This window comes from Sitodiplosis mosellana, unplaced genomic scaffold (genome assembly GCF_009176505.1).
Source record: "Sitodiplosis mosellana isolate CC-2019 unplaced genomic scaffold, AAFC_SMos_1.0 Smas_scaffold_6165, whole genome shotgun sequence".
Lineage (NCBI taxonomy): Eukaryota > Metazoa > Arthropoda > Insecta > Diptera > Cecidomyiidae > Sitodiplosis > Sitodiplosis mosellana.
Genome location: NW_022601406.1, coordinates 120,263 through 187,670, shown reverse-complemented (window position 1 = coordinate 187,670; position 67,408 = coordinate 120,263). Strand labels below are relative to the sequence as shown.

At 36.2% G+C, this 67,408-nt stretch overlaps 8 protein-coding genes across 15 annotated transcripts; 5 read left to right on the top strand and 3 right to left on the bottom strand.

Moving 5' to 3' along the window:
• Nucleotides 1-13,355: 13,355 nt before the first annotated feature.
• On the top strand, nt 13,356-13,790 carry LOC129574617 (protein LTO1 homolog). Its single transcript, XM_055456854.1, has one exon. The coding sequence runs from the start codon at nt 13,356-13,358 to the stop codon at nt 13,788-13,790; it is 435 nt and encodes a 144-aa protein (XP_055312829.1).
• Nucleotides 13,791-13,793: 3 nt separating this feature from the next.
• LOC129574616 (probable methyltransferase-like protein 25) lies at nt 13,794-15,911 on the top strand. Its single transcript, XM_055456853.1, has 3 exons — nt 13,794-14,216; nt 14,342-14,539; nt 14,765-15,911. Exons 1-3 carry the CDS (start codon nt 13,794-13,796, stop codon nt 15,752-15,754), a joined length of 1,611 nt encoding a protein of 536 aa, XP_055312828.1. The 3' UTR covers nt 15,755-15,911.
• LOC129574615 (transferrin-like) lies at nt 15,812-21,773 on the bottom strand. Its single transcript, XM_055456852.1, has 14 exons — nt 21,017-21,773; nt 20,261-20,494; nt 19,745-20,029; nt 19,430-19,587; nt 19,164-19,297; nt 18,902-19,050; nt 18,370-18,483; nt 18,093-18,219; nt 17,737-17,879; nt 17,384-17,629; nt 17,116-17,292; nt 16,805-16,927; nt 16,450-16,589; nt 15,812-16,131 (listed from the first exon to the last, which is right to left on the bottom strand). The coding sequence occupies exons 1-14, from the start codon at nt 21,087-21,089 to the stop codon at nt 15,952-15,954; spliced, it is 2,283 nt and encodes a 760-aa protein (XP_055312827.1). The 5' UTR covers nt 21,090-21,773; the 3' UTR covers nt 15,812-15,951.
• Nucleotides 21,774-24,240: 2,467 nt separating this feature from the next.
• Nucleotides 24,241-27,072, bottom strand: LOC129574613 (N(G),N(G)-dimethylarginine dimethylaminohydrolase 1). Of its 2 annotated transcripts, XR_008688711.1 has the most exons (4): nt 26,865-27,015; nt 26,644-26,786; nt 25,228-26,345; nt 24,241-25,141 (listed from the first exon to the last, which is right to left on the bottom strand). XR_008688711.1 is itself a non-coding variant. In XM_055456850.1 (3 exons), the coding sequence occupies exon 3, from the start codon at nt 26,299-26,301 to the stop codon at nt 25,492-25,494; it is 810 nt and encodes a 269-aa protein (XP_055312825.1). In that variant the 5' UTR covers nt 26,302-26,345; nt 26,644-26,786; nt 26,865-27,072; the 3' UTR covers nt 24,241-25,491. The 2 variants fall into 2 exon arrangements, 1 of the variants encoding a protein (XP_055312825.1); XM_055456850.1 differs by having other exon boundaries at nt 24,241-26,345; nt 26,865-27,072.
• A 356-nt stretch (nt 27,073-27,428) lies between these two features.
• Nucleotides 27,429-29,746, top strand: LOC129574612 (mitochondrial potassium channel-like). The gene is made up of 3 exons (XM_055456849.1): nt 27,429-27,989; nt 28,167-28,329; nt 28,705-29,746. Exons 1-3 carry the CDS (start codon nt 27,453-27,455, stop codon nt 29,034-29,036), a joined length of 1,032 nt encoding a protein of 343 aa, XP_055312824.1. The 5' UTR covers nt 27,429-27,452; the 3' UTR covers nt 29,037-29,746.
• An 8,876-nt stretch (nt 29,747-38,622) lies between these two features.
• LOC129574611 (mucin-5AC) lies at nt 38,623-49,871 on the bottom strand. Of its 5 annotated transcripts, XM_055456845.1 has the most exons (9): nt 47,123-47,631; nt 45,834-45,966; nt 43,009-43,918; nt 42,731-42,847; nt 42,305-42,601; nt 41,886-42,039; nt 40,223-40,489; nt 39,760-40,096; nt 38,623-39,572 (listed from the first exon to the last, which is right to left on the bottom strand). In XM_055456845.1, the coding sequence occupies exons 3-9, from the start codon at nt 43,027-43,029 to the stop codon at nt 39,473-39,475; spliced, it is 1,293 nt and encodes a 430-aa protein (XP_055312820.1). In that variant the 5' UTR covers nt 43,030-43,918; nt 45,834-45,966; nt 47,123-47,631; the 3' UTR covers nt 38,623-39,472. The 5 variants fall into 5 exon arrangements, with proteins under 5 accessions (XP_055312820.1, XP_055312819.1, XP_055312823.1 ...); XM_055456844.1 differs by having other exon boundaries at nt 45,834-49,871; XM_055456848.1 differs by lacking the exons at nt 45,834-45,966; nt 47,123-47,631 and adding an exon at nt 49,381-49,863.
• An 823-nt stretch (nt 49,872-50,694) lies between these two features.
• Nucleotides 50,695-57,139, top strand: LOC129574610 (NAD-dependent protein deacetylase sirtuin-1). The gene is made up of 4 exons (XM_055456843.1): nt 50,695-51,162; nt 52,198-52,838; nt 53,132-54,117; nt 54,319-57,139. Exons 1-4 carry the CDS (start codon nt 51,150-51,152, stop codon nt 55,244-55,246), a joined length of 2,568 nt encoding a protein of 855 aa, XP_055312818.1. The 5' UTR covers nt 50,695-51,149; the 3' UTR covers nt 55,247-57,139.
• Nucleotides 57,140-61,551: 4,412 nt separating this feature from the next.
• LOC129574609 (sialin-like) lies at nt 61,552-65,987 on the top strand. Of its 3 annotated transcripts, none has more exons than XM_055456840.1 (8): nt 61,552-63,357; nt 63,435-63,595; nt 63,743-63,985; nt 64,302-64,607; nt 64,678-64,803; nt 65,095-65,251; nt 65,378-65,619; nt 65,722-65,987. In XM_055456840.1, the coding sequence occupies exons 1-8, from the start codon at nt 63,300-63,302 to the stop codon at nt 65,896-65,898; spliced, it is 1,470 nt and encodes a 489-aa protein (XP_055312815.1). In that variant the 5' UTR covers nt 61,552-63,299; the 3' UTR covers nt 65,899-65,987. The 3 variants fall into 3 exon arrangements, with proteins under 3 accessions (XP_055312815.1, XP_055312814.1, XP_055312816.1); XM_055456839.1 differs by having other exon boundaries at nt 63,066-63,357; nt 63,420-63,595; XM_055456841.1 differs by lacking the exon at nt 63,743-63,985 and having other exon boundaries at nt 63,066-63,357; nt 63,420-63,595.
• Nucleotides 65,988-67,408: the final 1,421 nt, after the last annotated feature.

The window sequence follows — 67,408 nt, the reverse complement described above, 5'->3', positions numbered from 1 at the left end:
AGAGAGAGAGAGAGAGAGAGAGAGAGAGAGAGAGAGAGAGAGAGAGAGAGAGAGTCAAAATGAGAAACAACATTAAGATATCACAACCTGGTGTTCTTCTGACAACGAGAGCTCAGCCACCAAGCAAGTGAGGAAGCAACAGCAACAACAAATACTTGGTATAAAATAAATAAAAATACAGGCTGAATGCTCAACCGCAGACACACACACCAAGTCGAACCGACTTTGACAAAGGAATAGCATAAGCGCACACATAATTTACATTATTGTTGGTTGATAGTGACTGGATTGTATACTTAAATGGTGCGCACACAATATTTTTTCTCTTTCGCAACCACCGCTGCCGCCGTTGCTGCCTGTGCTGGCGAAGCCGAACAAAAAAAGACAGGCATTGAATGTATGAGTGTGTGTGTGTGTGTGTGTGTGTATGGAAAATGTGTTATTCGTTTGTAAGAACCGGGTATTTCGCCCTGAATATTTCGAGCTCTCGACTCCGTATCATTTGGGATATATTCGGTGTGAAAATATCGGCGTATACAGCCGTTTTATGTAAAACACGGGAATCTCCTCTCACTCTATCGCTCTCTTTTCCGCTTTACTTTTCCTCTCTCTCTCTTGCTTGCTCAGCCACAAATACAATCACATCGCTCGAAATGCTCACACACTCTCCGATTTTTATATGGGATTGTGTAATATATGTATCTTTAGCGCCCCATTTTCGAAAAATAAAATAATAGTAATAATAACACATAATCGAAACGATGATGCCTAAGTTGCGGAAAAATTATTAACGCTTCGCTAAGTTTTAACAAAAAAAAATTACGAACGTACGAACAAGAGAGCTAGAGAGCCAGAGAGAGAGCGAATGAATTCAACAACTGATGCTATCTATATTTAAAAAAAATATGTACACACACTCGCAGTCAGGCACATTCAACACATATATTGCGATTCAGATGGCTGTCACCAAAACACATTTTAGAAGGAACGCAGAAAGATTCGTCAGTATGTGAACGCAGACCACCTCATTGCTGTGGCGTGTATATATCAATCTCAGCGCTGGAGTATTCTGTTTTTTTTTCTTTTTCTTTATTCCACCGATTGTCATACAGATCGAGTCAAATTCGAAACTGAATTCGTTCCATCGAATGCTTTTCTTCTACGATAAGAATATCCAAGCGTTCACATTTCGATTTGAAGGAAAAAAAGAACAATGAACCAACCGATATAATTGTTTATGCGAAAAGTTTCGAACAACAATCATTTTGATTCGATGGCTGGGCAGTAAATTTGGTGACAAGAATCGAGAAATGTCATTAAGTTTCCGCTTTGAACAAAACATTCAAAACGATTTCGGCTTGTGCCATCCCAAACACCACCACCTTAAACTCAATAAAATGTTTACCAATAATTGTTGATCGCATTTCGTGCATTTTGGCAACGCGATCCAAATAAGATTTCCATTTGAAGTGGTTGCATTGTAAATTTGTTCGTTCGGGGGGGGAGGGGTTGTACATTCGTTGGCGGCCGGATAAAGTTTTCATTTAATTGATATGTTGTTCGGTTGGATGACAATTCAGTTCGGGTTTGTAGCCCATCGGAATGGGAGAGAGAGAGAGAGAGAGAGAGAGAGAGAGAGAGAGCGCGGGGAGAGGAGCACTTCAAGTGAAGGATTTTATTCTAACCGCATCGTTTCCACGCAATGCGCCCACATGATATGCACGCCATTTAAACACAATTAAATCGCACTGGTTTGGTGAGTTTCACAAGCGTAAATATCCGAAACCATTGTTAATATCATTTTCAGCCTCTTTTTCCATCTCACACTCTTTCTTTCCCCCCTCTCTCTCTCTCTCTCACACACACACACTCTTCCATCGCCGATAAGAGCGCTTAGAGATTTGGAAACTTTTTCAAAACTGTTTTACAAATGTCAACTTCCAAACAATTGAAGATACATTTGAAAAAGTTGCTTATTTGTTGTTGTTGCTGTGGTTCGTGTTGGAAATGTTAAATTTCCTCAAAATTCCCTGAAAATTGTCGGAATTTTCCTCAGAACCGGTTGTGTTCATGTGTACGATGGACATAAAGGGAATTTTGTATTGTGGTGAAATGGTTTTCTCGTTTCGGTTTTAATTTACATAAATCAGATAAAAATCGAATCGGCTGGTGGCGAGAGAATGTGGTAACCGAACAATGAGTGGGGTTTTTGTTCACAATGTGTTGTCTTCCTCGTTTTGTTTTTGGTCAGATTGTGTGTTTGAGCGAGTGCGAGAGAGAGAGAGAGAGAGAGAGAGGGAGATGGCCGAAGCTTGGTATTTGGATTTTAAGCATTCCTCATTGTCCTCGGAAAATTTACATAGACCGTCTGTCTGTTTGCAAAAGATGAGTGTATTTATCATACTTTCAAAACATATACAAACAATTACCCAGTCTCTTTGTCGTGTTCCATTCGGTTCGTCCGTCGGTTGGTTGGTTGGTTGGTTGGCTGGCTGGTTGGTCGTGTATATCGGTGCGCGTCGAAAGCAATGAATGAAAGCCAAAGCACACACAGCAGTGGTAATGGTAAATGGTTTTTGTCCGTCCATTAACAATTTAATGAATGATTAAATGTTTAAGCGAACAAATGATGCGATTAGGCGCAACTCATATACGGGCACCCAAGACACGTACATCGCAATTATTGTAAATGAATAAATGTGTGTGTGTGTTTGTGTAAAATATTCAATCCGACAGATAGAGACGAAATGGAGAGGGAGCTTGGGATGATAACTGGAGACTGGGTGAAATTGGAATTGAGATAGAGCGAGCGAGCAAACGCGAGTGCGCGCAAGAGAGGGAGATGATCGAGCAAGGAGAAAGCGATTTTGGGTAAATTTCATTCGAAGCGCTTTATCATCCATAATAATCATCGTCAGCCAATAAACAAACATGACCATCCATCCGGCAATACCACTCTCCTGTACACGTAAACACACACTAATATCGACACAGCAAGCGAGTGAGTCTGTCCATTTCGACACAATCGCATTCACAATATATCTCATAAAGACGAAATGATATATTCATATGATGAGTCTCTATGAGCTTGTTTATGGAAAATATGATTTGTGCGCGCGTTCGGCCGATCGCTACACATATCCAAAACTTGCTTCAGTCATCTCCCTTTCGCACCCGCATTTCTCTTCGGCTTAGAGAGACGCGCATCAACAAGCACAATCCATTCAATATGTATTACATGAACTGATTAATTTATTGGTACTTCCACCGGTTTACATTTACCGTCGAACATGTGTGTGTGTGTGTGTGTGTGTGGAATATTTGAGATTTCATTTGGTTTCGCATATTTTCGCCCATTTTGATGATGATAATGAGTGAGAATGAGAATGTGCGCGAACGTGGCTGCATCCGAATGAGTACTGCTTGAGTGCGAGCGCGCATTCGCTTATTGTTGCTGCCGATCGTGTCCTATGTGGAGGAAAAAGACAATATGAAAGAGACACAGTGGAGCGGATAAAAGGTCCATTTACTCGCCTCTCGGCTCTTTACAACTCGAATAGATTGAGCATGAACCAAAACCTATTCTACCTACGAATTTGTTTCGTCCCTCTTTTGTTATCTGCCTACGTAACATCTTTGTGGCTTCATCATCCATTCATTCATTCATTCATTTTTTTGTAAGCTTTTTTTCGGGTGTCTTCACTGAATACTCATTATTTGTATTGTTTTTTTTTTGGCCAAAAGTTTTTTTCTGGCTAGAAATTTTTTCATCATTTAACCGCATTTCGAAGAGACTCTTTCTAAGAGAGCGACAACGAAAGCATATTTCGTTATAGTCAAACCTTAAATTGGCTGGAAACACTCACGTGTTGTCATCATTTAAGTATGTGCAATTAATGATGTTTTTAAAACAAACGAATTTACAGTTGGTTTACGACGTGCGCCGCACTTCAACCCAATGCAGAAGGGGTTTCGTTCACTTTCAAGTGGAAATGTTCACCATGTTTATTAATGGCGCTAATAAGCGTATAAATGACACACATATGCAATTAAATCGCACAGTTCTCTCTCTCTCTCTTGCTCACCACATTTCGAGTGCCACACTTGACAAGTGGTGATAACAACTCTTCAGCGATTGTCGCACACTCAGCCCTTTGATGTGTGTGTGTGTGTGTGTATTTTTTCGGTTGTTGAAAAACAAACACTCAAAGGGTTCAAGATCAATATGTTCGATGGGAAAAGGCAAATCCAATTATTATTAGCAAAGGTTGCCGGCCGAATTTCGTTGGCAAGAGCCGAATTGATTGTTGTTTCAAATAAAAAAAAAGGTGCGAGACAAATGTTGCAAAATGAATGTTGTGCTCATCGCTTCGGCTTCGTCACTACCGTCCACGTGGTCGTTGTTAAACGTACGCTGTCGACGTTTTTAAATGAAGCAATTTCCTTAATTAACTCTCGTAAAGGTATTTGGGCGTTTCATAATGAAACTCCTATTTTTAGCTATGTTCTTTGAAGTGACGATAAACGGTTTGCTCCTCTATTGCGCGTTGTCATCGTAACTAAATGGAATTACTTGGCTCTTTCTTTTTCCTTTCTTTGAATAATTCCAATTATTTGGACGAAATATTTCACCCTTAGGTGTGTGTGTGCGTGTGTGTGTGTATGACGGTGCATTTGTGGAGTTATAACAACTTTGCCATTTAAATCGCATGTAAACGATTTAATCGAAACTCATTAACAAGTTTTTCGGCATCTTTTTGATGATACACACAAAACTTTAGATTAAGAAATGGTCTCCCTTGTTTTTGATTTCATGTTCGTCTGTACTGTTTTGCCTCTATATACAATACAGATTATAAATGATGGAATTTCCCGCAATTTTGAACGCAATCGATTGTTGAACGAATTAGTAGCGGCAACCACGACATGATGCCAATTCCATGGCTCAGCATCACCTTTATTTTCTTTCTCGAAATGTCAATCAATAATTCGAAATTGTTTAATTTCATGAGAAAATCGACGAAATTTCACCCAAAAAAATTGCTGCTTTGGACTCTGAAAATGCAAGAAAATCTCAGAAAAAGTGACGAGCGAACGAAATTCAAATGTCCTGCGGTTTTTGTTGACCCTATTTTATGACAATTGAATCACCGTGAAACCCGACATTTTCCATTTAATATTCAATTGATTTTTGCACCGAAAAATTTGTCCAAACTTACTCGCCCCGGATCACTCTCCGCTTCTTATTGACATGCTCAAGTCAAATGGGAAATTAAAAACAGCACAACGAATCTTATTGACACTGAAAATGGTTCAATGCGACGGTCAATCGACGCAGTTTTGTTGTCGGGATTATTTGCAAAGAAAAGGTAAATTAAGCCAGCAATTACGTTGCGAGTGTGCAATCCGATATGCAATCTCGCTGCAGCGATCATAGCGACAGGGTGCAATTTTAATGAATGGTATTTCTTACCGGTAACAATGTGTATGTGTAGGTCCTTTCAATTTCAATTTTTCAATATTGCACAATACCGTTTTTCGGCCCCGAGATTGCCTGAGAGACGATGACAAAAAAGAGCATGTTTTTATGTTACGTATTGACGTTTATTGAAACCCATTGTTGAACGTTTTTTCTTCATACCGATACACAATGACGAAAACAAAACGACCGAACTGACTGAAGGAGAGAGAGAGAGAGTGAGAGAGAGAGAGAGAGAGAGAGAGAGAGAGAGAGAGAGAGAGAGAGAGAGGGAGAGGGAAAGTCAGTGAATGAAAGGAAAAAAACCGAAGAAAATGGAAAGTCTTTCGTTGAGCATTTAATTGACTCAAACAACAAAGACGCACACTGAAAATACACGGTTTTATAATAGTTTTTTGAGCGAGAGAGAGAGAAGAAACTCGCTTCGGTTTAGGCGAAGCAAAAATTGAATGGATTTCTGGCAAAGAAATAGAAACATTTAAAAGGGAAAATTATTTGAAATGTCACGTTGATAGCTTCACTCCGATTTATTGGAGTTTTTGTGCTACATGCGATTTTCCTTCGATTTTATCGACTTTTCAACGCAATTAATTGGTGTGCAATTAATGCACGACTTTTAGTTGGACTCACACGAACCCGAAAGAAAATGTGTGTCACTCGTCAAAACAGCGATACCGCTGATCGGGAACGATAAGACCTCAACCTATTTTTTCCTTCCTTCCTTCTCTCTCTCTCTCTCTCTCTCTCTCTCTCTCTCTCTCGCCAATTTGATGCATTTTTTGTTCGCTTTCATTCATTTGACTGCACACACACCGGTACGTCTCATTATTCGATACTCTCGGTTGCATTTTATGGCTCACTTCCTTTCACTTCGACTTCATAACAAAAACATTTCACAACTATTCAAATTAATGACATTGAAAATGGGATTATGCATTTAATCAGTCTAATCTATTTATGGAGTCATTTATGCACAGCGACTTTGATGCGAGCCACAGAGAGAAATGAAAGTTTTAAGAGCAAAGTTCTTCAACACCCAACCAACAAGTACATTTAAGTTTTTCATGACAAAAATTTGGCCAGCACATTTTTGCTTCCGCCCATCGACTCTTTGAACAATCGCAAAAAAAAATCTTTTCAAAGCCGCACAACACATGACAATATACCCGGAAATATTACCGAGGACACCCGAATGGAGGAAATCATTTCCTGCCAATTTCATACGTTTTTTTTTTGAGACAACATTCAAAGGTACGATAAAAAAAAATTCGGCAAACTTCGCCAAATGATAATTTCTCGCAACACTAAATTGTTGCTGAATATTCAATTTTTGCGCCGATGAAAGTGATGAAAGAAGATGAAGAATAAAAACGAGTGTGTCGCTTTTATATGAAGCATGTTAAATGTGTGCGAAACGTGTGTGAGTCGCGTGCATCTCACACTAAAAGCCGTAAAATGTCTTTGTTGTCAATGTTATCAATTCATTTTACGCCATTCCTTGGTTCCGCTGCAAATTCGTCCGTACATCATATGTTATTATTATTTTTATTGCTCGATTTTATTGATGCATGTGACACACACAGTGCGGCGGTGGTGACAGAATCAACGAATCAAACGATACGAAGCTAATCAAATGACTGAATCGGGAAAAAGCCGAAAACTTCGAACAAAGTACACTTTATTAACTCTTTTTTTAATGATGAACGACTCTTTTTTTCTTCCATGGGAAACCGGCTTGTGAGCGTAGAACTATCGGTTTTGGAGAATCATCAAGATTTGGCCATTTATTTTGTTGTTATTCGCGTCATTCAATGAACATTTTTTCAGAATTTTGAGTTTTGGTTTAAATTTTCGTTTTTTTTTTTCAAATTTCCTCACGGTTCTTCTCTTAATTTTCAAAATAAAGACTTAATTTGGACCTTTTCCGAATGAATAATTGAAAATATGAGTAGTTGTTGAAAAACGAAAAAATGTATTTGTACCGCAAAGTCTAATACATGGAAAGATTTTTTCAATCTATGATTAAATTTAAATAAAACACCTCAAAGTGACTTTGCTTTTTCAAATTTCAAACATAAATCGATATGAATATTTATTTATAAACGAAATTTTGGTTCGAATGCATTTCGACATTTGTCATCCTCAGCGGGTATCAAATTACACTGGACTCAGCTCTCCGTTTGCGATTGTGAGTGAGAGAAGCAAAGAAAGAAGAAAAATATACACAGAAAGCAAAATATGTTACAATGTGTTGTGGTGCGAGCGCACACCAAAAAATTACCGAATTAAAAATTGTGACCGAAAACAACAGCTACTTGAAATAAATTCATATTGATTTATGTTTGAAATTTGAAAAAGCAAAGTCACTTTAACCCTCTAATGCATCAATTTTTCCCAGGGCTGGGAGTACTGGTACTTGGTTGATTTTTAGCCATAAATAATTAAAAAAATATCCATAATCCTGGATTCCTCTTGGTTTAGTCAGGAAATGCGATTGACATAAATCAGAGAACAATCAAATCCATTGTTTAAAAGTGTCAAAAATGTGTTTAATTTCGAGTTCGAATAATTTATTTTGTCAAATTTTTGTTTTTGCACACATTCTTGTAAAAAATAAAGAGAAATCATTAAAGAATAAAAATTTACTTTGAAGCAATGTGATCCGATGTACGGTTTACGTTCTACAGACGTTCAAATGTTGCCCGTCTAAAGGCGGTTGTACGCATTAGAGGGTTAAGGTGTTTTATTTAAATTAAATCATAGATTGAAAAAATCTTTCCAATTGAAAATATCTTCGAAACTTCATAGAAAGGAATATTTTCAATGATTTACTGGAAAAAAAAATCATGAAAAATTGAGTATGAATCGAGCAATTTCTCCCAAACTGGTTTAAACCACACCGAAAAACCTTGAAATGTGTCCATAAACCGTTTATGCAAAACCATCTCTCCCATCAACTGGTTGCCGTGTTGCCGTGTGTGGAACGGTTTTTTGGGCTTTCAATTGAAATTCATTAGATTTTTGTTTGTCTTTGTCATTTTCAATTCCTCCTTTGTCATGCTTCCGAGTTTATCAATGGCCGTAACGTAAGTAAATTACGAGTATTTTACAAAACAAAGAGTTTAATGTTGCATGTTTGTAATCGTCCGTGTAAATGGTCATTTGAAATTCTTGGGTGTTGTTATGTCATCGACTCTCGATGAAACCCTGTTTTGGAAACACACACACACACAATTTGCATGTGGTTCGATGTGGTACCGCCAACCACAGCCGTGATCAGCTCTCGCTCTACCTCGCCTGCTATCTCATTCTCTCTCTCTCTCTCTCTCTCTCTCTCTCACACACACACACACACACACACACACACTCTCTAAACTGATAATTGGTGATGAGTTAGTTTGTTCGTTGTGCCCGTTACGTTACTTGCAGTTTTAGGGGTGCTGTTGTTGTGCCGATGTGTCTCTTGTTTACGTTTGAAAAATGACCATTTTGTATGTTAACACGACAATAAATTAACCGAGATATCGTGATGTTACACTCTGCATCCCTTTGATACAATGTCGAACAATGCGCATCGATTCTCTCGTAAATTGGACGAACATTGCCACGTTCGACAACAGATTGTCAGCAACAACAAACAGTGGAAACACTTTCGAATACAGTGTTTACGACTGTTTTAATTCTTTTTCCCGATGTTTTATGCATTTCTTTTCCCTTTTACTTTCTTTTTCTTTCTTTCTTTCTCTCTCGACCGATTTTCATACTCGTCAAAACATGAGCTTTGAGCGTATGCGTTAAAATTCGTTTCTCCATTAAATAACAAATCGAGAATTTGTTGGAAAAGATCGAATAATACAATCGATGCAAAAAAAACATTTATTTATTGTAATATGAGCTATTCTCCAATCTCTTTGAATATCGATCGTGTACTGTTAATTGATAATTTTTCAGACGATAGACAAAACAACGGGAAAGCAGCCAACGAAGAAGAAAAAATCCAAAAAATGAGCGCACATCAAGCGATAAATGTCGAAGCATACTTCGGGATTCCATGCAAAATGCATTCATGTATAAGGATATTTTGTAATGTGAGAGATGCGAATGAAAACGGCATTGCTCGCATTTTATACATAAAAGCGATTCTCGAACAAAAAACAATTCGAATATTATTCAATTTTCCATCTAAACGAAAGGAAATTACAATTTAATGCTGTTATATGAGTGCCGCCACCGTTGCCGCCGTCACTGCTGCGTACCCGAAAACAACGAAAAAATTATACTATTTACAATGTTGCTTTTGAAACCAACAAATTATTTACACCGTGTTTTATGCCAAACTCTTTGTGTGTGTGTATGGGTCTGTGGAAATGCGATGTAGATCGCTTCGTTTTTGCAAAATGATACACGAAACGTGGAATGCATATCAAACAGCATCGAAAGCGAGAGCAAGAGCTAGAGCGAAAAAGAGAGAGAGAGAGAGAGAACAGGACTTTATACTTTGCATAAATTTCGACTGAGTGAATCTATGAAAATATGAAAACAGTTGGTCGGCAGGCGAATGGAATGAGCATACAAAACAAAACAGAAAAATCCGAGCGAAAAAGCGAGCGAAAGAGATGAATGGAAAAAAAAGACTCGGCAAATGGGCAAATAAGTAAATGAATGTAAAATAAAAGCGGAATTGGTAAAAACTGACTCAAATTCAAACCATTTAGTTTAATCTACATCGGTTTCGGGCCGTTCGTTGAAAAGCCGCCGTTTGACGTTCGCAACTGGAATGTGTTCGGTTCGGCTTTTTCGCGCGTTCGATATTACAAAATAATAAAATGGTGGTGTTGTTGTTATTGTTGATGCTATAGCTGATGCTGATGCTGTTTTTCCTCGTTTTTCGTTGTTTTTGTCGGCGGCGGCGATCGTTTAAAATGCTGTATGTTGTGAGCTATTAAAATAAATATATTTCTATGCCAGCGATATTAAATAAATGATGAACAAAACACGGGAAAAAACTGTAAAGCATCATGAAAAGTGAGATGGAGTAACACATCCCTTGGCCCGCTCGCTCGCTCCTTCCTTCATCAACATTATAAATTTTCGCTATTTTGGTGTTCGTCTGTTTTATGTGTTCCACGAATGAATAAAATAAATTTTCGGTTCGTGTGTGAATTTATGGGTAAATGTTATTGCTACTGTATGCGAAACGCGGGCGCTCGCTTCTGCCATGGAAAAATTGTTTGAGCTCTTCGTTCTCTCTCTATCTGTTTTTCGAAATGCTGCGTTTTTATTTTTTATACATGAGTACATCTTTCAGCGTTCGCATGAACCATTTAAATGGATGGTTCCCCGAACCGCACTGTTCTCTTTTCTCTCGTTCTCTCACTCTAGTTCACACTCTCGCCCGTTTTGGGATCGAGGTAAGGAATATTGATAAACATTTCATACACACATGCATTTCATATTTTTCATTTGTTTCATTTGGTTCACTCTCTCTCTCTCTCTTCCTCCCTTCCTCTCTGACTAGGATGTGTAATTCAGTTGAACGATCCGTTTCAAGTTGTGTATCTTTTGCGTGTGCTTCTATCGTTTGCTCTCTCGCTTGATATTTTTTGTTGTTGTTTGTACTTGGCTCTCGCTCCACATCTTCCGGGAGGTTGGCAAGGGCGGCAGAGGAGACACATTTTCCGATATGTGTGTACGAACGTTTGTTCGTTCGTTCGTTCGTTCGTTCGCTCGCGCGCGCTATCGGTTTGTGTCGAATATTTTGTGTGTGGCTGAATGAAAATATTGAACCATCTCTCTGTGCGAAAGGGTGAACCAGCCAAGGTTCTCTCTTGACTGTGTGTACTATTGCCACTGCTGCTGCTGCTGCTGCTGCTGCTGCTGCTGCTCGCTGCCTCTCGATGGATGGGCCAAAACACACAAGAGAGATGGAACAACATGATGAAAGATGTGTGTATGTGTGTGTGTGTGTGTATGTCATACGGCTCTTTCGTTTCGCTCCCGTATTTTCGCTTGATATATGAAATACTGTTACACTTATTACTTAAATACACTGAACGGGTATTTAAATGCATTCATGCAGAATGTTATGATAAGAAAATTATTTAGACGAGAAGATAAAAAATGTGTTCGCACACATATTAACACGGTTGATGCTGCTGCTGCTGCTGCTCTTGGTGTATGTTGTTCCTGTGCATAGTACACATGCCAGCAGCAGCACACTCTCTCCCTCTCTCTCCTCTCTCTCTCTCTCTCTTTCTTCACCATCTTGCTCCAACAGCAACAGCATCTGGGCCGTCGTTGTCGTACGTTGTTTGTTTCATATCGTACACACTCGTTTTTACCATATTCCATATATCATATCTCTCGCTCTCGAAAACGCTTTTGTGCGCGCCACACGAGATGATGGATACATCGCTCGCAACACGGACAAACAATACATTGCAAACAGCCTCTATTTCGTTCGTTGGTTCTTTTGCGAGTTTACTTACTCGTTTACGCGCGCGCGTGCGCGCGTACCCGTACTCCGAGGCTGCTCTTGTGCGCGCACATATATTCCCTGCTCGCATTTGATCGTAATTGAAGCATTTGAGCGAGCAAATGAAAAAAAATACTAACAAAAAAACAAGACTTGTTTTCTTTACTCTCCACTGTATGTGTGTATGCAAGTAAACGGTAACACAAAACAACAACCATTTATCGGATCGACCAAGCATACTCACATCTTAGTGCATACAAAGTGCACGACAAACGACTATTACTTAAACTCACAATTTTTACGTTTACTCTTCTGTACGAACCAACGAACCCTTTGCAGCAAAACTTAGACATTGATTTGTATTTTTAAAATAAAATGTTCGTGACGAATTATTTGTTATAAATAACAAGTAAATTATCATCATCAACAAGTAGAGAAAAAATGATTGAAAAATGAAAATGCTAAACATTTTGTGTTTCCGTTGATTTTTTTTAAATAACAAAACGAATTTTTAATTTCTGTACATTTTACAAGAAAGTGCAACTACATACTAAGTAAGAACAAAAATATTAAGCTTCAACCGCTCACTTGATATTTTGATAGGAGCTCGCAAATTTTCCATCGAAACTCAATTCATTTGAATTTAATGTCAAATCGAATATTGAAGATTTTCGAAAATATTTGATAGAATATCTCTTTTTTAACAATTTTGGGTCGTTTATTTCAATAATTTTACGAATTCTTTAGAAAAAAACAATCAATATTTTTATGAACAAAGAACACTTCGAATCGTGGAATTTCTTTTTGAAAATGATCCGAAAGTAGTAAGATAAAGAAAGAAAATTTTAAAATTGAAAATTTGAACACTTTCTCTAGTTTTCATCTGTAAACGTTTTAAACATTCATTTCATCATCAAATCCCTGACTTTAAAACAATTTGTGTGTGATTTCAAATAAAAGGGAATGGAACGCCATCTTTTGTAAGTAAAATTCTCATCGAATTTACATCAAATTAGATTTTTACCACATTGAATTCGGCCATTTTTAGGTGGTGACATCTGTCTCCAAAAAAATGAACCGAAATATCCTCTGTAAAAGAAGATTTTTCTTCGTATAATCTTATTTGTTTGAAAAAATTTCATTATGGAAAAGAAGATTTTAGACATCATAATTTTAAACTCGAATTTGTTTCATCTTCCTTTTGAATGGATATTCATGACCATCACGCATCGAATCATTCGTTTCCAGTGTGTTCCCACTAAAATCCTACTGTCATCATCCATGCGAAATGTCAAAACACACCGCAGCAGCACACACGTTGTACATCCAAAAATGCAATTGAATTTGTCATAATTCGTTCGACAGTGAGCACTGGTGTGAACCAGCAGTGTTTTTCTAATCATGTCCACAATTGAAACTCGTTCGGAATCAGAGAAGACGGCATCGAATCGTGATATAAACGATATCTTTGATGATATTGCATTGAGTGAGGAGCGAATAAACGAAGAAAGTTATCAAAAGGGTTTAACCGACGGTCAATCGATTGGAAACACCGACGGATATCATTTGGGCTATCATCGTGGTGCCGAATTGGGAGCGGAGCTCGGTTATTATTATGGTGTTTTGCAATCGTACGCCAATCGTGAACAGAATACAGAGCGTCAACAAAAGTCGATTGATTTAGTGTTGAATTTGATTGGTGAATTTCCTCGGACAAACGACGAAGAAGCCGATATTCTTAGATTGGCCGACACAATTCGTGCTCAATACCGGAAAACGTGTGCTATTTTGAAGATAAACGGCAAATATCCAGAGAGTGATCAGTTGAGCTTTTGAAAAATGAATAAAATGGGCGCAACTATCGAAGTCACCACACAACTGCTGCAAAATCACATTCGAAATACGTTGGAGAAATTTGCATCGCTGTCAGCGATGGCCAATGCTCCGATGATCACTTATTTCACTGAACAACTGTGGAAAACACACATTCCGACGGAAATTCAACAGGAAATTCAAACAAAAGATGATATCAACGATGCAGTTGAGATTTATTGGCAACATTTGAATGCAGACCAGGGTGAGAATGCGACCAATGACAAATTCAAACACTTTCGAGCATTTTTGACCAGCAACAAACAGTTTCATTTGGATAATTTGGACGATGTTTGGGTTTCGCCGGAGAAATTACGACAGATTTTTGATACGGATTGCAGCCGAACATTACCCATCAAGGGATTTATGTCCGATAAGAAAAATCATGAGGTGAGTGAAATATAAAATGAATGAAAAATATCAATTCTTCAAGATTGGAACCACTTTTCTAAGTTAAATGAACGAAAAAAAAAAATGGAATTTTGAAATAAATTATTTGATTTTTATTCCTCTAGGTGCATATAACCGCAGATGTCATCGCAAATATGTGCGCGTCAATGCGAGATCAAAAGGCACTTGGTGTGATTGATGCTGGAGATGGAAAGGGCTACCTATCGACAAGACTATCACTGGAGCATAATATCAAAGTGCTTGGAGTTGATTACAATCCCGGCAACACTCTTGGTGCAATGTTGCGGTCTGAGAAACTAGAGGTATATTTGGAATTCTTCGAGAAAATTCCTTGATCTTTTTTCTATCTTGAAAAGTCTTTATCATATATTTGACGATTGTTGAAATCTAGACATTTTCGTTTAGAAACTGTTACTTCGACCTTTTTGTTCAACAAATTCTCGTCTAAAATTCCGAATCGGAATTTCCGATTGAAAAAAACTTGTTCAGGAATATTTTTCACACACAAAAATCCCTTTCCATTGCAGCGTTATTGGGGCGGTATAAAAACTCGTGCGGAAAAAACTGTATCCAGTGACGTACCCCTGGAGAAGCAAACGCGTCGAAAGCGAAAAGAGCGTCGAGCAGCGGCCATGCAACAGGATATCGAGCCCAAGACTCCTGTCGTCAATGAAAACTACAAGAATGTCACGCATTTCATTACACCTCAAACCGATTTCATTGGATTGTTCAGTGAAAATTTCGGCATTAAAACAAAAGAAGTGCCTGGCTTATGTTTGTCTGGTCTTCATACGTGTGGAAATTTAGCGCCATCATGCCTGCGAATATTTACTGAAAATCAGCAAATTGTTGCCGTATGTAACATTGGATGTTGTTATCACTTGTTGTCCGAACAGTTCAGTACATTCGTGTACCGGGTAATCAGACGTGAACGAAGCCCTGAGTCCAGGCCTCGTAAAGTTTGTGAGCGGCCCGAAGAGGATCCAATGAAAGAAACATTCGGATTTCCAATGAGTCAGTATTTGATTGATCAAAAGACGATACTTGGTCGAAATGCTCGGATGTTGGCTTGTCAAACGGTGCACCGTGTGGTCGATAAAAAAGAATTGCCAAACGCTCATTTGTTCTACCGTGCATTGCTTGAAGTGTTGATACAACGGAAATGCCCCGAGTTCGTGGGTCGCATTGAAGTTGGCCGAATGAAACAATGCTACACTTTTGCCGAATATGTACGAAAGTCGGCCAAACGTAGTCCAGCTCTGCAGTTTGATGATGTCACCGATAACGAATTGACGGAACTTCATAATGAATTTCGAAACGAAGAACGATTTGTGGATATTTATCATTTGATGCGCGTTTCAATAGCGGCAATTGTCGAAAATGTAATTCTACTCGATCGATTTTTATATTTGAAAGAACAAGAACATGCCAGCGATATGTCATATTTGGTGAGATTTTTCGATCCAGTTGTCTCGCCCAGATGCTACGGATTGATTGCGATGAAACATTTTAGATAAACATTCTCGGAGGGAAAAGTGATTTTTTGTAATTATTTAAAAAGAAAAACCACTTGATACATTCATGTTGATATTATTGATCAATTGTTGAAACATATGAAAAGAAAATTATTTTTGAATGAAAAAATAAAATAGAACACGATTTTTAAAACATAAACATTATTTCTTGTTGTATTTTAATTTAATGCGAAAATGGCTTATTGCAGCAATCGACTGATGAGAACAGTGAAAAACACCGTCGCCAGAATGACATGCCCAGTTGGAATGGATTTGAATGCATTGCCACATGCATCAAGCATATTGAATAGATTTTTGTAACTGTCTATGGTTGCTCCCAAATCCTTTTCATCATACGACACCAATTCAACCGTACCGTTCTGAGTTTTTGATGGAAAAGAGAACAAAAAATTAAAATTATTGATTCAAACTTGCATGTTCAAAACATTGATCAGCATTTTTACCCATCGAATTTGACATGATTTAAGTTAAATCATTTGATAACAATTATTTACCTACTCATAAAACATGAAAGATATATTTTAAAAATGCAAAATTAAATTTGTTTTCAACGAAAAATCATTTAAATCATTTTTTTTATCAAATAAATTATTTATGACCTAATTTTTAACATTCAATCAATATCAAAAGAAAGAGCTGAACTAATCAATGTAAAAAATCATTGCAAATAAACTTACATTGAATAACAAATCCTTGTGGCCATCAAAAGTGTTGTAAATTTTGAAATCTGGATCAACTTTTAGGTATTTATCATATGACAACAATGCGTTGATGATACCCTCGGTTTTTGGATTTTTTGGTTTTACGACAATTTCGCCTAAAAATACAAAAAAAAACATGATTGAAGAATGAAAAGACAAGAAATGTGAACGTTGAATATTAAAAGTTTTCAACGATGCTATCGCCCCATGTTCGTAATGTGACAAAATAGTTGAATTTCGAAACTATTTAAAATAAAAACAGTAAATCAGATGAGTAGAGTACATGTGTGAATCGAATTAATGATTAAATGAAATTCAGTCAGTTACTCACTGTCTACGAATGATTGAAGAGCACAATCCGTGTCCACGTCGAAGCCAGTACGCTCGGCAAGTGATCCATTTCGGCAGATGATTTGATAGTCATTTGGATTGATGGCGAGAGCTCTGGCATGGTCTGAATATCGATTTTTTTTTATTATAATAAAATGAGTCAATAAATTATGATTAGTTGAAAATTTAATTTTAAAGTTCGAAATTTAGTTTATGAATGACAAAATCGTAAAAAAAGTTAAATTATGATATCGTTAAAATTGAATGATAAAAATGATTTTCAAATCAAATATCTGAAAAATTAACTCAAACCTTTCAAATCCTTCAGCCCCAGAATGGCCACATCTCCTTTGGTGTGCAAGCAAAATAGGGCACCTTGATCTCCATAGAAGCTATTTGTGCGGTCAGCATTGCAGTTCAATTTGGTGTCATCATTCAAAACGGCGAGTTCATTTTGAAGGCTACTTGTGGTTGAATCAACCCCTTGATCTATTTGATATTCAAACAATTCATGTCATCTTCCATTTTTCCAAAGTGAAAATGGTTCTACTACTGAATATATTGATGAGAAAGGTTATACCTAGAGGAATGAAGTTCGGTGTCGTTTGAGTTTCTGTGGAAGGGCGAACTGCAGAAGTGGCACCTGAGCCAGCATCTGGGCAAAGCGAGCACAAATTAACCTTAGTTTGTCCAACTCCATGGGCTGGATCCATTGCACCAGGCACACATGATGAACCGAAGAAATTACTGAGCATCTTGATGTGATTGCATTGATCCTTCTTGAATAATCCCAGATTTTTGGCGATGTTTAAGAATGATACCGATGCTAAACGTTTTTTTTTTTTTATTGAAGAATTTTTTTTTAGTTCAATGACATTTTTCAATGGCGTTTAAAGAAGAAAAAGCCAAGAGATTTCTCTTTTTGGTACTTACCAATGCCATCAAATTCAGCAATACATGCTTTGGCTTTTCGCAAATCTTCAAATTGTTTAAAATTAGAATTGGTATGAACGACAACCACAGCCGACGCCTGTTTATCGCTTTCTCCATATAAAGCTGTCGTTAAATTGTATGGACTGTGGAATGGAGTAAAAAATCAGTGAAAAAATACATTTTTTTTCTGAAACAACCAAATGACCAAATGTTTCTTATGGCGAAATTCACACGGCGATTCAATGCAATTGGAAGAAAAAAATCCAACACAAAATACTAAGACCTTCCAGTATTTTGAAAAATGTTCGGCATAACATAAGGTAAAGTTAAGCCAAATGTTCGAATTGGTCGCTTACTGTCTTGCAATGTATCCAAGACTCGAATCGATTCCAGTGAAATCAGCGCGTCCTTCATTCACTTCTTCTAGGCAAGAGATAGCTCCTCCAGCAACCGGCTCGTTACATTCAATCAATGGGAAAATACCTTTATGGAAACAGTGAGAAAATTAGTTTCAAGTTATTGAATGAGACATATTTTCAATGAATGGGATAATTCGATCACCCATTCAAATATGAAAATTAATGAAAATAGGGTCGCTGGAGAATAGCGTGGATGTTACTCTAATCAAAATACCTGTTGTGACACCAGCCGTATGAAGCACATCACACTTTTCCTTCTCTTCGATCGACTTTGTGCACCAATTGGCTGTGGTTGAGCATAATGGTAGACTGTAAGGCACTTCACGATCTGAAAATAGATGAAAATCAATCAAAACTCAATTTCACTAACTTGAACAACGCCAGAGCGGCATTTCAATCACTTTTCATTAAGTGTGTCAAAATTGAAAAATGAAGATTAAATCAGTGAAATTTCACAATTCAAATTATAAAAATGACTTTTATGAAGTATAATAATTTTCATATTAATTTGTATGATTTGAATCAAAATACTCAAATCAAAAATTATTGTACATTGATTGTACTCATTTCACACAGATAGGTGGCTAATGATTGGCTTACACCAGTTGTTGGTGTAAACCAAGGCTAAGATAATGCTGGCTAACGAAAAACCGTCATTGGATTAAATAGAAGAAATAATAAAATCAAATTTGGTCACGAATGACTCAAGTAATATGAATTAGGTTTTTAGTTAAAATTTTACGTACAAGGGAAGAAGATATCACGTGGCCTTTGGATGGTTGTTATGACCGGAGTCAAATTGTCAGCGGTTATGATGTCTTTAATAGCACTTTCCCATCCATTCAAACCATAGATCCACCGATTAATTCCTTCCTTTAGTGGAATGCTGTCACCGCTGGAATTCGAATTTTGATTGTGTGTAAGTCTTTTCGGCTGTTACTTTTTGTTTATTGATTGTTTTTTAAAAAAAAATTATATTTTTAGATAAGAAAATCATGTAAAACTAACGCATTAGAAATGATAACAGGCCATGGTTGACGTAGCCATGCACAAGGTGGTTTGGAATTGTCGCTAATCAATTGAAGAGTATCATCTGGGCACAGATAAGCATACTCAGTCTTTAGGTGGGAATACTCAGATAGCTGCAAAAAGATTCAAAAATTTATATTTTCTATTGAAGAAACAGGATTTTCAACGAAATTTAGTCATCCAATTGTGTTTATCTCCATGAAAACAAGCAAAAAGAACAAAATAATAAACAGCGTATAATTTACCGGTGAGAAGAAGTCTTGAGCATCCTGCAGTGAAACGTAAGCAACTTCTCCTTTGTTGAGCAAGCAGCGCAGAGCCTCAATATGCCGATTTTTGTCTGTATACTCACAAGGGCTAGCGGTTGATGTGCACAAATCACAGAATTGTGGGTATTTTGCCTCTATTTAAATTAAGTAGAAAACATTAAAGCATTGTCTTATATAGGAAGAAATCGAACTAAAATCGACTAGAGAAAACTATTTCAAATATTCTTCAATCTGAAAAGAATTCAATAATTTCGTGAAAAAAAAAAAAACGAAAAATATACAAAGACTTACTCAATCTCTGATCTTCTTCCGGATTATTTGACCAAGCACCCGGTCGACAACCGGATCCAAAATGCTTGGCCAGAGCTTCAAGTTCGATTTCAGCGGGTGATTTCAAGGGATCATTACAATCCGGAGCAATGACGCTTCTTTCGAAGTGTTTCAAAAACCGTTCGCTCCATCGTTCAGATCGATCATAATAAAGTCCTGGATGGCAATAGTTTTTGCCCTTCAATCCTTCGATTCCACCTTTATGCGTTGCTTTTACAACCACCACTGATTCAAAGTCACTTGTGTCTGGTTTTGAAAAAAATAACAAAAACATATCGGATTGAGTAAATGTAAATTTTGTATGAGCAAATTTTTCATTATCGTCGAATTCAATATGAAAATGTTCATAGTGTTTATCTAATGATTTTGTTTTCCTCTTATTAAAAACAGATGCCACTTATCAGTATAGAAAGAGTTGTTTTGCGTCATTTCCACATATGAACTCATATCTTTCCATAGAATATGACGCATACTTACAATTTAGCCGGTCGCGATGTCTCAGCTCTTTGAGAACGGTGAGACCGTCATAGTTCAATGCAGCCAATAACAATGTTGATTCAGCGCTGAATATACCAAAGCCGGATGCATCATTCCGCAAGTGTTTGGCACATTCAATGCTGTCTTGAACTCGAACGCATCTTATTTCTTGTGTTTCTCGCGCCAAACGATTGCACTGCTCCTCAAATCCACTAGTTACACACACATGTTTGACTGGATCAAATGATCAAACGCAATTTTGAAAAGAGAAAGATAAATTTATTCATTATTTCGTAAGAAGTGTTCAATACTCATGGAAAAACAATGGTGAATTAATTTCATCCTTTTGTTTGACAGACAAAATTTCACAATTTTTCCATAGAAAAACAATCTGGGAGTAAGAAAACATGGACAATTGAATGAATAATGCCATGTAATATTGTTTTCTGTCAAAGTCCAGCGTCCAATTTTCACATATTCAAACGATGATTCAAATCGATGTTATCGGTGTTGAGATCAATGAATCACCTGCCGCTGGTGCCAACGCATTTATGGAAAAATTCATGCAGATCAGCAATATTTTTCGATGTGAAACCATAAAATTGCATTTCAATTGCGATTCTTTTCATCGACAAAAAAAAACGTGCGTTTCGCGAAAATTGAATGATTTCATTTTGTGACCCAGCCCAAAATTGTTCAATTTTTGTTGTTGTTGTTGTTGAAGGTGTCACTTAATCACAAATAATTCATACTCACTTTTCAATTGTGCTGCGACCCAAAAAAGCTGACAGCTAATCAAAAGCAACACTGGTAATTGTAACTGCTTCATATTTTTACCATTAACACTTTTCGAAATTTTGATTGTTTGTGATAGTCCAAAGAAAAAAATTAGCAATTCTACTAAACTAGGACGGATTTTCGTTCGATGGTTGCACTCCAGGTAACTAATAATCACTGTTTCTCTCACATTTAATTTCGAAAGACAGCAATCGGTGTAAGTGATGGCATAGAATATGCACACACAAATGAAACCACACTTCCTTATCTTATCTACAAACCAAAATACACAACGTTTCCTTTGGGTCGGCCGTTTATTTACGTTTCACTCTTTCATGCGTACTCAGCACACCGTGTGTCAGTACGATTTCTATAGAAAAAAAAATGCATTTAGTCATCCAATTATGTTTATCTCTCACATAGCATTTTGTTTTCTCAGCCAAACCGAAAATCATGGATATTAATCATGGACACCTTTGAATTGGATGTTTGTTCAAAATTCACTGATTTTCCGTTAACCAATACAATGATTGGATTGTGACGATATGTGAACACACAACGTATCGGGTACAACTACACTGTGTAACACGAAAAAAAATTAAATCAGCAATGTTGGACCTATTTTCAATACCGCATAGGGCAGACATCGCATAAAAATTGCACGATATTTTTCTGCTTGTGTTGTCCCATTATCCGATACTGAATAACCGTTGTGCGTCGCAAGGCACTTGCTGTTACATTACTTTTCACTCAATGAAAATCCAGAAGAATCGGAAATTCTTATGAAGCTTGGCAAAATTGGATTAGAAGTTCTGAACAACGGAATTGATTTTATATCAGAGAATAAAATAAGACATTTTTCTGACTACCGACATTTTTTGTTGAGTACCATTTTTTAATAGTGTTTTATTAGATTTAATATTTGGTTTCTCGTACATCAAAATGTATATAAATTTCATCATTAATTGTAATGAATGTGAAATGAATTTAGGAAAATCAAGACAAATCATGAATTTAGAAATCAAAAATGCTGTTTCCATCGTTATTAGTTTCATCGTCGTCATCTTCTTCATCTTTGCATGCTCTCGCTTCCGAGAAAACTCCCTTAAATACGAAACTATTGGTCAGGAAATCAGAAAGAGCAACCGAAGTGTTTGTACGGACATCAGCTACATTCATTGGCGCTCGACGCGTCCTACATCCGAATATTCCAAATTTGAGCTCAATTGATTTGAAGAAAACTTGGTCTTCATCCTCTTTACGCACCAATTTTGAAGCTAAATTCCTTTCAAAACCTCCTGGACTTTGGCTATTTTGCATGCCATTCAAAAATCTTAGCATTGAGTCGATGTGCGATTTCATTGCGATTAGTGTCAATTCATCCGATTGGAGTTGCTTCTGAAGCCGACTGAAGATGAACATAAACAAATCATAGTCTAGAGAACTCTGTAACCGAGGAAATGTATTTCGCAAAATTGATATGATGATTCAATTCTTACTTGTTCTCCAAAATATTAAAACTGTTTGAATTTATCAGCTGGTGAATGTGTTTTACTCTTCTTTCGCTTTCTCTCTTCGGATCTGATGTGAAAAATCGGTATTTTTTTTATATTTATCACATTCATTTGGACTACCGAAAATACAATTTTTGACTACCGAAATGAAATCTTGACTACCGGTTTTGTGCTTGAATCACGCTTATTTTACTCCCTGTTTTATATTTCCACGAATAACAAGCCTAAAAGAAATACAATTTGATTTAAGCTGCAGATCGGTTTCGGTATTTGAAAACGTTAACGATATCGTGGAACGTTGCCATTTCAGATATTATAGAACCGAACATTCGGGGCTATTTTCCGAAACTAAAGCATTTGTTTATTCACTACGTTTGTTTGGACAAACTCGATCTAAGAGCATTGAACAAAGTGCGTGAAAGATTACCTGGAGCATGTAGGACCACAATTTACGTCAATGAAAAGATTTTTTTTTGCAACAAAATGGGCCAGAACAAAGACAAACTTCAATTTGATAGATTGAAACGATCTCAGGCATGCGACTGGGATCAACTGTTCGAGAATGACTTTTGCGGACAATGCGCCAAGCATCCCTACACACCCTAGAAGAAAAGAGAACTGGATTATTCAATTAAAGTTTTATAAAATTTGTAACAAAAGAATAAAAAAAGTTTCTATTTCTAGAAAAAATCGTGAATTTCGAGAAAAAAAAATTCGAGAAAAAAAATTGGCTCATTTAATTTTGATCCTCAAATTTCGAAAATGATCCGAAAAATTCGAAAATGATCCGAAAAATATTTAAAATGATCAGAAACTTTTTTTACAAATTTGATCCGAAAAATTTGCAAAGTATCCGAAAAATATTGAAAATGATCAGAAACTTTTTTTATTAGTTTGATCAGAAAAAAACCTAATTTGATCAGAAAAATTTGGAAACTAGCCGAAAAATATCTAAAATGATCAGAAATCTTTTTTCAAAATTGATCAGAAAAAAAACTACAATGAACAGAACTATATTTAAAAATATCCGATTTTCCACAGTGGTGCTTTTCCGAAAATTTTCCAACCAAATTTTTCTTTTCAAATCTTTTTTCTTAAAAATTACCATCTTTTTTCCTTCTACTCTTCCTCTTTTGAAATCAAATGAAATAAAGAGCCAAAAGGTAAGAACAGCACAAAATTAGGTAATATAACTCATGGTAAAATTATCAAGTTTTCTGGTCAAAATGCGAATTTATTCTGGTCATTTTCGGATATTTTTATGATAAAAATATATTTCTTTCTGATCATATTTCGAAAAATTCTCTGTTAATTTTCGATATATATCTGATAAATTCTATATTTTTCTGATCAAGTTACGAAAAGAGATTCTGATAATTTTAAATATACTTCTGATCATATTAGGTTTTTTTCTGATCAAATTAATAAAAAAGTTTCTGATCATTTTAGATATTTTTCGGCTAATTTCCAAATTTTTCTGATCATTTTAGATATTTTTCTGATCAAATTAATAAAAAAGTTTCTGATCATTTTGAATATTCTTCTGATCATTTTCGATATTTTTCTGGTAATTTTCCATATGTTCGGATCATAATTAATTAATCCAAAAAAATTGAACAAAACTCCAGAATTATCGCCGAACTTTGTTGAAATATAAAAAAAAAAAAACACTATAAAAACACGTAATTATTCATCTGATGAAATTGTATCTTTATTTTCATTGTTTCCAAAAGAAATACTATTGACTGCATTGTGGATTATTGTAAAAAAAAACTCCATAACAAAATGAAGACTTATACATTTCAAAGCAATTACAAGCTAATAATACGGAGATTCATACATTGAACTGCGTCGCAATTCAGTTTGGAATGAATTGTTCATTTATTAATATCTATCGTCCAAAACACACCAAAAAGTCGTATAATTGATAATAACCACAATAATAAATATAAATGCTGACCGAAAATACACATTTGACGGAATTCAGACCGAACACCGAGCAAAAGAAAAAAAAGTTTGTTGAACACGGTGCGTGCGCCCCCTTAAACGTTTTGTAGCTAATCATATGCGTTAGATTCTTAAATCTAGAATTATTCTTCAAATTGGTATAAATTAATGTTCGGCAGAGGCCATTTCGAAAAATGTGAACAATTTGATTTTCCTTGCGATTTATATCGCCTACCAAAATTGTTTCTACATCATCATCAAATTTTCCGAATGGCATCACGCAAAGAGTTAAACTACACAAAAAAAACTCTGATACAAAAATATTTTTGGAAATAAAACTGGATTGCTTGTGATTGAACTGTTGTTGACTGGAAGTATACTGAATTAGGATGGTGATTTGCAAAGTAATTGATGGTTCGGAGAAGGAACAACTCAGAGCCGGAAGGAGGTCTTCTTCTTGGGTCTTTTCAGTTGGCATCTCTTCAACGGTACACACCATTTGAAGAACCAAAACAATTTCTTCTCACTCTGTTTCATTTTCAAGCTATGTTCCTCTACGAATAATTGAAAATGGTCTATTGTTGAAGAAGTCACAACTTGGATGCCGAAAAGGACCTTTTCCTTACTCTGACTTCGAACCAACCTAAAAAAAATCCACAGAAATAAATGGCATATTTGAATTGCTTTGCACAACACTGTTGAATATATGAATTGAATAAGGAATTGTACGTGGTGTGGCTTGTCATTCGCGCATAATTCGGTGGAGTGTGTGTTTGCTGTGTCGAAAAATGTTGTCAACGTTGTTGGGGAGCGAACGTTGTTTTAGAACCAATCAAAAAGTGTTGGTTGATTTGTCAGACGAAAAAAAAGAAGAAATATCATAAAGGATCTTTGGTGCTTTCGAGCGCGTTTTTTTGCCCAAGAACAATTGCCATTTTCGTGTTTAGTAAAACACACACCCTAGCCGAATTTGTGCGAATTTAGTTTTTCATCTTAGAGATTTCGAATGTATTTGGTGCGACGCAGCAGAACTGAGCATGCCGTCAGTCCGGTTGAGTATTTGCCCAGCTGTGAAAATTGTAACGTTTGACGCGGAACATCGATTTTATCGGCAATGACCGCCGACGAAATGGGACAATCTTGTACAGCCCGGTGTATCAATGTACCGTTCACATTGAGCACATTAGCGGCAGATGCTTCGCTCAGCGTCAGTGTTTGGTATGAAAATGTTGCTTCGCGTTCGATTCGTCGTAAAATCTCTTGTGATTCCTTTGTACTGCTGACACACAACAAATCCGGTCCAGCCACGGAAATGTAATACTTCAGATGCTGTTGTTCGGTAACTTTGATTGGAACACATGGATATTCGGGAAAAGCGGCCGCAACCGCTTTTGCACCAGCTTCATTCGTCCACGGCGATAAACCGACGAAGAACTCTTTGCCCGTGAACAGCACATCACCGCCGTCCAATTTGGCATTTGGATCGGCAATTTCAACAATTGGAATGTCTAACTCTTTCTTGAACACCGTTCGAATGTTTTCCGTTTCGTTGGTTCGGTTTGGTTGGCCCGGCCGTGTGATCAGGGCAATGCCATTGCATACGACGGCTGTGTCTTCGACAAATGTGCATTCGGGGAAATTTTCATCGGGCGGCAATTCAATGACATCCAAGCCCAATTCACGCAATAAATTTACATAGGCTTCATGTTCGCGTTTCGCTTCCTCCAAATCAATTTCGCCACGCGTGCGAAACGACAATGGTATCCGACACACTATCGCATGTGTATATCGTGATGATGCCATATTACCAAATAGACACAAAAATGTGCGGCGCGCGCGTTCCGTCTCTAAATGCAAATACAAGCAAGAGAAAAAGAGAGAGAATAAATGGCCTAATATGAATATACACGTACATATCAATTGGACATCACATAAATGGAGCAATTAATTAAATTGATTAATCTACGGCACGGGGTCATCGCGCTTCGTAGCATTCTCGAAATATATTCACTCATTCGGCACATATAAACGGCTTTCATTGAAAACAATTTGCTCTATTGATTTTCTAACTGGCATGGCCTTCACTTGCCACTTTTTCGGAAAATCACCCAAAAAAAAACAGGCACAATTTTTGCGTTGACTTACACTTTATTTACTTGAAGTCGGATGAAGCAACGGAAATCAGGAGTTTTGCTCGATGATTTTGACTGTGATATTTTATCTTATTCGTTTCGAAGAAAATTCGTTGAAATTTTGTCGTTGGCCGCCTATTTTTGTCGCTTCGTTCTCTGCAATGACACCAAACGTTTTTATACGAACAGACCGATCGAAACTATTTAATTCCGCGCGAGATGTGCAAAACTTACCAGTGCCAAATACGGTCGATGTGAGTTATTCGCATTTCAAACGCCAACTTTTAACTAGGAGTTGTCACGCATAAACACATAAACTCGGTCAAAACTAACACCATTGCACACGCACCATTCATTTTGACAGCTCGCACACATACACGGACTCGGTCGCTGTGCATGACATTTCATTGGCAACGTTCAATTCATGTCACGCACGTACATTCAACACCAAATTCCCACTATTGACTTCATGTTCTTCTTTTTTTCTGGTTGCACAATCAATAAAAGAATTCTTTTTATTCATTTTTATTATCTAGAATTTTGTTTCCAAATTTATTTTTAGCTGAAAAAATTGGTTGACATTTTTCACGATGCGCCCGCGTTCACTGCGTGCACTCACAGTTGCTATGTGAATGTTCATAACAACATATGTCATTTCGGACCGTAAACAAAATCCTAAAGCCGCACGTTGACAATGTCATTCAGTTTTATCGCTAAAAAAACGATAAGCTCGCACTATTTGATGGTTGTTTTGTTTTTGTTGTTTTTTTTTCTTTCGAATTGAAAATTTAGTTCTATTGAAATTGACACGGAAATTTTTAAATGTCTAAAAACGTAGCGAATCAATTGGTGTGCAAGTATGGTTTTGGTCGTATGGTAAACTGCAGAAGAGTTAATGGATTGGCTGATACTCGAATTTTAAACACAAATTACCATCATTTGATATGGGGTGGACAGAGTACGAGTTTTTTGGTGAATTACCGTGACTTTAGCACTCGACAGCCATTGTCCTCAGCAACGTCGTCAGTTCTTCCAAAAATCAACGCTCTGCTCAACGACACCAAAAGATTTACTCCAGTCTCAACGAATATTATTAGCGGTGGCAAATCACTGTTCCGACGCCAATGGGATGCATTCTTCAATTGGTACGATGAAATTTCACACACAAACGAAGTACGTGAAGCTCATAAGCAAGTCGAAGAACTGCAAGACAAACTGAGCCAGGCCCAAAATTTGCGGCGTGATGTTTCCAAGGAGCTTAGTGACATTCGATATGAATTGCAAACGTGCTATGCCGATCAAGCCAATTGCCCTAAAGGCGATCCCAGATTTTTGGAGCTCATTCGCAGAGAAATTGAAGTGAGTTTGAGGAATTTGAAGAAGAAAAAAAAGGAAAATTTCAATTTTGAAACAAGTTTTCAAGTCTCTCATCATTCATCGTCAAATTCATTTTATATTGTGGTGGTTGACAAAATTGGATGAAATATTTGGTTTTTTTCATTAACGGCGTTAATAACCCGTTTCATTTTCTTCCAGATTTCCAACAAAGAAAAGCAAAAAAATGAGGAATTCAGTTTGCTGGACAAAGCCGAAAGAGATTTGTTCATATTGATGCAGTCAGCTGTGAAAACGTCACATGAAAAGGAGAAAATTCATACGAATTCGGCAAAATATTGGTCAATTGTTGGATCATTAGCAGGTAAAACATCGCAAATTTGACCGATTAAAGACTAATGCTCGATCGTTTTGGTCGAATTTTACATTTTTTTCATTCGTAAATTCTTTATTTTGAATGAAATTGATGATGCCTCTGAAATCATAGGCTTATAAATATATGTCAGATTGATACATCAAATAATCTTTATTATCAATTGTTTGCCATTGTACTTGTTGTTTGAGTTTGTTCATGAAATTCCAAAACTAATTGTGGATTAATTTCCATTCACAATTTCATGTTCTGGAAAAAAAAAGAGTCATATGAAAAAAATGAATGGCTAATCAATTGAATGAAACTGTGGATTGGAATCCAATACAAAAATCTATTTAAATAATTAACCAATCAATTTCCTTTCAGGTGCTCTTCTCGGAATTTGTGGTACTGCTTTTAGTTTTTATAATCGAAATGATCTGTTGTCCGACATAAATAAAGAGTTTGTTGTGATTCGAGCCGATACAAAGTCAATCAGCGAACAGGTGCAATTGCTTGTTAATGAGCAGCGAGAATTTCTACAAGGCCAGCAGCAACGCGACAGGGAACAACTCGAAAATGAAGCTCGAACAAATGTTGCTGCGTCAAAAAGTCAACAAGCAATTAGTCAAAGCAGTGAATCGTGGATCCATTGGATCGCACGTACAACTTATGTGATTAGTATCTATAGATATTTTGTACCTAAAACGGTGGAATAAAACCAAAAATTTCGTTTTCTCATAAATGATAAATTGCATTTATTTGGATTTTGGATTCAATTTTTTTGTTATCTGTTATAAAATTGTTAAAGTTGAAAAAAATTCAAAATAATTTAATTCAATTTATTATGAATCTCGGAGAAAATGAGAAGAAATGGAATTATTCTTGGGAAAAACACATTCTATTGTATTCTTTTGACTAGAATATTGGAATTAACACCGAAATACATTAAGATTTGATGAAACCGAAATGAAATTTTGTCGTTGATGACCAAAACTTTGTTGTTTCAATGAAAAAAAAAATAATAGAAATTATAGAATAAATGAAAAAATCACAGAAATAATAGAAACTCGTCACAAATATTAATTTTCAAACAAAAGCTATCCGTCGAAAGGTAATTTGAATGCTGCTACAATTTGATTCATCAATCAATTACTTTTGAGGTGTAAAATTAGTTGCAAAATTATCCAAAAAAAAAAAAATATAAAACCAATGAAACCGATCTATCTAAGCCGCATACTTGTCACTGTTGTAATTTAAACCGCAAACGAAACCGTTGCTAGCTGCCATTCGACGGATTATAGTATTAAACACACCTGAAAATTTGCTCACCTCGTCAACAATGTGCACAGGTCAACAGCAAATTCTAAGATGTGAGCAATAATATAGGGAAGTGTCTCTCGCGCTTTGGTCACGTAACGGCAAACCCAAATGTCATATTAATCCCATCCACTACCATATCCATTTAATAGAATGTGTCGACTCGAGGCCATGTGCTGCAAGGGCTCATATCTTCAACACACCTGAAAATTTGCTCACCTTTATTTTCAATTACGATTTTATCGTAAAGGTTCAGCACAACTTTCAGGCTCGTTCACGACATGCCCATTTGGTTTGACGATCGAAAAGCATATTGCCGAAATCGAAGCAGTTGATATAAATTCAAAAAGAATCTTCTCAAGCCAAATGATGGATAAATTCAATTCTTGGTGATCAAATATTTCGTAATGAATCATTACAAATGATTGAACATTGTCAACTCCTGATAAAATAAAACGCTTTATGAAAACTGCGAATGTTTCAAACAATTACTAAAACACAATGATCCGAGCCGTTCCTTGCAAAGTAGTTCCTTGTCCAAGTATATAAATTCACAGTTGCATTAAAATGATGAGCTACTCCTGATTTATGGCCATTAAAACAATGGCATTCCTCGAGGGTCTTTAACGAAGACTAAAAAAACGGAGGACATGAAATGTAATACGAAAATATATTCGGTGGTTTTTAACACAATGCCAAGCTATAAATGAGAATTGAGCAGAAACTAAAGTAGTTTGAACAGAAAAAAAAGAACACATCCAAGCAATGATGGAACAAAAACGTGCGAGTAAAGGTTGGCGCGGGTGGCGAACTGTAGAATACGGAAAGCGAAAGAGAGAAAAAAAGGTCGAGCGCGACACAAGAACAAACATATACATAACGCAATCATCATGAAAGCCGGCCGCACCTCAATGGATAATATTTACTATTCGGAATTGATTGTAATAGAAGCGAAGAGAGAATGCCACTCATTTCGCGTTGACTGTCGTTGTTTCTCGCTTGTTGTTGTTTTATTCTGCTGCCATTATTTCATACATGGACACGCTCGTTCGCGAGATAACCGAAAGGTGATTTTTAAATAACATTTAGCAATGGGAATCGATTACTGCAAGCAGCCTAATGAATGCATTAATTAGGTAATAAATAACGATAACGGAGAGAGAGTGAGAGAGAGAGAAGAAAAATTGCAGAAAATTCACATATACTATGCGAGGGAGAGGTTGCTTGGCTATTCGAGCTGTGCGCGAACGATATGCGTGTATGGTCACGATATTTACAACGGATCAATTTCCTAATCTCGATTCAATCCATCAAAAATTAGAAAAAAAAAACGGCAAATGAAGAAAATCGAATCGATTTTCAATTGGAAATCGAAATACATTCAGATCAGCTGAATATTTTACACCACTATGACCGACTGTATCTTTCTCTCTCTATCTCTCGCTCGGCGCGCGTGTCTCTGTGTGCCTTTCTATTATTATTGGTTTCTGATTGTTACTGGACATGGCACGACGATTTCTCGATTAATAAAAAAAAACAAATGGAAGTTGGCGCATTGAATTTCATCAGCGGGATTTATGCTTCAATGAATTCAATGTATTCAGAGTTTGAGCCGCCCGTGTGTTGTGAATGCGCATGATACCAATTTAATCCCAGTTTTTTTTTTTTGGTGACTTACCTAATAACAATACATATAGATTGAAAAGAACAAACAAAAAACGAAGCAAACTTCTCACATATTCAATTTACCTTCGATTTGCACTAGATTTTTCGAATCACACACAACAAAGAAACCAAATTTGTTAATACAAATGCATATTAAAATCATAAACATTAACGAATGGAATAGAAAACCCACTGACTTGAGTGATTGAAGCCAATTTCATTTGAAATTTTGCAAATTTCATTCCAAATTCAACGAAAACTTTTAAATTTAAACGAATTTTGATTAAAAACATCTATTTTTTGTCATTTGTGTCAAACAAATTGCATGTTAACACCGAAAATGAACCGAAGAAAAAAATTAAACTAATTCAACTGAAACAAATCCAAATGAACTTTGCACGACAGAAAAAAATGAAGTTATTTTAAACAACTGATCGATGATCACACCGTTCAAACGAATAATAAAGTAAATAAACTGATGACGGAGTGAAAATTTTTCGAGTTTTTTCATCCAATAAATGACGAATGAAACAACAACAGTTTTTTTACTGTTCTGAATCGGAAAAATGTTAATGTGGTTTTAATTGAATATTTTGAAATGAAACCACCGAAACGGCTAATTTTTTCTTCTTTTTTGTTTTAAAATTCATGTCGTTTGTGCTGTTTAAACGGAAAAAATTAAACTTGTAAAAAAATGGTCAAAAATGACGTTTTGCCCCAAACACGAAATTGGTGTTGATTGAATGATGAAAATTGTATTTGTATCCAAGGGAAGAAAAGAACTTAATCCAATTAAACTTCAAATGTTGCGTTTTTTTTCGTATTTTCTTTTTTGTCATCGCGAAACAACTAAATAACAACGAGAAAATTCTTTTTTCGACTGAAAAAAATGCACGGCACTTTGATTTCGATAACTTTATGTCTCAAAAAAATTAAATTGCCAATATTTGTTTCGAAATGCTGCTTACTTTTTCAACGAACATTTCGATCTAAATCGGATGTGTTGTGTATGTGTGAATCCAATGAAGTTCAAAATTGTTGCGATTTTGGTAATCAGAGTGCGGTTGTTGTTGTTTGAAATTGATCGTCGAACGGTTACCTGAACACTGAAATGCCTTTGACCGATTCGCGGCGTATTTATTTGGATTCCGTTTAGTGGAATTTCTTTTTTCATTCTCTGTCGAATGTGTAACATTCGTGCGGTGCTCTTTAGTTTTATATAATAATATTTTGTGTGCTGGGGCTTGTTGTGTGTAAATCAAAATGCGCTCGCGCATATTCAAATTGAAGGTAAGGCTATTGAGAATGAAGAGCGCACATGGGAACGAACACTGACGACGACGACGACGACGACGACAACAGCCATACGTTGTCGTGTTTTATGGGGCAAAGACACCCATACACATGCACGCATGTCAAATTCGTTATATGACCGTTTTGCTCTGGTCGCGAATTGCAACATTGTTTGATTGGCCCGTTCTATTATTTTCTCTTCGTCCGTTCCCTATATTTTCTTTAACTTTATGTGCCATTTATCCTGTTAATATCTTTATGAAATGGCCAAAGACGAGAAACGGTGCCTATGTAACGGTCCTTTTTGGATTTTCTTGCTCGAGAATGTGCGCGTGGTTTTTTTTTATAAAAGTAAGTTGGAATAATTGGTTGTTGACTTTATGTGTTTGCGCTAAACGATAGAAACCGCTTCGATGAAAAGGAGGAAAAGAAGAGTAGGAAAAAAATAGGATGGGCCCAAGGGATGACTTTGAATTCATGGCAAATTACATGATTTTAATGAAACCGCGGCGCTCGCTGTCCTCGCTGACAGTAATTTCCCATTGACCGATTTCCAATACTTTTTTTCCCTCGTTCGTTCGGCAAATGTGGATTCTTTTTCCTTAGCTATTTTTATTCCAATAGATTTATTATCGCCGCTTCGTTTGCTCTTGATTTATGCGCAAATGAGCCGAGACACAAACGCTTTGATCAAAACTCATTACGATTCATTGGCCCAAGAAACACACCGTGGAACACAATCGAAGCAAAAATTTATTTTCATTTCAGACTAAAAAATGGCATCGGTTATTAACGTAATCATTGAATGAATTGACCGGCGCACGCAACATCCCAAATTCATCATATGCACATTTTGACAATGGTGGTGGTGACAATGTCATAGCGATTTTATTCGAGCTTTCACCGCGATCTTTTTTTTTGGTCGTAGAGTGGAAAGAATGATGTGCCATTTTCAGCAAGCAGAAGGCACAAGACAAAAGTTAGAGGATAGATAGAACGTAAGAAAAAGGAATGCGAAAAGCAAAAAAAAATGGATATTGACCGTTTCAATGGGCTTTATTTTGGTATTTGGCCAATTGTAACTTATTAAAATCTTCTTTTTTTGCTCTAATGTCATGCCTCTTCCAGCTTTAAATTTCATAACGACTCCATTTAGGACAAAAATCCCCTATTTTAGTCGGTTTCCCGCTTTTACACGTTTCTTTTTTCAAACAAATTTGTTTGAATTTCAACGTCAAAGTCTTTAACAAACATAAAATGGAGTAAATAAGTTGTAAATCACTTTTATTCTTCCGGAGAATGAACGAAACAACGGTTTCGCTTAATTGGAAACTAAAATTTTCATTTAGGTGAAAATATGTTTGTCAATTCTAATGCGTTTCAGGAAATCCGTTCATATTTTTCATTGCGTCACATCTTTATTTGCGTTTTAGATCGTTAAAAGTGCAAATGAGACTTTGTAAATTTGCTAAGTATCAAATGGATTTGTTAATGGTCAAGAAGAAAATGGACATAGTTTGAGTTGATCTAATGAAAGATTTTGATTAGCGCAGGTACAAAGAATAAAACGTGTCGAATAATGAAAAGCGATCAAAATTACGACTCAATAAAACACAATTTCAATTCGAACGACGGCGCGTGCATCGGCCAACTGTTAAGTGATCCATTTCGTCATTATTATCATCATCGCCAATCATTCGGAGCAAATTGATTGACATGTTTGGAATAGGTGGCGTTGGTTTTTTTTTCTTCCTTTTCTTTGTGTCTTGTTAACAGTTTTAAGTGCTTTGAAAAGTTCAGACGCTCCATAAAAACGGTGTGTGGTACGCTTATGTGCCTTGATTAGGACATCAACACCGTTGCATAAAATCGTTTATGGTTCGTCGCATTTAATCGGGTTATTTTGTTGCTGATTCATGATGCATAATGGACATTCTAAGGAGCAGGAACCGCCGGCTTCAACCATTTAACCACGTCATTTCCATCATTTACGCTAACACATCCAATATTATGCAGAGAATGGATCCAAAGTGGCAAGCGATGCATTCGGTTTGTTTTTGTTTGTCGCGTGTGTGTGTATGGGTGGGTGATGGGCTGCCATTTAATGAGGTGGCCGAAAGTGATTTGATTTTGCAGTCCCGTCCCAAATTGGTGCAAACACTTTTTATTGAGCGTAAACAATCACATACATTTATGAGCGCCCGCGCACAAAACCGTCATCAAAAACCGTTGAGAAGAAAAAATGTATATGGGGAACCTTTTAAAACGATGACATTTACGTGCCCTTTTGCAAAGAACAATTTCATTTTGGGAATAACAAAGAAAAAATCGTCTTTTCTTCGATTTTTTTTTTCATTTTTTCTTCTTATTCATCCCTTTTTAGGTTTCGATAATGAAGCACTTTGCATTTCTTTCAAGTTTCTCAGTTTACAATATTGCAACATTTAGAGAATGAAGATTTTTATGTTTTCTTCAATGTGAAGAATGGAATTCTTTTGGACGCAACAACCATTCTCATCATAAGTGAGGAAAATGATTTTTCACTAAAAATACAAGAGTAAGAATTACAAAACTGCGCATAAATATCGGAGCAAATATGAATCCTGCAATATAGTTACGTTAAAATACCACAATAGACACCTAAATTAGGAAGTTCATCGTAGCACATCGCTATACGTATAGTGAAATTCAGCAATTCCTGCGGAAAAAAGCAACGAAAAATACCAGAAAGAAAACCAAAAAAAAAACAAGAAATAACTGAAAGTATAGCTGAAAATACACATGAAAATTCATTCTGGAAAAACTGATTCATTCACCAGAGACAGTGAAAATGTCAACCGACTGCAAATCGAAATGGATACCGCTTTGGTATTCTTTGCAATCAACAAAGTAAGTTGGGATTCCTCCATATTTTTATCATATTTTGAAGTAAATCGAAGAAAAATGCCAAAGAAATGTGATTTACTCCGGCAACAAACTAACCACCTGATTCAATCACGAAATTGAAGCAAACTCCAGAAATGTTGCAACATTTTATCAAATTCCATACTTTGCAATCGTTTTTTTGTCTTTGTATCGGTTACTCATTTTGTTTGGTTCAACGAAATTCTCCAGTTAAAAAAAATCAAGTTTCAAAGATCGGTCGAAACGTTTAGTGGAATGTGGCGGTTAATTTCAGTGTAAATGAGCTACAAAAATCATCGATTTCACATTAATTTTCGGAAAAGATTTTCCATACACATTTGCTGGTGGCAGAGCGAATAGAAGCAAGTTGGACGCCTCAAACACAAAAGGAAGATTACACACACGATTCGCCCGTTACATTTCATTGTATTGAAGTGACTAATACATTTTAGATGACATGCAATAGTTGGGTGTGTCTTCAGCCAGCGACAATATACATTGCACTGAACAAAAGCTAGACCGAAAAAAACTATGTACGACACGCAGCAGCAGCAGTTGAGTATAAAATAAACTGTTCGTTGAAAAGAAAATTCTCACTCACTCTTCCTCCATATAACACGTACCAATTGCATTTCATTTAAAATTCGATGTAAATTTTGAGTTTATGTTGTACATTTTTTTTCCTTCGAACCGGCGACAAAAATGTAATTTATCAGATTTGCATGGGGGGCATTTTGTGATGCATTTGCTTAATTCTTGATTACCACACTTGAGTACCATAAAGCGTTAATTTATTCGATGCATTAGGAAAAATAGTTGGAATTACTCGTTGTCATTGAATGCGAAAGTCACACAGTGAGTTAGAGAGAGAGAAAGAGAGAGAGAGAGAGAGAGTAGAGAGTGTGTGTGTTTGTATTGTGAGCGGTAGCCCCGGTCGCTATTATGCGACAATATTTATGTGCCGGTTAAGAGCCATCCAATTGACGGTTGAATGCGGCGCACTATCAAAATCCGTAGCTTTTGCGACCACACCTCATTGTACAAACCAATTTTCTGAATAAAATCGAGGCGAAAGACGAAGAGAAAAGAGACAACCGAAACGATACCGAAAACAACAACTACATGAAGAAGACAAAGGGAGCCAAGTAAAAAAGAGAGACGAAAAGTGTGTACCTTGATAAAAAAAAGTAAGCGCGAGCACCACTTTGACCAAAATATGTCAAACCACCTCATCTAGTTGGGCATAATGAGTATACTACTCGATTGTAGTCCATTACCAAGCATTCACCTAGCACATATATTGATCATAACTTCGCTAAAAAAAACGACCATCATATACTTTTCTCGGGTGTTTTTTTTCGTTTCGAGACCATCGACGTCGATTCGCGTACGTTTGGTAGTAGGTATTATATAACGGGCGACACGTAGATGGGCACATCGGAGCAAGGAGTGGCCATACCTTACCATTGTTTCTATCGATTTGTGCTTGAGCACATTTTTTCTGTGCCTTTTTTTTGTTCAGTTGAAATTTCAGTCGACAATTTTCGATTTGCTTTGAAAATTCGATCGATTCAGATCGATGCATTGAGATGACCTCTTCCGGTTTATCGAAAATGGATGAAAAATGATCAGTTGGTGGAATAAGTTTCTGGGCGATCGATTTGCAATGAGGAGCAAATGTTGAAAATTGAAAAATGAAGAAAATGTTGAAGAAAAATGGGAAGAAACAGAAGAAAATCGGCATTCAGAGCGAAATATTAATGGGGAGGAAAAGAAAGACAATAATAAAAAAAAATGATTGAAAAATTTGGAAAAAAATAGAAAAAAATGAAGGAAAGGTGTAGAAAGAGGAAGTGAATCGAAAATGGGGAGAAAAAGAAAGAGTAGAAGTAGAAACTGACAAAAGGTTCAGAAATGAAAAAGAAAGAAGTGATCAAAAAGAGAAAAGAAAAACATCCGTCAATATTCAACTAAGCAAACTGATTTTTACTCAACTCATCAAGAAAGCACTTTGTTTGGGTTTCATTGTACATTAACAGATTGGTTTTTTCCCTATTAATTGTAATTTCTTGGTAATTCTTTTATCATCTTCAAAATATATATATTATATATATATATATATATATAATATTCCTAGGTGTTGCATTTATTAAGATGTTACATTTCATTTTAATTCATTGCAATTTGTTTTTATATTCATTTCATTTAAACAAAAACAAAAATGAAGCCATTGTTGCGCCGAAAATGGTCGAACTAAATTAACTCTTACAATAAAACCGTTTAAATAGTTCAGTCTTGTCCATAGTTCCGGAAATGCGTAAAAAAAATAAATGAACTAGAACACTGCATATGACATATCTATTCGTGAGACGTAAAAGAATGTATGTTTTTTTGTCGATTTATATTTTTGAAAAGGAAAGTATGTTTTCTGTTGATTCTATCTGCGTTAAAAGGAAGTATGTTGGCATCCCGTCTAGCCTCCGCGGTTTTTCACGGTTTCCGCGGAACTGATATGAGATAACAACTTGGTGTCTTCGGCAAAGTTGTAGTACTTGAGGTCTCCTATAACATTGCTGAAGACATCTATCTCTTATCTCTTATCAGTTGCGCGCAAATCGCGCACATAAAAAAGAAAATTTTATATAGAACTTTTTTTTCTTATCATTTTTTGCGTTTTTCGCGGAACTGATAAGAGATAAGTGACTTCAGCAATGTTATAGAAGACCTCGAGTGCTACAACTTTGCCAAAGACATCAAGTTGTTATCTCTTATCAGTTCCGCGGAAACCGTGAAAAACCGCGAGGGCCCGCTAAAAACGAACATACATTCTTTTAACCATTATTAGTTGCAATGAAACATACTTCTCATTATTGCTGCGAAGTTGAACAAACTTGCGTTCTTTTACGTCTCACTAATAGATATATTTGATCTACGATATTTGTTTTCCATTTTCATGTTATAGTTTCTCAATAAATTGTTGTTTCTTTTTCGTCGTTTCTTTCATTTTTTTTTTCTTCCAAATGCACAATTCTCTAAAGCTTATTTATTCATTTCTACTCGCCTACTAAATTGAGTATTCCAAAATAAATACTCTGATCATGTTTATATATATGTGTGTGTGTGTTGTGCTAACTGGATCCCTTTGTTTCTTATACACTGAAAATATCGAATTAAAGCTGAGTTCATGATATACATACACATATATATATAAATTGAAGCATTTGGTGGTGATCATTGCGATAGTATTGTTTGATAGTAAGTGAAAGCATCAGTTCGATTGAGATGCGCACTGGGTGGTGTAAAAGTAAATAATCATTAATACAATGAGCGTCTATAACTCTTGTCATTTTTTTTTCTTTCTTTTTTTGGCAACAATTATTAGTGTGGACTTGTTAAGTTGAGCGGTGGCATTCCATTCTATGTGTGGAACGTACTTTCATGTGTATGACCTGCCTGAGATGCGCTTACTTGCATATGTAGGTTTCCTAGTTTCTATCGATGGTTTTTGGATTCATATAATATATATTCAACATTCGTGGGATTTTTTCACTGGTTTCAACAGATTTGTCGCTTCTTTTGTACTCAATCAATTGACCGTTCAACATCATCATCTTAAACAATTCTTAAAATCTTTCCTTAACCATACTAACTTTGTATTCTATCACTCTAAATTGAAACATTGTCATTTTAATTAAAGGTTGTTGTCATATTTTTTTTCGCTTATGTTTGCATCACAGCTCGACCATTGACACAACAGTGGCATCATTTCAACAATCAAATAAGGTGTTTAAAGGCGATTTCTTTTTGTTAGTTGTTGTTATTCGGTTTTACATCTAAAACGCAGTGATACTGCTATGCTCAATAAATGTATGTTTCAATCAAAAACAGTTCACTAAAAATATGTCTCTGTGTGTTGTTATGTGGTGTGGTGTATTTGTGGGTGTTATTTGGTGTGAAAAGACTTGATTCTTCCCTATGATTTTTTCTTGTCCAATTTTGCAGATGAGCTCGGCATTGGTGGTTTCGATTTGTCGACTGTCGTTGGTTTTGATGTTGTCGCTGAACTCAATTTTCTAAACCAGAGGAGGTGGGAGAGAGGAAGTTAGGTAGATATAGAGACGAAGAGATAGAAAGGGGCAAAGCAAAGAGAAAATGTTGAATGATTACTAATCATTGATTATTTTAAATTCTACAACGATTTTGTAAATTTTTATAGAAAAACCATTTAAAATGGCCAATTTGAATACCCTTTGCGCTTACCGGTTTGTTGACGGTGTCGTTGGTGCGGCAGTCATTGTATTGGTTGGTGTCGATCGTGTTTTCGTTTGATTTTGCTGCTTCTTTGGACTAGCCGGTGGCGTATTTTTCGGTGATTTGCTTGATCTTATTGATAGACTTGATCCTCGGCTGCTCGATAATTTGCTAATGGCTCCGGTATTTGGTGTGGTATTCGGTGCCGGTAGCTGTGCAGCTATTGTACTTGGAATGCCGGAAAAACTGTTTTGCCTTGGTGGCGAACAGCCCAAATAAATGGCTGAACCCTTATCCAAATTTGATAAATCAACGCGCGATCCATGGACGGACGGCGGAGCAGAACCTGATGAAAAAAAAATTAAATTAAAATAATCGTTTTAAGTGATTTTAGAAAAATGTGAATGAAATTCGATTAAATTTCTCATTCGAATCAAATAGATTTGAGTTTGGGACAAAATTGCAATATTACCTGTATATGAAAAAAGGCCCGACGGGCTGCTTCGTGGTCGAAGTGAGCTCATCGTGCTTGCACTTCGATGCAATGATACGGTGGCTATGTTCATTGCATTTGAATCGAGTTGAGTCAACGATGATGTGCTGTTATTTAATCGTAATCCTTGCCGTGGCGATGATGGACACGATGATGTTTGTCGATTTTGATTCATTGACAGCCGTGATCGTGATGCGTTCGATTTCTTTCGGAAAATACCTTGCCTTGTATCCGCATTACAAACCCCTTTTTTTGTTGCAAACCATTTGGAATCGTTAGTGATCGGCCGCGAATCAATTTTATTGTTCAAATGAAAAAAAAAAATGCTCAAATCAAAAAGCACTTCGAGTGCTTTTTCATAGTATTTAAATACGTGAGTGACTCAGGGTTGTGTTTCCATTTCTATGTACACTTGCTTCAAGCTACATGCACACTATAAGCATAATGATGATCAAGTGCAATAAAAAAAATAACGGCAGCTCGATATGAATAAAACTACACGACATGCATCTCTCACTCGTGGGCATCTCAAAACTTGTCTAATAAGCGCTCAGTTTGTATTTTTAGCGTTCGTCAATAGCAAGCAGCTAATATAACTATGACTTGTCGTTCAAAGTGTTCAAAAGCAACTGAAACAAGCACAACTGCGACTAAAATGGGGGAAAGGGTTCAAATAAGATCAATTCTTCAACGATATTTCTCTCATTTTTCAATGGAGATGCTACCGACTTGAATTATATGCTACAAAACTTTAACCAATTAAAACACAATGTGTGATGTTTCTAGTGAGATTTGTTTTATTGGTGAATTGCGATTTGAAAAATGAACAAAACTGAAGAAGAAAAATATATATATGCATCACTCAAATCAAGTGGCGCAATACAAAAGGAACCGCTGGCACCGCTCATGTTGAGTGACTTGTTATTGTGGCTAAAGGAATATTTAAAATAAACTGGGCATGTATGGCACACAATATGCAGTCTTTTGCCTCAATACACTAAAACGTAATGAAAATAATGATATCAAATCAGGCGATTAATCACAAGCAAATCTAAATAAGCAATGCGATTGAATTGTTGTCGCTCTTTTTTCATGATGACAGGAATCTAATGTGTTACAGTAAGGCATTTGAATAACGGAAGCTGTTAATAGCAGAGCGTGTTTTGGGCTGATGTCAGCAGCACTAACTAACGTCAGCTGCTGATATCAGTTGCTGACGAGTATGCGTTGCGTTATTTTAACGCATTTGCAGTACAAAATTCGTATTCCTGTCTGGGTGCCAAGTCAAGTTTCATTTCAAATTTGACTTGGCACCCAGAAAGGAATACGAATTGTGCACTGCAAATGCGTTAAAATAACACAATGCATACTCGTCAGTAGCTGACGTTAGTTAGTGCTGCTGACATCGGCCCATAACACTCTCTGGTTAATAGCGGAAAAACACTTTGCATCGAGAAAAATTTTCTGGTCCCATCCGATTCCGTTATTCACAGGCTTTACTGTAATCAAATTGATTTGAGACGAATAATTGATTTGAAATGAGTGACTTTCTTGTTCTGAATGGATGTGACTAAGGGTAAATATGTGTTGGTGTGTGTGTATTTGTGATGAATCAAAATAAAATGTATTTTTCTCATGGCACCTGTTGGACAGCTCTGGCCTCGCACACAATTCCCCTCACAAATATCATTATTTAACAATAGCTGTTGGTAGCTGGTTAATGCCACCGCACACTCATCCTTATCCAATGACTCCATTGTCAGTGTCGGAAAACGCTCTCTTAAACGCCTTCGCTCCTAAAGAAATGAAGAGATGAATATATCAGATTTTCAAAGAAGCGAAAAACAACGATCTTGTTTTTCTCAAGTGGCATCGACAAATCTCACATTGTAAGGTTTTAGACTTCTATCGAAATAGATTGAATACATATCCATCCATAAAAGCCATATACTGTGAGCTTTGTCAGTGTTGTTTGATCAAAAAGCAGTTGCATTCTTCTGAATTACTTTTTTCTCTTCGATTTGAAATGTACCTACTTAAATCCATTTGTCCTACACTTACTTCGGGCAATTTATTCTCCTCAAAATCCTGTAGTTGAAATTGAAAACCTTGATTTGGATTGGCGACCGATCGTCCGGTACGAACCACTTTCAATGCTTCCTTCCACGATAATTGTGTGACCGACATAATGTATGCCACCGCTACCGTCACCGACCGCGACATACCGGCCAAGCAATGTATCAAAACGTTACCATCACGCAAACGAGCTGCATGTATAAAATCGTTGCAGACGGAAAAATACTGCGATAAATTTTGGTCCGGTGTGTCCGACGCCATAATGCATAAATAATGTTTATCCTATTTTTTTGTGTGGAAACAATTGGAAAAGAAAGCCGCCCGAAAGTGTGCGATTCAAATTTTAAATCAATACTATAAAATGGTTCAATAATTTATAATGATTTTTGAACGAAAATGAAAAACACTGACTCGTATAAGTCGTCGAGGGCTGTCATGGATGGCTATGATGTGCGTAATATTGAATTTTTCTAATTGCTGTTGATCTTTTGAGTCCCGATAGTTGCCGACGTATAAGCCGGGTAGAACCTGAAATAGTGTTTCGGAATTTTCCAACGAAGAAAAAGATACAGAAAACCATTAGCAAAATATCAAAAACAAAATACCAGACAATTGAAGTGGAAGAAAAGGAACCGTCACATTTAATAGTGGCCGAAAATGAAGACAAATAAAACTTTGCTTCAACTCACCTTATTCATTCCATTTCCCATGGCGTATTTAATGCAAGTCCTTAATGCATGAATATCCTCATGACGTCAATTGACCAAAACAATCGAAACAAATTGAAGCAAATCGCAAGTGTATGCATCGTTCGCTTGCCGTTGCAAGTATTTCATATAACTCTTGTTTTCTTCGTCCGTTTTTGAATTGAACGAAATAGTGTGGCTTGAACGTATGTTTCTTTTTTTTATCGTGGTGTAATAACGCGTGTAAATTAGTTTTTTTTGTTGTTTTGGAGTGAAAATGAATAAAATAATTGTTGATTGTTGATATTATTTGGTTATATGAATGTGATAATTGATATGTAATTGTGTAATTGCGTTTGCGTTTTCCTTAACAAAAATGGATAGCTCCTCGACAGCAATTAATCACTCATTAACTGGGTTGACTTGCTTCTACAAAATTGACAATGATCTCGCTTCTCGTTCGTGTTCTGCTCTTTCTAGCTTCTTCTTCAATTTTATTCCCTTTTTGGTGTTTTGTTGAGTATGTGTTTGTGATGTATATAAATGATCCACCGTTGAAAACTCTATTGTCTCAAAATATGTATTTGTGTTGTTTCAATTGGTTTATCCTTAGTAAATATTCAATTGCATTTCTGGTTTGGAACAACGATGCAACAGCTACAAATCTACGTCTTGATTGGTTTGGTTGTTTTTGGTCTCTGGTTCAGTTGCGGGCCGAACGAAATTCATCTCTCTTTCTATACATTAAATGGTATCCCATGTATGGGCCATATCAGCCAAAGCATATCTCCTTTGATATTATGACTTTTTTACTGAATACTCCATCGACGTAATCCAGTTTTAAGCCCGTAGCCATCATGTTCTATCAGTAGCGGCAGGCACACACACACACCTCGATTGTACCCGTTGTTTACTGAATTTTGTTTATGGGAGAAAGAGAAAAAAAAAACACTTGTTATCAATAATAATCGCATAATCGAAATCGATTATGTGGTTGAATTTATCGCATTCAACCGTTTTCAACCGTCGATTACTTGAACACTTATGGCCAATGGGAAACAGAACGGCGCTCTCGATTACAATTGTGAATTCAATGGAGAACAACAAATAAATTAATCAATTCCAGAGGAAAAAAAATGCATTTCGAACGATTTTTTCTCAACGATATACTCGACAAACGTTTCTTCTGCTTTTTTTGTCTTCTGAATAAATGGAAAAATTGGAAAAACGAAAAAAAGCTTCTAACAAGTTTTAAAAAAGTAAAAGTTTTCAAATAGATTTCCAGCCATTTTAATGCATTTAACCCATTTTAGTGTGCAAATAATGCATTTCTGCACCGAAATCCATTTTACACCTAAATACACTGAAAAAAACGTTATGGTCCAATATGGGTTAAGTTAAATCGAAATTAATTCAAATATTACCACAGTCGAGTTTAAAACTTCAATTTAACTTTAAAATTGAATGTCAACTAATAAATCTTGATTAAATGGATGAATGACGTTTTATTCGATTTAAATTCCATCCAACTCACTTCATTGGCCGAATCGAGAACGAAATAACTACCGACAATTTGCACGTAATAACACCAAAGAAAAAAAAACAACGAGAAAATGCACACCTTGCACAAGCGCGTTCTCCGTTTCACCAATGAAAAATGACGCGACTACTAGAGGAAATCACAAATGAGTCGCCATTACCAAAGTACTAATTAGCAGCCTATATCGTTTAATATTCGTTGATTGTCCTCGTGTCAAAGTCACCATGATTGATTCCAATTGTGAAATATCATTTTTTTTCCAGCCCTCAAAACCACCACCAGCGACGAATATTGACATTGAAAAATGGGCAAAAGTAATTTATGATTGCTCTATGAAACCGGCGTCAAAATGTATTTTGTGACACTGAGCCCGCGTTTCAGCCTACACTGTTGCACCAAAACGAGTGGATTATCGCTACAGCTAATTTGCAATATCACAGCACAAAAAAAATATGTTGTTGCTGCTGCTGCTACAAATTCGATCGCGTTTTTTGTGCAAATGCTTTGACTTTCGCATGGCGACACATTTCATTTGGCCGACCCACGACAACTGGACGAAAAGAAAACAATTAAAAGCATAAACAAACAAACGAGCGAACGAGCGAGCGGAAAAAAACACACGGCGCCGTAAAATTACATCAACCACACAAAAATAAAACTTGGCAAGCGTGAGCTTTCCGTGTTCGGCATCGTTTGCATAATTTATAAAATAATCAGCAGTAATAGTTGGAGTACATTTGGTTGGAGAGTGATGAAGAATCCGGGTAGAAGCAGCAGCAGCAGCAGTTGAGAAAAAGAAGGAGGATAGTGGGCTAAATGGTGTAGGGTTGATGTCGTTATGGTATTCAAAAAAAGCGTCATGGTCCGTTCGTTCAACAAGCAAATAAAGTAAATTGGAAGTTCTCCATGTTTTTGATCCATTGGAATTACGCAAGCCGTGTATTCGAGGCATGCACCATTCGCGCGTCGCGTCACCGCATATGATGAGTGCAAGAACACCGACACCCGTTCGATTTGCAATTCATATTATGAGTGTTATGTCAAAGCAACGTGTAACGCGTGACAAAACCACATAATTGGCATTTGAGACATCAATCAAAATTAAAGACAAACACTGAACTTCAACTGGCTGGCTGGGGTTGCCATGAATAATTCAGACGCGAATTGGCGGTGTGTCATGCTGAATGAATTTGATAAGGTCACACGCGATAAACGATACCATTTTGCGCGGAGCAACAAAAGAGAAAACCAATCTGTGTGTTGCATTTTCTGCATCATTAACACTTACCATCAAGTGTGCAGTGTGTATGGGTTGGAAATAGTCGTGCAGCAGGCGCCAAAAAACCAAATGGGATTGATTGAAAATGGATGCAATCACTACTGTTTATTTTATCACAGGAGATTGAGCCAATGTACGGATACTTTTGTTTATCATCCGACGATCATTAAACGATTTAAACGATACAAAATTTTGAACGAAAAAAAAAACTACAAACAATTCACAGCTGATTCAAAACTCCCTCAAAACGCTGACTTTCTCTCTCTCTCTCTCTTTCTCACACACTTATTGCATGACCATCGACTTGAAATACATCTTTCTCGCCTCCTACCCGCACCTTTTCTCTTTTTACTACCCTTTTACTACTCTGTTTTGTTATTAGTTTACTTAATAATTACTATTATTGTTTGGGTAATTCGCGCTTGTAGCAAAAATATATTTGTATTGTTTCTCTGTTTTATATTATAAAACTTTTTTTTAAACAAATTTAACGAGAGAATAATTGTTTCTTTTGTGTGTTTATATTTGCTTTATAATTGTTATATTGCAACTAGTTGTTTCGATAAAGAAATTGACGAAAATGAAAACGAACATTTGCTTATAGCTTAATTTACAATATTATTTCTGCGCTGTCGGCTCAAAAGCACCCAATACAAAGCAAATAGATATATACTTCAAACGAGCTCGGCACATGCAAATCTACTAAAAAAATTGGTTTTCTCCAATATTTCTTTTCACCTGAATAACAAACAACAAACTTCTTTTTTCTATCAACAACTAATTGTAAACACTTTTATTTTGATAAATTTCTAAATCTTTCTATTTGGTTGGCGAATTCTTTTTTCTTTTTGTTTTACTAGAATAAATAAATGTCATATAAATGGGAATTTTAATTTTAGTTTTGATTGCTTTGAATTACGGGTTCATTTCAGAAAATAAAATATTGTTTCTATTTCTTTTTTCTATTAAAACAAAATAGCTTAGTCAAAGAAGAAGAAAAAGAAGAAGAAGAAAGAATTGTTGGAGAATATTTTAATTGATTCGGTATATGTTTTCATTGCTATGGAATTTTTCGCGTGTAAAGCAATTTTCGAATCTATCGATAAAAAAAAGATAAACAAAACAACACGCACACACTACTAGATGGTCTTAAGATAAATGTGACTGCATATTTTGGCTTAATAACAGTTGTCGATTTCGTATGAATTGAAACCCGAAACTCTTTGGCTCGGCTGAGTGACACTGCTCTCGCAAAATATGTGTCGTGCAGGAAAAAAAACAGAATTCAATGGGTTCACCTTGTGTGTGTGTGTATGGCGTGCGGAGACAGCTTGTACCAGCAAGTAACGCGGTTGCACCGTAAAATACGATTTGTTATTCTTTTTTTCTTTTTTCTCTCTCTCTCTCTCTAGTTTCGTGTTTTTTTTATTGTTTTTCGCTCGTCTTTCCTTCTAAACCATACATGACAATATGACCGTCAAAAAAATACTTTATTCTCTATTCATTTGACTCTGGGCATAACATTCTTTATTTAGTTTTTTATTTTATTATTCAGGAATAGAAAAAAAACGGCAGATTTTGTTCACACACAAGAAAAATTGTCCTTTTGGCCAAAGAGAAAACCAACCGAAATAAAAGTACCGTATTTAGTAGAAAAACAACAACAATATTCGAGTATGAGAGAAAATTCGACGAAAAAAATAGAGTTTCGATGAAAATATTCTTTTCTTTCGTGTTGTTGCCAGTTGTTGTTGTGTATGGAACGATTTGTTTGAGAGAAAATAAACAAGAAAAAAAAGTATACACAACCGATAGTCAGCGAGTTAAAGGAATACTATTTGTTCAATCAGTGAGAATTTGATGTATGCTCTAGATTGCAATTGCGCAGGTGTCGGGTTTCCATGTCCATGCCCCTCTCTGTGTGCTTTCTTCTGCTGGAGTACACTTTGCTGCTGCTGCTGCTGCTACATGCTTCTTTTACGTTTGTTGGTTTTCGCCTACTTTTTCTTCGCGCTCGGTTCCGCTTTTTGCAATGCTCCGTAAGCCAGGCCATACACAATGACAGCACATACACACTCATTCATAGCCAGCGGAGTGAACAAAAATTGCGAGTGAAAGAATGTGCTCTGTCATAACAACGGAACTTGCCACTGAAAATGAAGGATGTCGATTTCAATGCAACCGGAGAGTGAGCACACACAAAGAAAAATGAACGGAAGAGAACGGTGAAAATGGTTGATGTGTGTATGTGTATATGTGTGCGCGCTGTGTGTGTATACGGCACAACATTTATACAGTGCAACACCGTTCACCTTAATGTCGCTTTCCATCAGGAAACCATCGACAACAAACTACGGAAATGACATTAAAATTCATCCGTTCAATTTCAAAATGCGATTTTTTAATTTGAAATACGTTGTACTCATACCGCTTCCTCTCTCCCTCTCCCCTCTCCCACTGATATGTTTTTGCCCGTTCATTAGATGAGGCGCATGGTGGTACACGTGGTGTCATTGCGGCGTCGAGAGAGTAAGAGAAGGTGACAAAATAATAAATAAACAAACCCAAAACGTCAAATTGCATTTATTTTGTCAACACAATCAGCCGTTTTCCTTTTCATGGCACTCTTTCACGGGACCTGGTTTTTTCACCAACGTTTTTTTTATATTCTCATTATTGCGATGGCACAAAGCAAATTAGATTTGATTAAAAGAAGGTGAAAAAAAACTCGCTCTTCCTATGAATAATCCGGATGAAAAAAGTGGCTTCTTGAATTATTATCATCAAGAATTGCGCGACATGTGTCTCGTGCAGAACCAATCCAATTCAAAGATATGTGCCAAGGGCAACCCGTTTCGGGACCAATTCAAATGAGAGAATGGAAAAACCTGTGAAACACATGCAAAAACACACATTCAATTCAACAAATTAAAGTGTTTTATTCGGATTTGTGTGAATAATTCAAATCTCATCGGTCGCATTGACGCCAACAACAACCTAACAATCGCAAAACCATTGTGCCATAGTCAGAATTGAGATTCACGAAGCTCTTCTAATTGAATTGAGTTAGATGTGTTTTAGATTTTCACTGGCCGTTATGAAAATTTCTCTAATGCTTACACACTCACACCGAGCTTATACGGCCAAAGTTCACGAAAGCTGTACCAAATGTTCGAAGCTTTGGCCATAGATGGCGCTCATGCGAATCGCCCAGCCACGAAAAACAGAGAAATTCAAATAAGAAAAATTGATGTATGGAAAATTTTGTACGACCATTAAATCGGTGTATTCAAGCAGCACCAGGGAAAAATTCAGCTCATTCACTCGCCTGGGTTATTCTCTCTCGATATTCAATCACATTTTGGCCACCGAAATGGCTCGGAAATTCTTTGAACGAGCGTAAACAAAAAAAAATAAATTCTTGGAATCGATCGACTCACAGGTGATTTTACCATCAGCAGATAAATGGCCACCGTTTTTTTTCCAAAAGAGCAAGACAAACGTACGGTTATGCTAAGGCAAGTAACAGAGAAAGTTTTATGCTAAGTAGACCTACCCATATAGTAGTAAGGTGAGTGTTAGAGAGGGATCGTTTTGTGTTGTGAGTTTTCTACTTTGTTGTTGTTGCCTCTAACACTAATTTCGAATGCAGAATGGAAATTTATTAGATTTGTGGTGTGTGCGTTGTTTTTTTTCCTTCTGTTTATTCGTCTATCTCTTTCTGGTGCACATTTTTCCTCTCCGATCTCTTGAAACGGTCTCTTACGCTCGCGCGCTCGTACCAAATGATGAGAGACGGGTGACATCAAACGAGAAATAGATTTGCGCATTTAGATACGTTGCAGGCATTTTATTTTTATCTATTTTAACATTTGATCTTCTTCATCTTGAATTCTTCATTTTTTTTCTCGTCGTAATTCGTCGTCGCCGTTGCTGTTTCGATCGAAGTAGACGCGAGACACGGGCAAAGCCAAGCGAAAATTTCCAATCGTTTCATGCATCGTTCAGTGTGCGCTGAATGAATAGAGAAAATATACAACACACACACACACATGCAACACACTTGGATTCTTTTAATTTTCTCCGTGCTGGTATTGGTGCCGTAAAGTAAAACCGGGTTCAACTGAATGTGGAACCAAATTGCACAATACTACGTAATCTACGGTGAACGGAGAACGATACGATGCCGTTCCACTGTGTAGACTGTACCATACAAACAACGTACACACACGCACACATTTACGACGGCTCGTGTAAATCGACCAAAACATTTCCATAACACACTATATGCTGAGATGCGCTTTCGTGACGCTTGCGTACTTTTGTTCATGGAATTTTTCGGAAAAATTGTCCGATCGTTTACACACAGGAAAATTCCATGGCGGTAAAAACTCACAAAAAGTGGTCGGTGTTTTGTTTTTCGAATGACGCATTTGTTTACATGGAAATTTGTCTAATTTGTTCAGATAATGGTGTCAAAACACACGAAAAAAATTATTCGCGCCATTGAAATGAGAGAAAAAAAAATGTATCCCATAATATCTTCTATTGAAAGGCTACGAATAAAAATATGCGTAATATTTATCCATGGACCACAAAATGTCGGATAAATATGTCTAGAGATTTTTCTGTGTGTAGACCATTTTTGTATACAACACCAATACAAATGCGTTCACAAGACACAAGTGCCATAGTATTGGTGGCTCTAACTCGATATTTTATGGTAAAATCCCGAGGAAGAGTCACCCATACACATGCACACCACTCTCGACCGTATGCATGTGTGCGTCTGCTCGAACTGCATTTGCTGGCATGTACCAGAACGAGACACACATAGCCGAACGAAAGAGATGGACTGATGTGACGACGTAGTCAGCAGCATATAAACAATGTAGAAACAACAGTAAACTGAATGTGCTTCTCCATACATGCTGTATAGTATAGTTTACATTCAGCCAAACAGAAAAAGGTATGAGGCTTTTGAACAGTGCGCGCTGCTCTGTGTGTTCACAACCATTGATATATTCAACAAAACCAAATTGGCATTCAAGTCCAAGTGAACAGTGACTAGTACGTAATGTTGCTACGGTAGTGTTGTGTGCATTGTTCATTTCGATCCAACCCGAACCGACCGAAAAAAGTTTTTTTTTTACGTTCGCGTAAGGCATTGGGAAAAAGCCACACACATCAGACACGAATTTTTTTTTTTTCCTTCATCAAAATATTTCGTCCGAAAATTTTATTAAAAAAATTTTCAAAATTTTCAATAAAATTTATTTCAAACGCATTTGTACGGAATTTGCGTCAAAATTTGCATGATTTCGAATGGATTTTCAGCGTAAGTAAAATCGAAAAAAAATTCCATTTTTATTTTTCTATATTGGTTTCAGTAGAAATTTTTCGTGGTAGCCATTTTTTAATAAATTATCTCCCGTTCTCGTCGTTTGTTTCGTTGCTCGGTCGGCCATGTTGGTTTTTTTCCTTGGCACTTTGGTGCTGTGTGATTGTGTATGTGCTGTCGTGTCGTGTTCGTTCGTTCAGTTCGTTCGTACGAGGGCGCTGCATGTTCAGTTCCACTGTGAGATGAGAGTGATTTAGATTTGGATGGTGTATGTGTGTGTATGTGTGTGTTTGTTGAATTAATGTCGTGTGTGACAGCTAATGTGCGAAATGGTAACATACAGAGTACGTGATCTGACATTGTATTTGAGAGTTTGAGACGGGCTAGCGCGTGAATTTCACACATGAAATGTTACACGAATCACATACACACACAGCTCGTCTTTTCGCTCAATTCAATGGTCTTTAAACGTACAAAATGCCGTGCAGCACTGGCGTGAATGTTGTGTATTTGATGGATTCTGATTGACAACAAACACATAAACAACAACAGAAAACAGTCGAGGGTCGAGCGAAGGAAAAAAAAAACACTTTTGTACGCACTCTCTAAATCTCGGTATGGATGGTGGCCTGGGCTGCACAGCCATCGAGCAGCAAGTCATTAATTTTCCACCGAGCCTTTGTTGCCCAATTGGGGCATTTCTTTATGAGTTTGAACTTTTTCCCGGCTACAATGCTTGGCAATGACTCCAAGTTTACACATTCGCAGTTCAATGTTTTCGCTTTGAGTTTGTTCATTGTCGATTTGTTGTCCCTGCCTAGTGTGTAAGAACCAAAACAAAATGTTTGTGTATAGCAATTTCTTCCCCTTATTTTATTTGGAATTCGAATGGATTGGTCATGACCAGGACAATTTTTCCATGATTCTTTGCCGTTTTTTTTTTTCAAATGGTGTTTTCAATTTAGTTAATTCCGATTTAAAAACATTTCTCTAACTGTTCCCAAATTTTTTCTCTACACCGAAATTCGACAGGTTTTAGTGAAATGACATCACCTGAAATCAGCTTAAGTAAAAAGATATCAAAAATGTCCGATATTGAGTTGACAAACAGTGCATCAAGTGAATTGAGTGCGGGCTTTTCAACACCACCATCATCATCGCTTGACACATGCGATTCGGGTTTTAATGATTTATATTCGAATAGTTTTACATTGATAAGTTCGGCGAGTAGTAAAAGTAGTTTGCGCACAACGCCCGCTCAAATTGATCACTCAGATTCGTCGCCCGAATCGGAGCAACTGTTTGACGATAATTCACTGATCACAACAGCAACCGAATCACAGGCACAAACACCACAGAATGATGGCACCGATGATGGTGCGCCATCGTATGATGTGTGCGGTAGCGATCAAATCAATGAAGCCCAATTAGACTTAAATAGCTTAGATTATGATCACATAACTAATGCCTGTGCAAGAGACACAACGACAGCGTCGACGACGACGACGTTGACGGCGACAACGGTCGTGGCTAGCAAGAGTAAATACAGCAGCGGAGAGAATGACGCTGATGACTACAATGATGACAGTAATATGTCCGATATATCGGATTTATCCGATGTTTTCAAGCTCAACTCAGACATTATGCCTGAAATGCAACGTTCTATTGACTGGGTAAGATTACCATTCCATTTCAAGATTACCATTCAGTACAAAAAACAGTTTCGTCAAAAAAAAAAACTATGGAAAATGTGCCAAATTTCGTGAAACGTAATGAAAAATGGTCAAATTAAGTTTTGAATTTTCCGAATGAAGAACAGTCTTCAGTTTTTCAATACATTTTTTTAAAAAAAATTGGCGCTATTTCTTTCGACCGAGGAAGCAATAAGGCAACCTGCAAGTGTTTTGCAACTTACTAATAATTTATCTGATCATTTCTCTGGTCTTCTCTCCAATGAAACCAATAGGTGCATATGCAAATTGCATCGGGTGTGAATCCACGCGACTGCCTATCACGGATATTTGTGAACAGCCCAAAGCAAACAATACCCGAAAATATCACCGACAATGATCTATGGCGCGTTATTGCCGCCATTCTGTCCGATCCGCCGCGACGGCAGCGTTTGCAACAGGTGCAAACTATCGAACAAGTGTGCGACACAATAAAAAAATCAAAAAATATAATAGTATTAACGGGGGCTGGAGTGAGTGTATCGTGTGGCATCCCCGATTTTCGATCACGCGATGGCATTTATGAGCGTCTACGCATCGAATATCCAGACATGCGTGATCCACAATCCATGTTTGATATTGGCTACTTTGCTCGCGATCCGCGTCCATTCTATCAATTTGCAAAAGAAATTTACCCAGGACAATTTCAACCGTCACTATCACATCGCTTCATCAAATTGCTCGAACGCCAAGGTAAACTGCTACGGAATTACACACAGAACATTGACACATTGGAACGAGTGGCCGGCATTGAAAATGTAATCGAATGCCATGGATCATTTGCGACGGCCAGTTGCACACGATGCAAATACAAAGTGGACGCAATCGATATACAAGATGATATACTGCATCAACGGATTCCGATGTGTAAACTGTGTGACACACCGAAAGACGACGATGATGGACTGATGAACCCACGACCCGAACAACCCTTCAACTACAATCAATTGGTGGCGGCCGGCGTTATGAAACCAGACATTGTATTCTTTGGCGAAAGTCTGCCCGACAAATTCCACTCGACCATCGAACTCGATAAGACTAATTGTGATCTATTGATCGTAATCGGATCATCGCTGAAAGTGCGACCGGTCGCGCTCATACCAAGCTCAATCAATCAAACGATCCCACAAATTCTGATCAATCGCGAACAACTCGATCACTTTGTGTTCGATGTCGAACTGCTCGGCGATTCCGATGTCATCATCAATCATTTAATGCACACGTAAGTGGCTGTGTTTTTTATTTGAATAATTTATTTTTGCATTTTCAATTACTTCCGAAGATTAAGAAGATTTGTTACAGGGAAATTGGAAGAAGATTTGCTCAAAAGTTGAAATTTCTATTCGAAAATATATTATTGAATCTAGGAAATTGCATTGAATGTACATTGTACAATAATTGTTTTTTTTGTGTCATAATATAGGCTCGGGGAAGACTGGAATGAGATTTGCCCACAGGCAGCATTGAAACAGACGAACGAGCTCATCCTTAGTCCTATGAATGTTCACAATATACCTCCATTACTAGCCAATGCTGTGATTAAGAAGCCACACGAGCCTGCTGTCAGTGCATCGTCGGCGGCGACGTCGTCGTCGTTATCAAATGACAATGCAACACCAACACCCGCTTCAGATGAGTCTCAAACGGACAGTAGTAATAGTAGTTCAAATTGGCAACAATTGTCGTCGACGTCACAAGACTCCATCGAATCGGTTGACGAAAGTAATGCATCGCATCATCGATCGTCCACATCCGAATCGTATCCGCCGTCGATGGCCAATTTTTTGCCCGACAATTCCTTTTTCTACAACGAAAAGAACTGTTACATATTCCCGGGTGCCGAAATTTGGTGGAACAAAGACTCCGATGATCTGGAATCGACCACATCATCAGACAGTTCAATTGCTGATGATGATGATGTCGACGATGATATCGAAGATATGGAATTGTCGGCAATCGAACGAAATGAAATCATGAGCGATGTGGAAACAACAATAGCCGTGGATAATTTGCTGGAAAATACAAATGAACACGAATTTAACAAGTATTTGCTGAAACGAAATGCAAACACCTCATTGGAGAATATTCATCTGGAGGAGAGTGAAATCGATGAATTGAGCCCAAAGCGACTGAGAACAAAGCAACAATTGACGACGACGGTGACAGCGACGACAACGACGACGACAGATTTAGTGATTGATCATTTGCACGTCGAACACAACACAAGTACAATGTGCGAAACGTTGGACAGCAGTTGCAGCAGCAGCAGCAGCAGCAGTAGCAGCAATAGCAGTAGCAACAGCAGCGATCCATCGTTGCCACAAAACGAAGTATTTTCTCCTAAGTTATGAATTAGGTTAAACAAATTTTTATAATTTTCAAATTTGTGTATGGACTCTTCTGGGTAAGCGCGTGCGAACGCACGCCAAACAAGAGTTAGAGAATATTTTGTGTGTGCTGCATTGCACACGGTACAAGCCCACACAAGAAATAACAATGAGGAAGAAAAAGAGGAAACACAAAACCGTTCGTCTGTATATGTATTTGTTGTTGTCAAAAGAGTAAGTCATGTGTGTGAAAATCGGTAAAATGGAAAGAAATAGTGTCCACAAAAAAAACAATTGCGTTGAGATGAAAAAGAAAAAAAAGAAAAGAAAGCAAAGCGAGAATAAGTAGCCTTTTTATCCGCAGTCGCCATGTCTGAAATGTTCCAAAATGCAACATTTACGTGCTTAATGAGTGCATTATATGAAACCGAAAACAAACAAGAAAAACTGAAGAGAATAGGAAACAAAGTATTTGAGAGGAAGAAAAAAATAACTGTGGTGAGATAGAGAGATAGGGAGTGAGAAAGCGTGGCGAGATAAAACAATGCGCCGCCAATTTCTTTCTTCCTTGTTTTTTTTGGTAGTTTAGTTTTCAATCATGCTAACACATTTAACGGCTAAACGCTAGAACACTAAAAAGAAAAACAAATCCTTCTTCAGATTAATTACTATTATATTTTTTTCTCTTTCTTTAATCCAGTGATATTTTTACCTTGTATATACAGGGCAATCGACACACAAATCGATTTGCCCGACAAATCAACACAAATCTATAGAATACTTATTATTATTATTATTATTTTTTTATATTTTTTTCGTCGTCATTTCTCTATGATTTTCTTTTCTTTTCATTTTCAATGCTATTATTTTGTCATTATTCCACTTCAATTGAATATGTTTGGTGTAGCGTTTCTACTACCCTATTTAACGAAAAGAGAAAAAGAAAGAAAGATTTTCGGGAATATAGAATGAAATCACATTGACGATAGACTATCGTCGATAGCGCATGCCAATTATGCAACAACACTGAACTGAACCAAGATGCATGGAGTTCACGCTTGACTCTGTGGCACTCTTTTTCGTGGCCGCTCGTTTCTATGATTCGTTTCTCACTGCAGGAATTACTATATATATATTCACGATTCAAATAGAACGATTTATTGACTGAATCTGAGATGATAATGATGATGGAAAAAAAGCAATACAAACACACATACACATTCTCATCGGTGCGCGACAAAATAATCTAATATTTATTAAAATATCATGTACATATACTAAACAAACACAAAATTGTATGCGTGCAAAGAGGTCGAATGCGTTTGACATGAAAGAAAATGGTTTGTTTTCTTTTTCCCTTCTTACCGATGACTGTTGTGATTAGTGTTTTTTTCCTCTCCCGAATTTTATGGAAGTCCAATATTCGATTATAAAACGAATTTTAATGCGATTTTTGTTCAACTCTTGGAAATAACACGTTCCGAATGTACAAACAATTCATTTAATTTCTGAATTTCTCGAACTGAACCGAATTCCAATTTCGGGCGAAACAGGTGCAATTTTGAGAATTATTAAATTGTCACCCAAAATTGTCCAACAATTTTGAACTGAAAAACAAAAACAGAAGAAAAAAAAATTGAATCGGTCGTCAAATTGTCTTTTTTCTCGTAATTCGAAACATTTTTGCGCAAAATAATTATTCTTCCAACTATTTGACTATTGACTAAATGAAAATCAAGCAAAAAATAAACACACACACACAACTACATAATAGTTACAAATTTCGATCGAATCCTAAAAGAAACAAATTTTAATAATTAAAAACAAACACAAAAAAAAGTTTATATTTTGAATGGTTAATGATTTAATGATGATATAAAAACAAAAAATTAAAAGGAAAGAAAATGTCAAGAAAAATGAACCTTAGTGATTTATAGATTACTATTATGTATACTTATTAATACGCAAATAATCAACTCAAATCAACAATATGATCAACAATCGGTCCGATTCTGTGCACTAGCTAATACTGAAAATTTCATCAATTTGCCCCGCGCTCCGTTGACGGTGCCGTTTTGTCTAGTAGAAAGCAAGAAAAAAAGTTTGTTTTTTGCAAACGGAGTCGTCTACGGAGGTGGTGGGGCCCGGTAATTTTTCCAGTTTCACACACAGCATTCGGATCAATTGTTGATCGTAGGAAAAAATTAGTATAATTTCCATACGGATACAAAAACAAACACAAAACGCATACGCATATTTATTATTTTTCCGTTCACCCTGAAGAAAACTTTTTTTTATTTCTTTTCTATTCGATTTTTCTCTCTCACGCTCGAAACTAACGTAGAAAAATTAAGTGTAAAAAATTCGACTTTCAAGGCTGGTCACTTCTTTTTTTCGTGTAAAAATTTTAGTAGAGAAAATGTGTACTTTCCATCAAAAATTTTTTTTGACTTAAGCCTTCTGGATCATTGAAAAGAATGGTTTGATTTTTAGCACGTTAAAATCAGCAAAACACTTACAAAGACACACTTTTGTACAGATCTATCTGGGCGGACTATCTGATTAAGATTTATTAATCTTAAATTAAGAAAGATTCTTAATCAAACACCCAAAATTCGCGATGATTAATACGACCACTTAATCACTTAATCGCTATTAATCATGATTAAGTGATTGTGCAAGAGATTAATTAATCATATCGAAAAAAAAATCGAACAAAAAACATGTCAATTTTGGCCAGACCTAACAAATGTTTAACAAAAATGAGTCTGGCAAAAATCGACATGTTTTTTGTATGAAACTTTTTCTTCGATTTTTTTTTCGATATGATTAATTAATCTCTTGCACAATCACTTAATCATGATTAATAGCGATTAAGTGATTAAGTGGTCGTATTAATCATCCGAAAAATGATTGTGCAAGTGATTAAGTAATCGCAAAACGCCCACCTGTACACTTTTGTTCGAAAAATGTTGTGAATTTTTAACCAAAATTGAACCTACTCATCTGCCGCGTGATTGACTTGGTAAAAGCTAGAGAGAGAGAGAGAGAGAGAGAGAGAGAGAGAGTGTGAAGGAAGTAGCACAAACCAGAAAATGAAACCGTAAAAATACTACAAACAAAACCCAGAAAATATGAGAGCAAAATTAAGCCTGAAATTCAGAAGATTTATATAATTAATTTTTTTTTTGTGTCTCCGTTGAAATGTAAAACGATATTATACATTTATTATTTTGTAAGTGAACAAAGTACGAATTAAGAGAACTAACGATTATTGTTTTTTTTTGCATATTTCTCCTTGAGGCATGTAACTTTGACTATTTTTTTAAAAAAAAATTTAATTGCCCATCAACAACAATAACAACAACAACTACTACAAAAGATTTATATATATGAAAAAGATACATAACATTTATGCAATTTTTTTGTCTCTTTTGTCAAGAATGAAATTAATGGAAAACATTTTGTACAATATGATCTCAGATTTCATGTGTTGGTGAAAAGAAAAATTGAATAAATTAGAAAAAAAAAATAGATAAATAAAATTGTAAAAAAATAAAGTGGAAAAAATTTGAAAAAAAAAAAACATTAACAACAAATATTTTGATTGCAAGCAAAACAACAGAGAGAAAAAAGCAGAATTAACTAAACAAATTCAGTTTAAGTTGAATTATATATTTTAATTTGTAAGTTATTCAGTAGCATTTCAAGCCAACACCATCAGCACGCAAAAACTCACAAAATCATTTGTTTCCTTACAATCCTAATTTTGTGATGCCTCTGCTACGTCCTTAGTAATTTTCTTTTTTTACATTTCGTATTAGTTTCCTCTCTTTGTTAAATAATTTATTTTGTAATATGCAGCAAGTAGAGTTTCCTATTTTTTTCGTTTGTTTCTGCCCCGGTTCGTTTATTTTTATCCTATAGCACTCACGCTCATGTGTGATTTCGTACTGGCGTTTTTACGGATCTTTTTGTTTTCTTTCCAATGCCATTGAAATAAAATGCAGTTTTTTTTCATTCTAATTGCAAATGGCGTACACACAAAACACAGAAGAGAGAAAAAAACAACAACAACAAAATTCGGCAACTGTGATTCTTCTTGTACGAAGTCACACACACACACACACCCACACATATAATTCACTAAGCAGTTCATTTTCATAATAATTTTAATAATTAATAAATAAACTAAAAAACACGAATCCGTTAAGAGCTTTGTAAAACGCAAAATAGTTTTCATTTTGTTTTGTTCAATTTGATTCAAACAGTAAACAAAGGTCTGTCGCTAGCGATATGGAATAGAAAACAACCGACAACTATTTATAAAACAAAAAATAAAACCAACATATAGCTTTTTTATGAATTATTTTTTTTCTCGTCTCTTTTTTATTTCGTAAATTTTATTCATTGGTTTTCGAAGATAATATGATGTGGACACCCAACTAAAATCTTCATTCATTCTAATGGAAGTGTTAATGATAATTTTGGATTTGAGAAAGGTATATCTGTTGTAGAAAGCAAGTGAGAGAGAGAGAGAGATTTTCAAGTTCACCAATACGAACATAGTCCGTGGTCATATTTACTTGAACCAATCCAATATTCTGTAGCAAAAACTGTCTTGAAAGCCATTTCAAACACACCCAGACACACATCCTGTAAAACAGACGGTGGCGTGTTCTTACACAAAATGTCTTTCTTTCGTTTATTTTAAGCAGTAAAAGGAAAAAAAAAAACAACAAAATTATGAATTCAAATAAATGTAATTTTCACACAAACAAAACCAAATGTCTAATCTAGTCGAATGTGCATTTCTTTTCGAATTTCATTTTCAGCGTATGACATGTACTAGAGCATATTCAAATTGGTAAGTTAAACGGGAGATGGGGCGTAATCCTGCAATTATCACCTATTTGATTGTACGATAATTTATTCAGAACATTGACGTAATCGAAAATACGCAACAATTCGCCGGCTTACATTCTCTTTGTAAATTGATGCACTTTTGGCAGTAATTGCCGAAGCCAGTGGGAGTTGAACGGTTCAACTTGAACCGGATGTTTTTCAAAGCATCGATTGAAAAATAATTGATCTCGTTTCTTCCGCAAAATCGTTGATTAGACAACTCGTTTTTTATTAGCCCACTTTTTTGTTCGATGGTTTCAGACAATGACCGACAATTATCTTTGATTCAGTCAACATTGACGTAAATTCAGAAAATTGCCCACTTTGTATGCGTGGATTAAAATGGAAAAAGCTGTAATTTACATCAGTATGACGATATTCATCGCTTTGAAAATTTTCATTATTTTAAATTAGTTAAAAATTGATAAAATGAACCAGAGATTTGGAGCGTTCGTTATAGAAAAAACGACACCTGGTTCTTTCTTCGTAAGTCTATGATATTTGCATACGTTTTCATTGGAAATCAATCAGTTTTTTGTATAATTGTCATGCATCATTATAAAATGATGATGATAATTATTATTTGAATAGCATTTTGGATGAATTTTCATTCCAATGATGGGTGTTGATAAGGCCACAGAACACATTTGCTTAGGAATTTCGTTTTAAACTTGGAAAACTGTACGAATTCCACACACTTGAGACACTTTTTTCCCGACTCTCAAAGATATTTTTCCACAGTGAAACTAGAATGCAAGCGTGCATCGCATAAAAATGTTTCTTTATTTTTTGTCGTAAATGCGCCTCAAAAGAACTGGCACGTGTAAACTGAGCTATTTATTGGTGGACAAAACTTTGTCAGTGAGTTGATTCGTCGGTAAATCATATTCGGTTTGGATGAGTTATGGCATTTGCCGAAAATTCTTTCAATTACCATATTACAATTCGCTCGTTTTTGCTATCGCATCATCAGCGCTAATTTTCGAAAACGTGTAAATCTATGCATTCAACTATAAATTAAAAGTGTTCACCGTTTTTGTTGTCGATGCAAAATATTTGATTTCGTTTTCACTGACACATCTGGTAGGGGAAAAAAGCACAAAATTAACGATCTTTATAATCTAAATTCTCATCATAAATTTGCAGGTGTTGTTTTTGTTTGTCGTCTACTGTTTTGATTGATTACCATTTCCGAGATGGCTTTTTCTATATACACATATTGTTATCGTGTGGCGGCCACTTTGAGCTGCCTTTTTTTTCGTATCTACTGATTTTGATTGCGAACAGATGATTTTCCGATTTGCGTGTATACGTTGAACAATTCCATGAAATATACACGTGCATCAAATGATTTTTTTTCTCTAACATGAACAACAATTGCCAATTTGTCACAACGTTGAACATGAAATCTGGTGTTGAAGTTCAGTATTTTTGTGAAATTTCATCAATAGTGTGCTTTCAAAAATAGTCAACAGTGCGCTTTGTGACACTAGCCAATGAACCTAAAATACATTGGCATTCAATAGAAAGGCTGGTTTCAAATCATAAAAATCGACTAAAAATGGCCATTCAGTGAATATTTCAAGTCAGTTTTTAGCATTTCGACAATAATTCATTTCATTCGTTTCTTCATACATTTCCTTGAATTAAATTCCGAATTAAAAATAAGAAAGAATTTTAATGTAACGTCTGAACATTGCTAGAACTAGTCGGATTCTTTGCTTCATAGTTATGTATTGAAGCATCTCATTTCAACAAACAGAAAGTATCGTTGGCAACAAAGAAACGCTCTGAATTTAGGAGCATTAGATTATAATTTGTTTTTAATCATTATCAATAAAACTAGCAATTTCGTTTGTACTATTTGAATAGGCCACTTCCAAGAATATTCGATGATATTGTGTTTCAACAAGAAGTGTTCGGATAGAAAGAGAAAATTAGTTTAATTTCAACAGAGCCTTGTAATTTGGCGCCGTAATATACTACTTCTAAGTTTCTCGACGCATCGATATAATTTGCAATTAGAAAAAAAAACAAGTCGTGGGAAGCATTTTCTTCATTACTTTATTAATAGAAGTAGTAATTAATTTGTTTACTCAAAAAAAGGTTAATGTAGTTATTCAAACAGATAGAGTTTCTTCAGGAAAAAGGCAGACATCCGGGCGCAGACTAAATCTTTAGACCACAATCTTTGGTTTTATTTTGGAATGTGGCAAAAATCACAACAAATTCCAGTAGCTTAACTAGACTTGTCGACTACGATGACATACGATAACCACGATATGAACGTGAATTCAATTTTTGCTTGATAAAATACTATCTGTTCAATTTGTTATGTTGAACACTTGGATAGATTATAAAAATGATCAAATTTTTTTGATAATTTTTCTGATTAAAAAATTGAAATGTCTTTTTTCAAACTTTTTCCTAAGACAATCGTTAGACGAATCCCTTTGTTCAAATCCCGTTTTTTACTTGTCAACAATCATAATTTTTATCATATAATCACAAAGAGCAAAGCATCCAAATTTGTTTCACCCATTCAATATCCAAACAAAGTTTGGCCACTCGCCCGATTCAAATGACGTCTGTATTTATTGTTTAATTGTTGATAAGTATGTGCTTTGACGCCGACAACCAGAAGTGCCCAGCACAAATTGTGTTGATATTAATCACGCAATCTAAAACGTCTTGCATTCTGTGGCAGTGAAGTCATTGCTCATGACAGTTGATTGTTATCGCTCGTTCTATTGCTCTTTCTTGCTCATTCTTCTCTCTGGACTACACTCCGTTTCGTGATTGTAAATGAATTTGCATTTGTAATGATTTTCACAGGCGGCTCTATGATTAAAAAGCAACTGAAATTACTCATTGAAATTCATTTACGTTCAAACTGTAATGATACCATTCACTCACTCGAGTTCGATAGGTGATTGAGAGAGAGTGATAGGTTTTCCCATTTGAAACGGTGCATCGTGTGTTGGAAATTCATGTAACTAGTGATTTTTGGCACGAATATAACGCACCCGGTAGATTTGCATCCAACGATCGCACAGAAACATTTCCAAATCACGTCTCAGTTTCTCTTGGGATGAGAAGAGGTTCTCATGTGATTTGTTTTCCCGATAATTCTGGGCTAAAGTGATTTTTGTTCCGTAATTTAAAAAGAAAAATGGTTGGCTCCAGCAATATGGACAAAATGCCGAAAGTTGATATAAACGATACGAATCGTAAGTGAAAGAGGTTCAATCAGAATAAGAGAACCTTCAAATGCCAAAAATAATAATCGAAGATTTGGCTTTTCTAGGACCATTTCCACCAACGCGTCTCACCATCGCTCTTATGTTGTTTGCCACAACATTCGTTGGGTATATCATTAGAGTGAATTTATCAATCAGTATTCTTGGCATGGTTCGAACACAACAAATTGTTAATCAAACGGAAAATCAGAAATATGATCTGCCGGATGTAAGTGTTTGTGATTCTCATCACATTGCACAGTGGAAATAAGTTTTTTTTTTCATGGAAAATAGCGAAGAAAAGACTAGATGAATATAAAATAGAATGAAGCAGTGAAGCAAAAAAAAAACAGTAACAATTTCCTCGTATTTCCAGTATGGGCCTCGTTACAATTGGTCAAATTCCCAGCAGAATCTTGTTTTGAGCGCATTTTTTTGGGGTTTGATGGGAACACAGTTGATCGGTGGACTGTTGAATCAACTGTTGGGCCCACGGATTGTCGTTGGAACTTGCCTCGGTTTGACTGCCATTTTTACAGCGTTCGTTCCATTAGCAGCTGAATTATCATCATCGATGTGGGCCGTATTTTCTGTTCGACTGTTCCTTGGTGCATTGGCCGTACGTTGAATTTCCGTTTTAAAATCGAATGAAAATTAAGTGAAACAAATGAAGAGAGAAAATAATAGAGAAAATCTAGAAGAAGTGAAAAATTGAAGAAAAAATACTCAATGAAAAGTGCAAAAGATTCACAGCAGAACGTGGAGGGAAAAAAGGCAAAACAAATTAGAGAAAAAAGAAAATAGTAAAAATGTGAAACGATAAATGGCAACGAAGTGTCAGTTATTCTCTGAAAAATAAAAAATAATAATATTAATAATGCCAAACGGAATGTAATTACCACGCAATTACAATGCAATTTTATTTCTATTTCCAGGGTATTATGCAGCCAGGAACACAAGCGGCAATAGCATCTTGGGCACCACCCCAAGAGACCGGAAAATTTGTATTCACTTCAATCGGTGGAACACTTGGAACGGTGCTAACATGGCCATTTGTTGCATACCTAATGACCCATCTCGGATGGGTTTATGCATTCTATATACCAGCTACAATCGTGCTGTTCACAACGGTGCTCTGGTTTTACACCGTTTACAATTCACCGGCTGAACACCCGCGAATCAGTGAGTTAGAAGTGAAATACATTGAAGCATCACAAGGCAATACGGTTTCCCGTACTCAAGTAATTAAATCTATTGAAAGCGCATTTCTTATTTGTTTCTGAGGTTAAATTTTTCATTTTTTTCTTTCAGAGAGGGTTACCGCCGATCAAATGTATTCTTAAATCCGTTCCATTTTGGGCGCTTCTTTTCTTGCATTTTGGGCACATGTGGTCGTTTTATTTCTTGCTGGTTGCGGCACCTAAATATCTAAATGAGGTAATTGAGATGATTTCGTTCATTTTGCCTTGTTTTGGAATGAAAAATAGTTTGTTTTGAGCGAATTTCGGTATATTTTGACGCTATAACTTTTTGGAAAGAACTTCTTTGTGTTGAGTGTTCGAACCAATCATAATCATAACATTAAGTTGTGATTGCATGTGAAATTGCCTAATTGGATTGACAATTTCAATTTCAAATGACCCATTTTCTTAAATGTAACAATTTTTGGTGTTTTCATCTGGCTAATTAGCAACAATAATTAATTTTATGATTCTAAACCGTTTGTAGGTATTGAAATTCGATTTAGAAAAGGCCGGTTTCTTGGCCAGCGCACCTTATTTGAGCCGTTTCATTTGTGGATTTATATTTGGCTCAATATCCGACTATTTAATCAAGCATAAACTGTTATCAGTTACCACAATTCGAAAGAGTTTCAGTTTATTCTGTAAGTATTTCACTTAATCATGCCTAAGTTTGCCTAATCTTTTGTTTCCATATCATTTGAAAAAAACTTTAATTTTCTAATAAAACCTACTTCAATAATGCTTTTTCATTCATTCCAAATATTTAGCACATATCTTACCTGGTTTGTTGTTGTTCAGTTTACGTTTTGTCAGCGACAATCCGATCCATTGTGTAATTTTAATTACCATCGCGATGGGCTTTAACGGTGCAACGACGGTCGTTAACCTTGCCAATGCGTTAGACCTAGCACCGAACTATGTGGCCACACTAAGCGCAATAATCAACACATTTGCCACTTCAGGTGGTATCATTGCACCGGTAGTTGTTACTTATTTCACTCGTGAACATGTAAGTGTAATTGATTTTACCTTCAATGCCATTGAGCACTTTTGGTTGGTTTTGCATATGAATGGATGCTTAAAATGTTATTAAAAAAAATCAAAATTTCAGAACACAACCAACGAATGGAACCAAGTGTTTCTCATTTCATCCGCTCTCTATGTGACATCGGCCATTGCGTTCATGTTCTTTGGCAGTGGGAAAGTGCAAGACTGGAATGACGATACGTATAAAATTAAACGAGATGCCAAACGAAAATTGCGTCAATCCGACGAAAGTCACTTTTAGCATTAATTTGCACGTACGCGCGTGTGTTAACCTATTCAATTTGTATAAAATATTTAATTTTTAATAAATAAAACCGCAACTATTACATATTTATTACTTTGTACTCGCAAATCATACGCGTCAGTTATTTGTATGCAAAAAATACAATGTTCATCGCGTGAAACAGATGTTGATTGCATGTAATCAAACCCAAACAACGAGAAGCAAACAAAACAAACAAACTTCACAGCAAGATAAGCATGACGAAATGATCCGTTAAATCATGAATTATTTAAATTTAAAGAAAAATACAAAAAATTAATCAGTGTTAATTTGAATATCAAATTCAATGGGCCCGTATCGCTATAACGAGTCGTACATCCGCCTGAGGCGATGTTGATACAGCAATACGTACGAAAAGCGTAGTCATTTCGATAAGCATTTAATGAATGGAATAGTCTACATGAAAATAAATCAATACAACATGCCAAAAGATGCTTTAAAATGTCAACGTTTGAAGTAGCTCTTCATAATTAAACGTATTCGATCGCCAATTAATCAATTTTAACGTGTTATACGCGTTTCTTTTTTGACCAGTTTAAGCCAATTCGGCTATAATTTGAATTGATTTTTCCATATTTTAACCATAACTCGGTTATATTGATGCAACGTATTAGGAACATAAAGATGATATCGTAACAATAGCTACGCGCTACGCATAACATTCAGCTATTTATAATATTCTTCACATCTTTTCCTGTCCAAAATACTTTCTGGAATAACCTGTATGGTCATAATCTAATTTTATATGGAGAAACAAGTGGTTTTTAATAAATCGAAGATTTTTACCTTCGATTCAGAATGTTGTTGAAATGTAGAAAGTAGCTATTATTCAACGGGATGTCCATTGGTTGGACAACATTTTGGATAGAAAAAAAAAACATTTCCGAAATTCTATGTTCATTTTTTTGCTTGATGATGAACAAAGCAATTAATGGGATATTGATGAGATATGCAGTTTGCTGACTACACTCATTCAGAGTGAGCGCGTGGCGCCGCAACAGGTGGATATTCGTTATGACATTGCAAAGCTGACGGCGTACATCGGCCATTTATACGATTAATAAGCAATCCAACATTGAGCGTAGAAGGAAATAATCACATTTTGTTTGTTGCCATGAAGACTTTAATTATCCCATGGCGGTTGCTACGTCACGGATTTTTGTTGTGGTTTTACATTTGAAAGCAATATTCAACACGCACCCATATATACATTATATGACTAGTAAAGATATGGCAAAAAAGACCAAATTCCACCTGAGTTGGTATCTTATGGGACCGTTGCTGGCTCTAGTAACTCCTAAGAAGCGAAGAAAGTCAAGTAGCATTTTTAGCCATTCAAAAGCCATGTTTTACGGCTATTCTTTACCATTTGAATGGTCTTAAACCATTCCTCGTGAACCAGCAACCAACAATTGTCATCAATAGAGCTCAACTAACTCATGCGAGATTTGGCTACATTTTTTTCACT

Coding starts and splice junctions, on each gene's coding strand:
- LOC129574617 (XM_055456854.1), top strand. CDS start 13,356: ATGTCCACAATTGAAACTCGTTCGGAATCAGAGAAGACGGCATCGAAT.
- LOC129574616 (XM_055456853.1), top strand. CDS start 13,794: ATGAATAAAATGGGCGCAACTATCGAAGTCACCACACAACTGCTGCAA. Junction 14,217..14,341: donor CCGATAAGAAAAATCATGAG/GTGAGTGAAATA, acceptor TTATTCCTCTAG/GTGCATATAACCGCAGATGT. Junction 14,540..14,764: donor TGCGGTCTGAGAAACTAGAG/GTATATTTGGAA, acceptor TTTCCATTGCAG/CGTTATTGGGGCGGTATAAA.
- LOC129574615 (XM_055456852.1), bottom strand. CDS start 21,089: ATGAAGCAGTTACAATTACCAGTGTTGCTTTTGATTAGCTGTCAGCTT. Junction 19,588..19,744: donor GGAAGAAGATCAGAGATTGA/GTAAGTCTTTGT, acceptor TAATTTAAATAG/AGGCAAAATACCCACAATTC. Junction 17,630..17,736: donor TGCTGAATTTGATGGCATTG/GTAAGTACCAAA, acceptor AAAAACGTTTAG/CATCGGTATCATTCTTAAAC.
- LOC129574613 (XM_055456850.1), bottom strand. CDS start 26,301: ATGGCATCATCACGATATACACATGCGATAGTGTGTCGGATACCATTG.
- LOC129574612 (XM_055456849.1), top strand. CDS start 27,453: ATGTCTAAAAACGTAGCGAATCAATTGGTGTGCAAGTATGGTTTTGGT. Junction 27,990..28,166: donor TCATTCGCAGAGAAATTGAA/GTGAGTTTGAGG, acceptor ATTTTCTTCCAG/ATTTCCAACAAAGAAAAGCA. Junction 28,330..28,704: donor AATTGTTGGATCATTAGCAG/GTAAAACATCGC, acceptor ATTTCCTTTCAG/GTGCTCTTCTCGGAATTTGT.
- LOC129574611 (XM_055456844.1), bottom strand. CDS start 43,029: ATGGGAAATGGAATGAATAAG. Junction 42,848..43,008: donor TGGGAAATGGAATGAATAAG/GTGAGTTGAAGC, acceptor ACACTATTTCAG/GTTCTACCCGGCTTATACGT. Junction 40,097..40,222: donor GGGCCTTTTTTCATATACAG/GTAATATTGCAA, acceptor TTTTTTCATCAG/GTTCTGCTCCGCCGTCCGTC.
- LOC129574610 (XM_055456843.1), top strand. Junction 52,839..53,131: donor TGCAACGTTCTATTGACTGG/GTAAGATTACCA, acceptor TGAAACCAATAG/GTGCATATGCAAATTGCATC. Junction 54,118..54,318: donor ATCAATCATTTAATGCACAC/GTAAGTGGCTGT, acceptor GTCATAATATAG/GCTCGGGGAAGACTGGAATG.
- LOC129574609 (XM_055456839.1), top strand. CDS start 63,300: ATGGTTGGCTCCAGCAATATGGACAAAATGCCGAAAGTTGATATAAAC. Junction 64,608..64,677: donor ATACGGTTTCCCGTACTCAA/GTAATTAAATCT, acceptor TTTTTCTTTCAG/AGAGGGTTACCGCCGATCAA. Junction 65,620..65,721: donor CTTATTTCACTCGTGAACAT/GTAAGTGTAATT, acceptor TCAAAATTTCAG/AACACAACCAACGAATGGAA.